Here is a 72,089-nt window from a genome sequence, read left to right as displayed (position 1 = left end):
GAGGTCTCTAGGTTCCTCAACTTCTTCCATTTATTCTGGATAAAATTACAAATAACATATGAGAAGAAAATTGTTGACAATTCTCCTGATAGGCTCTAAATGTTGAGATGTTTTTTGTTTACCACTTCAAAGATTAATGTGTGGGAGGATATTTTTCCTGACCAATGTTGGAATCTATGCTTTCAGAAGTTTGGTAGTAAATCATTTTGTATAAATGCAAATTTATTTTAAGTTGGTAAGGTTTACTTCCTTTGTTTTTTTTATAGCGTGTAATGACACAGAGGGGAGCTCCATAAGTACTTAGGTGACCGTGTTGCAATGTCTAGTATACAGTAATTCTGCTACCCCTATGACACCTTCCCAACCATGTTGCATTTTTAGAATGTAGGAATTTATTTGCTACTTATATTTAAAATGCCCAGACTGCAAATGCATGTTCTCAGAATTCTGTTAGTGATTCATGATTATTTAAATGATAATGTACATCAAACCATGTCAAAGTTAAATAATTACGGTTCAACAGTCAATCTGAACCTTAGAGATCTCACGAGTGCTCTGGAAACCACTTTGCAGAATGTATTACAGGGAAATTCTGTCCCATTCTGTTACATTGTTGGAACATCTAGTGGTGAATAAACTTATCATGAGCTCTCATTATTTCACCATGGTAGCTTCATGAACCTAAATATCGGAAGATGCAAATAATTTGTCAAAATATTTTTGAATAAATGTTCTCAAAATTTGGAGTGTTAGCACTGTATGGTAAATATATGTTTGACATTGAGGTTGTTTAATCAGCATATTTACATCTGAATAAGAACATTGGGATCATACATCTACACTCCTTTTTTCCAGTATAATGCTCTATGGATAATGGGCTTTGATGTTATTGGATACAGGGTTCTCAGCTGGCAAATGTCAGACTGCTCCTGTAAAATAAATATTGTATCTTATAATAGACGTTTTATCATATAATAGACCAACAGAATAGCAAATTTTTTTCCAGCACCAGCAAGCAAGTCTATCTCCTAGTCTCACTTCAAATTTTCGTTTTTATGGTTCTCCCAGGACAAATTCATACAATTCTGTTTCAAGTCTAATACTGAGTGCATATTATTTTCTTTAGATATCATGCAGTAATACACTATGGGGCAAAGTGAACAACATGCTTTCTTTGAATGTTACTGGAAATCCTACCAAAACGTATGCCAACAAATGAACATCCTAAGAGATGTGAAACGTCATTATAATTTGGTATATTTGGGGGCCACCATTCAAAGGTAAGACAGTTCTAGTTCCATCACATTTTATTTTATACAACACATACAGAAAACATTTAGCATTCAACAGGAAACAAGAAATAAAGTATCTCTGTTTGTATATGGTTGTCCTGGAATAATTGTAAAACTGAGGAAATGTAATGACATGAAAGAGGTACATTTCCCATGCTGATGTGAAGAAGTAGAGAGGTAAATTGCTTCATTTTTTCATGTGTACGATTTTCAATTTTGGTGAGAAGTCTCGAGATAATTGTTGTGGAAATGTTTATTGGTCATGGAGGCTTGGGCGTCAGCAGATCATCTCAGAAAATTGAAGATCGGAATATTGGCATCTTCCTTCAAATGTTAGAACTATTGAGTCACCTTGATCCATTTCTTGAAAAACACATTACAAATTTCAAAGATGGACAAGAAGATGGAACAATTTTACAACAGCGTTATCTGTAAGTTGAGACTCAGAAATAAGTTATTCCTGGTGTTGGCCATTACGTCATGAGTGCCACTTTGCAAGCGAGTTAAAATTAAAAGTGTTATTCCATTATTGGTGATGCAAATCCTGATTCGAATTGTTTTGAAGAGACAACAATCATTATGTGTCATGTTTACTTCAGTAAGGAAACTGAAATTTAAGAAATAAATGAATGGTTATTGCATTTCATAGTTTCTTAATCACAGAACAGTGGTTGCTAGTCCACATTTAACTTGATCAATATGTCTCAAACACTCAAAAACCACCAGTGAATGCCATGGGCTCGATTATGTTATCCTAACTATTATTTGAAGAATGTATGATGAGCAACATACAGATTCCCATTCCAAGCTTTCTGGAATGTGTTTGAAACTTGTCCCACTGCATATTGTTAATGAAGTTACAAGATTATGGAATAGGTTCTCACTTGCCTGTGCTGAAGGTTTCTCGGTAGTAAAACTTAAACAGAATTTGTAGTTGACAAGATGGATGACAGCTCAATTTAAATGTATAAAAAAGTATGTAATGTAGATGAGAAGAAAATATGATCCTGTAATGTTTGAATACAGTATTCGTTGTGTATCTGTTCACTTAATCATATTAGTTGAACTCCTTCAGAATTTCCACCTCCATCTTTCATACAGTGATTCCTGTCATTACTGTAGCTCTAGTGTCATTCATAAGGTTTTAAACAAAATTCCAAAAATTAGAAGTAGATTTTCATTGATATCAATTACATTACTGTTCTTGGTATGTATGCTGTCATAAGCTGGACAGTTAGTCTTTTAAACAGATACTTGATTTTAAGAGCTCTTGATTTCCTTGTTTATGGTTACTTCTTTTAAAGAACTCAGAAAATATACATCTATACTCCACGTGCCATTGAATGATGTGTTCCTAAGACACTTCCATGTATTCCATATAAATTCACAAATGATACATTTTAGGACAACTGTTAATAATCATTCTTATGGGCTCTAATTTTAAGAAGTCTTAGACTAAACCACTTTCAAGAGAAGCTTGTAGGAAGAAAGAGTTTACAATCTGTTCAGTCTCGGAATGTATATTCTCAGAATTTTGTCTGTAAATATTTTTATTGAATTGATAATATACTTTCAGTTTGAAATGCATGTGCTCATAACGTTGAAAACTAATCCTGTGCAACAAATACTTACATGGCATTGAGACTATCTGATATTACTTGGTTACAGTTACTTCCATTGCTGATTCTGGCAAATATACTGAGTGAATCAGGAATAAAGGTACATGCTTTGAGGGGTGATAGTTTTAGTGATGCTGAATAAAAAGCTTATACCCTGCTACGAACGGTTTCCGAGATAAAACACGTTTAATATTCATTGTTATTAGTTATTTGTACTACAAATTTTGTCACTGTTTACAATGTACCACAGTAGTGTAGAGCAAGTTGAGACAAACAGTTTGATCTGGTACACTTGCTGTCTATCATCTCAAGAAACTGCCTCAAATTGGCCTACAAAAACTACATATTATGTAGCTCATGTGCATTGAATGAGATTTTCAACATTCTCACACTCTCTTCCCACAAACCATTAATTCTAAAGCAAAAAATGAATAGTACCTTCTTTGTAGAAAATTTAATGGATTTTATTTTGCACTGTGACAAAGGGTGCAGTTCTTGAATTAGTCAAGAAAAATGTACAAAAGTGATATTAAATGTATTCTGTCTTGGAAACGATTTGGAATAGGGCATATGTCCATATGAAGTTTTTTCTTCAGAATCAATAATACTATCACCCCTCAAAGCATGTATCTTTCCTCCGGACTCACCCTGTATATTTCCATTATACATGATATCTTAATGCTGTGTGGTAGAAAGTTCTTCTGATTCAATTCCAATATAGTATTTTTTTATTTTTTTAGCTGCAACTGCAAAACTTTAATATTGTGGCAACTCTTGATGGGACTGTGTATGAGCTCTAATTTGTCAGATGTTTTTATCTTTATAACTTTTAAGAACATGTTATAGGAGGAAGTATCAGTTTGTTTCAGCAGCATCATAAAATCTGTTCTAGGAGTTTTCACAGGACATAAGTTTCAGCAAATTGATAATAGTTTACATGTTGCCCATATTTATGTGTACATTGGTAATGATGTTTCTAAACATGAAGGATGAACATGCATAGTACAGCAAGCATGGGACAGTTTGTAGCAGAGGGTACTTCAGCTACCACTGTTACATCCTTTCATTCCTATTCCATTTGCAAATGATATGTGAGAAGAAACACTGTCAAAGAAACTTCTTATGCAACCTGACTTTTGCTTTATGTAAATTTCCTTCCTCAGAGGGTATGCTATAAGAATTAGGGCAGTTAGTCAAGCACGGTAAATTGATACTTGACTTTGAGTCCAAATGATCTCCCCATTCATGACTACTGCACTTAAAGAACACTGAAGAAATACATCTATACTCTACATACCTGCATAATTCTGCATGGTGGAGGGTACTTCTTATTCAATTCCCACTTCATATTTTTCTAGATGCATTCAAAAATGATACATATGAATAGATGTGCTGGCCATATTTCTTATAACATTCACATGTTAGATGGAATAAGGATTATAAACATTATAGATTAACATGAGTAAGATTAGAGAATAAAATGAGTACTCAGAAAATCACCCTACAGTGTGTGGTGGATTGCATCCTCCCATTCCTGCTGACATTGCAAAGAATGTCTGCGAAGAAATACTGTTGATAGAACTCCTTATCAGCTCTAATTTCTTATGGTAGTATTGTGGACTCATGTATTTTTGGATGTCATAATTTGACAAATTATACATGCAACATACTCTCTCATGCTTTGGACAGTTAACATGTATGGTAAATAGTTATTTGTCTTTAAGGCAATCTGATCTTTTTTGTGGTTACTTCTTTTATAGACTTTTGAAAATTTGTATCTATATGTCACATGCCAGCTTAATGCTGTGTACTGGATAGAACATCTTGTTCCAAAACAGTCTATATTTATTCAGTGAAAGGCAGCTGTTGACAGTCCTCCAAATGGTCTCTGATTTGTCTGATGCTACTGCCTGTATCCTATACAAAAATAATGTGTAGGTTTGAGTAATATACAGTCTGCAAAATCTTGGAATCAATGTTCTCAGAATCTAGTCAGTGATTCATGACCATTTATTTGACAATGGACCTGGAGGTCGTCACATCTATGTGCGTGATGTATAATAATCCTGATGAAGGTAAGAGATCTACATTGGTACACAGGAAACCACACTACCCTGTACTCAACACACCAACCACATGCTGTGCGATGGAGAGGGCTCTTGGTTCTTTAATCAGTTCTATTTATTCCAGATTGAACTACAAATAACAATGAGAAGATAATTCTGGAGCATTTTTTCTGATGGGTTCTAAGTGTTCAGGAATTCTTACGTTTACAACTCAAAAGAGCACTGTGATATTTTTCCTGACCAATGTTGGAGTGTATGGATTCACAATTTTGTCTGTAAATTATTTTCATTAAATTGAAAATATGCTTTAAAGCTGTCAGATTTATTTCAAATGTGGTTAATAATTCATGATTATTTAATTGATAATGGTCTTTGAGGCTGTCAAAGCTAGGTGCTTAATGATTAAGAATGTCAATTAACCTTATAAATCTACAAGAGTGCTCTGCTAACTAATTTACAGATTGTATTACAGGAATGATTTAGCTATTGTGAATATTTTATTGGAAGAACTACAGTATCTAAACATATGAGCACTGATTATTTTGTCATGGTAGCTTCATGGACCAAAATATTGGAGGATGCAATAATTCATCCAAATATTTTTGTAATATATATTCTAATTATCTGAACAGTTGGAACTGTATGGAAAATATATACTTCATTTTGAGACAGTTTTACCTGCTTCACTTCTGGTACAGAACATTGAAATCATACATCTACACTTCGCATGCAAGTAGAATGCTGCAGTGATTACAGACTTTGAGGTTTTGAGGTTATTACAGTTACTTGCTTCATAATTAGTAATGTTGATCAACATGAAAGAGCTACGTTGGTGCACTGCATGCCACCTTACTGTTTGTAGTGAGGGACTTCTGGTACCAATACCACTTCCACAAACCCCTGTTCCACTTGTGCATGGTGCATGGGAAAAACCAGTATTGGTTAAACTCCTCATCAGCTCTAGTTATTTAATCATGGTTATTTGGCGGACTCGCATGTTGCAGGGTGTAATAATTTGCAGAGCTATTCTTCAAATTTTAGCTCTCATAATCTGAACAGTTAGTCACATATGGTAAATCTACTGGTGCACATAGCGTAATGCCAAAAAGTTAACATCACATGATGTTCCAGTTCCGTGGAACTAGGGACATTGTAACTATGGCCCTACATGGAGAGAACAGCTATGGTATAGTTCTGACATTAACTATCAGAAATATGCAATGACATGAAGAATCATGAAATTTTTATACTTGGTGGTGGCGCGAACACTACTTCTGTCTGGCAGTAGAAAAGTCATGTGACGTCGGTGCCGGGTGCGAAGAGGTGGTGAGGGGACTGGAGTCATGGCTGTGTGTGACAGCTGGTTGATCTGGTTACAAGCCTCCATGAGCTTGACATGCATGGCGGAAATGTGTAATCAGAGGGCTTCATTGTTGTCCCAAAGCTCATCGTTGTGTGATTTAAGAGAGAGAACTTCTATGGCAGCTTCATCCAGCTTGCACAATAGAGTCGTGCTGTCGTATGAGAGGGAAGTAATATCAGAACTGGTGGTATGGTCTACCGAGCTAAAGATTATAAAAATGGTTCAAATATCTCTGAGCACTATGTGACTTAACATCTGAGGTCATCAGTCCCCTAGAACTTAGAACTACTTAAACCTGACTAACCTAAGGACATCACACATATCCGTGCCCAAGGCAGGATTCGAACCTGCAACCATAGCAATCGCACAGTTCCAGACTGAAGCGCCTAGAACTGCTTGGCCACACGGGCCGGCTAAAGATACCTCATTTTAGATTAGATGCAAGAACATGGGCTAAGAGAAACTCTACTTTGATCACTGGCTCATCTCCATCAGCGATAATGAATGTCCACTGTAAGTGAGTGTTAATTTTCTGCAGTTTAAGGTATAAATTAGTTATGCCGTAAAATTGGATCAAGGAATTATTGGTGTGGGAAAGGTTGATGCTCGAATTTGATACCAGTGGACAAAGTTATGACACTGACCTCAGCCCCTGTGTTGACTAGAAAGAAAAGGCAACACACTGCATTTTTCACGTACAAGCATCCTGGAGTGTGTGGTGAAGAAGTATTAAGGGACAGGCGTCTATGAGATGTAACCTGGCCCATAGCGCCTAAGTGGGCATGCGGATTTAGTTTGGGGACGTGCATGGGGATTGACATTTCTTAGCCGCATATCAAAAATGGGAATGGAAATAACAGCAAGCAAAACAGCATTAGCATCGTCCATCAAACTGCCTGATGCCTAAGCGGCAGTGGAGGGGGTCATATTTGTAGATTCCTCCAATGGCAGCGGCTCAATAGAGCTGGTAGGAGAGGAGTTACACCAGTGGCTGCCAGGTGGTGTTGTGTCCGTGAACATGCACGGAGTGAGTATAACACACTCTGTATTGAAAGATGGAAACTGCAACACAGGTGTGCCAACCCCTGAGTAGTGAGGGCCTCACAGGTGGGAGGGGGGATGGGATACACGGGTGGCAAGATGTTGTAAACCTAGTCTGCGATCTTCAGTTTTGCATCCAGTGGTCCACAATGTAGTATCCAGCTTATGATGTGTGTCAGTCATCATGTGGAAATGATGCCAGAGATCTGAAGGGGAACTGGAACCCAGTGACTCGTCGCTCATAATGAGGCAGACAGCTTCCTGTGTAGATCTGGATGGAAGCTCAATGATGGTGCATCAGGCAAGCAAATAATTGTCTGTAGTGCAAGGTGAAGATGCAATATTGCAGATCAAGTCCAGTTCATCATGGAGGTGATACAGTAAGAAATGGAATTTATAGGTGTTGACAATGACACCGTGTCGTTGCAGGATGTGGTCGACCAAGGAAAACAATGTACGTATGTAGTCCTTCTGAAGGGGCAGTAGTTTACGCCAACAGATGGTGAGTTCTTGCCGAAACAGTTTGTCAGAAACTGTTGCTCCCTGTCCATGGCTCTGCAGCGTAACTGGTTTTGTGAGCAGTGGAGGTGTACCAGTTCACGACACTGTCAGCAGCATGTGGCATGGTAGGTATTGCTGGCTTGATCATGGTCGAGAAATGTACAAGTCAGGTGTTCGGCAGAGTAATGCCAGCAGGCATAGAATGGACAGGCATGGAGGAGTCGACTGTAGTTGACCGAATGTCAGAAAACGAGAGTAGAGTTTCTAGGCCCTCATTTACAGGTACATTAAAATTGTTAAAATCACCTAACATTTGTGGTACACAAGCGGCAGGAATAATGTGTGCCATCTAAAACACTTGTAAAGTGGATGCTGGTAGTGTGGGTGGTCTAGGGGTTCTGATGCAAAATCTGGAGTTCCTTGATAAACATGAAACTTCTTGTCCTGAGCATACAGCTCAATTTGCACTTCCACTGACACAAGTGGAAAGTTCACACTGGCACTTGGGAAATTTGTAAACACAGTCACTGGTATATGAGCACATTGTGCCAGTGTGTTCAGAAACTGCATTGAACTATTGTGAACACATGGCGAATAATTGGGAGATGATGCTGCAGCATTTTCTGGAAAACCTAATTGGCTTGTGTGTGGTGCAGCAGACGGGAAATGATCCATTGTGCACTGAGCAACGTAAGGAGAATTTATTGTAGCACTTGAAAATAAATTCTGGGTCACCAGTATGGGTTTTGTGTTGTAGGATTGATGGATAAAACTATTTCATATGTCCGAAGCACACATATATAGATATACACATCTTGTTGATTCTCTGTTCACATGTGTTTACTTTTTCACTGAGGAAGACAGACTGCCCACAAAGACCTTGAGAAACAAATATGATATACATGACTTGGTCAACAGTCACCACACAACTATTGGCAGACCTTGATCCAGTTCTACCAAAACGCCATTACCTAGTTATCTGTCAGTTGAGGCTCAGTATCAATTTACTTCTAGTGTGTCCCGTTATGTCAGGAGTGCCATCTTGGAAGAGAGAGAAAATGAGAAGTTTATTCTGTGATTACTGATGCAGCTATTGAATCAAATCATGTTGAAGAGACAACAATCATCCTGTGCGATGTTTCCTTTGGTGAGGAAATTGATGTATATGAATGAAGGAATGGCCTTAGCATTTCATAAATTGTTATCAGAGAATAGTTCATATTCCACATGCCATTTGATCAATACAATTCAAACACTCAATAACAATCAGTAAATGCCATGGGCAAGATTATGATAACCTAACTAATATGTGAAGCATGGATGATGGGCAAAAGGCAGTTTAGCTTTCGTACATTTCTGGAAAGTGTTTGGAAAGGCGACACACTGCAGACTGCCAATGAAGGTTTGAGCATACCGAATAGGTAATGACATATCTGAGTGTGTTAAAGATTTCTTAAATAATACAACTTAAACAAATTTGTTTTTGGCTTGATGGATGACAGGTTGTTCCAGAGGTAGAAAAATGTAGGTTAATGCAGATGAGTAGATAAAATTATCCTGTAAATGTTGACTACAGAGTTTACTGTGTACTTCTTCTCCCACTCATGTCAGTTACACCCGTTCAGACTTTCCACCTACATCTTTGTGTACAGTTATTCCTAACATGACTGCAGCTCTAGCGTCATTCATAAGGTCTTAGACAAAGCTCCAGATATCAGAAGTAGTTTTTCATTGTTGTTAACTACATTGATTTGTAAATCATATATTTCAGGTAGTTACGTGATGTGATCATGAGATAGCTTTGTGACATTCCTTTTTAAAAATTGCAATTATTGATGAGGCTTATATACCTAATATGCTGGTTCTTAAATATTGAGCGTGTGAAGAAACATACCTCACTCATCAAAGTGAGATACATTTTTGAATTCAGTATGCATTAAATACAGATCGTTAAAGAACCGTGCTCTCATAAATAAAAGTTATTAACTGGAGATCACTGTAATGAGCTTTGATGTTATTATATACACTTGCTTCAAGTTTAACAATGTTGATGAACAGTTAAGACTTACTTGGGTGTTCCAAACACCACCTTAGAGTGTGTACTAGGAGGAATGAAGGGTACTTTTGGTACAAATATTGAATCCTCCCATCCATGTTACATTGTGGATAGAGCTTGAAGAGGACCACTAATGACTGATCCCCTTATAATGTCTTATTTCTCTCTTATAGTAATTTTATGAGTATATTTATTGGATGATGTAATAATATGCCAAGTTACTTTAGGAAGATATGCTGTCCTAATATAGACAGTGGATTTGAGACCACTGGATTTCCTTATTTGTCAGTCACTGCTGTTGAAAACAATTTAATGTACACCTATTCTCCACAAGCCACATTCATACTGTATGATGCAGAGTATTTCTGGTTATACAATTATTTCCTTTTATTCCAGATCCAAACATAAGTGGTGTTTAGGAAGTCAGTAGTAAGTAATATTAATTAAAACTTGTTACTTGTCAAATGTTCTAGCATTATCACTTTGAGGAGCACTGTATGATGAAGTAAGAAACTACTAGAACTATATCTGAATATGTGTTCCCAGAATATCATTAGTAAATCATGTCATTTAATTCATAATGGGATTTGAGTTTGTAAAATCTACTTGCTTCCTGTTTAATTATGTTTATGAACATTAAAATATTAAAATGGTGATTCAGTTAAACTAATTATACCTATGAGTTTTTCATTATGGTAATTTCATTGACTCATAAATCCTTGGACATAGTAGTATCCCCTCCTGTTCTCAGAGTATGTACTGTCATAGCCTGGAAGATAGTCATATATGATTATGAGATACTTGACTCTGATACTTTATTACCCCTCTGTGTATGGTTGTTTCTGTGAAGCAAAAGTTGAAAGATGTCTATACTCCACATGCAACGTTAATGGTGTGTGGTGGAGAGTATTTCTTATTCCACAACCACTTCCTTTCTTTCTACAACAAATCATGAATGAAAGATGGTCAGACTATTGCTGGCAATCCTCATTATGACCTCTAATTTGTTACATATTCCTGTCATTACTTTTACTCCATGCTGTGTTGCAAGAAGAGAGAGATGTTGTGATGTATCTCATGATTTATGCTCACAATTTTGACAGTAAATCATGATCAGTAAGCTGATAATGGAGTTTGAAGCTGTCTCAAGTACTATCTATGTGATTGTTAAGTTTGATGATTATTTAAGAGATGCAAGAGTACAGAGAAAAACACCTTACATTGAATTGTCAAGTGTATATATCATCTGATCCCATCCCTGTTACAGCTGTGATTGCTTGGTTTATTTGAGGGAGGGAACCAAACAGCACAATCATGCAGCAGCAACTGATGTGTGGCAAGAACCACTGTGAATTAAACAGTGTACACCCTCTGGTTTTTCCATCATGGTACGGGGACCTACATATTGCAGTATATAAGTACTTTTCCAACAATTCATGGAATGTATACTCTCAGAAGCTGGCAGTTATCTTGTAAATAGTTGCTGATTTAAGAGAATATCATCTACTTTGTTATGATTACATCTTTTAAAAAAAGATATAAAATATACATCTCTACTCCACATGCCAGTTGAATACTGTGTTCCTGAAACAATTCCATTTATTCCATATATATTCATAAATAATACATTTGAGGACAACTGTCCATGATACTCGTTATTAGGTCTAATTATTATGAAGATTTTGTCTGTACCACTCTAAGAGCACTTTGTAGGAAGAAGGAAGAATCAGCCTGTCCTATCTCAAAATGGATATTAGATGTTTTTGTCTTTTTCACCTTTAAGATCAAGCTGTAGGAAGAAGTACCTGTTTGTCTGAGCAGTGTTACAAAATATGTTCTAGGAATTTTCATGGGAAGTAAGTTTCAGTAAATTGATAAGTATTTACATAGTTACCATATTTACTTGTTCAATGGTAATAATGTTTCTAAGCATGAGAGATGAACATGACTAGTGAGGCAAATATGTGACAGTATGTAGTTTAGGGTACTCCAGCTACCATTATTATATCCTCCAATTTCAAATTACATTTGAAAATGGTATATGTGAAGAAACACTGTCAACAAAACTCCTTATGCAACCTGATTTTTTAATTATGTCAATTTTGAGGACCATTGCATTGGATGAAGTAGTAGTTTGTCCATACTTCCTTCGAAGGTGTGCTCTATTAATCAGAGCAGTTAGTCATGTACAGTAAATTGATACTGGACTTAGAATCCATCTGATTTCTCCTTTTATGATTCCTTAAGTTAAAGAACACTAAAAATAAACATCTATACTCAGTATGACTGCATAATTGTGTGTGGTGTAGAGTCCTTCCGATTCACACCACATTTCATACTTTCTAGATGCAGTCAAAAATAGTGCATATAATGATATATGTTGATGATTCTTCTGATGAAATGTACTTGTTAGGTGGAATAGGTATTATAAATATTAAAGATTAACATGAGTAACATTAAACAGTAACATGAGTACTCAGCAAATCACCCTACAGTGTGTCGTGGATTGCACTTTAGTATACATTAATTTCCTCCCATTCCTGCTCACACTCAAAGAATATCTGTGAAGAAACTCTGTTGACAAAACTCCTTATGACCTCTCAATTTTCCTTTATGGGATTATTGTGGACTCATGTTTTGTTGTATGTCATAATTTGAGAAGTTATACTTGAAACATACTCTCTCATGTTTTTGACAGTTGGTCACATATGATAAAAAATTATTTGTCTTTGAGGTTATTTGATCTTGTTTGTGGTTACCTCTATTAAAGACAGTTAGAAAAATATGTCTATACATCACACACCAGCTCAATGCTGTGTACTGAATAGAACTTCTGTATCCAAAACAAGCTAAATTTATTCAGTGAAAGGCAGTTGTTGACTATCCTCCATATGGTCTCTAATTTGTCTAATGTTATTGCCTGTATCCTCTAAAAGGGTACTTTGTAGGTGAAAGTAATGTATTGCCTGCAAAATCTTAGAATGTATGCTCTCACAATACAGTCAGTGATTCATGTTCACCTATTTGATAATGGACTGCAAGGTTCTCACATGCCTGATTTTTAATAATTTTGATGAACATAAGAGAGATTTATTTCCTATGTGGTTAACAATTCATGATTATTTAATTGATAATGGACTTTGAGGCTTTCCAAGCTATGTACTTAATGATAAATAATGTCAATTAACCTTAGAGATTCACAAGAGTGCTCTGCAAACCTATTTGCAGAATATATTACCCAGAAAGTGATGCAATTGTGAATGATTTCTTGGAAGAACTACCATTGAATAAACACCTCATGAGCTCTGAATTTTTCATCATGGTAGCTTCATGGAGCTACATACTGGAGGATGCAATAATTTACCCACATATTTTTGGAATGTATACTCTCATAATCTGGGCAGTTTGTACTGTAAATAAAATATATGCTTGGCTTTGAGGGATGGAAGCAAACAGCAATATCATGCAGCTGCAACAGATGTGTGGGAAGAACCACTGCACTAAACTGTGTATGCATCCTAATTTTTCCATCAGGATATGGGGACCAACATATTGCAGGATACATGTACTTGTCGAAATATTCTTGGAATGTATGCTCTCATAAGCTGGCCAGTTAGTCTTGTATGCAGGTACTTGATTTAAATAGTTTGAGATCTGCTTGTTTATGATTTCCTTGCATTTGATTATTTACATTAAAGAACACTTGAAGTATAATTTCCACTACACATGATAGCTTAATGCTAATGGTAGGGAGTGCTTCTGATTCAATTCCAATTTAGTTTTGTTTGAAATATATCAGCAAATCTTAAATACTGTGACAACTCGCAATGGGTCTACGTATGTGTCCTGATTTGTCAGACATTTTAAGAACAAGCTGTTGGAGGAAGTACCAGTTAGCCTGAGCAGTGTTATAAAACATATTCTAGGAATTTTGACAGGAAATAAATTTCAGTAAATTAATAATGGTTTTTAATGTTGTCTGATTTGCTTGTTCAATAGCAGTAATATTTCTAAACATGGACAATAAACACAAGTAATGAAGCTACCATGTGACAGGGTGTGGTAGGGGGTACTTCAGTTATCACTATCAAATCTTTCGATTCCAATTGCATTTTCACTTGCTGAATTCCTGGTTCTGAAATGAATTTCATTTATTCAATTAACAGCAACTGTTGACAATCCCCCATATGGCCTCTGATTTGTAAAATGTTATTGCCTGTATCATCTCGAAGAATAATGTCTAGGTGGACATAATATTTAGCCAGCAAAATATTGGAATATATGATCTCAGAAATTTGTCATTGATTCATGTCTATGTATTTGATAGTGGACACTGAGGATGCTCTTGTTAATTTTGCATCCTCTGGTGGTGTGTCTGTATGATGCCACAAAATTGAGAACATTAAGAGATAGAGAGCGTGCTCATCTCAGTGCCACATTGCTAGAAAGTTCAAAAGGGCTCTCTATCATGTAGGTCAAAGGGGTATGCCGGGTGTGGTTGGTGTAGATGCTGTTGATGCTGCAGTTTTCAGTGTGACATACGAGTGGCATTTCTGAATACTGTAAATCATGCACTTTTTTCTAGTATGGGAACACAGGTACACTGGTGAAAAGCTGCTAATGTGGTGCAAAACAGACCAAGGTGCCATCAGGATGTCAAATGAATAATCCTGAAATGAGCAAGAATATATGAATAACTACTGTTTGCTTTTACTTAATTTTTGAACAATCTTGTACCCTCTATGTTAATGACATTTAATTATGTTATGTTAGTCAGGAGTTAAATAAGAAATCTGAACCAGAAATGTTAAAATTTTATTGAAATTGTGTGAAAATGTTTAAGTTTTTTTGAAATTTCTGATTTTCAGGCTTCTTAACTGACTCATCAGAATCAGTAATTTAAAGAATACTAAACGTTTAAGTAAACACAATCTTCCCTGTTGTCTCCTTCAGTGTGTGCAGGTACTGACTGCCTTATCCTGGCAGATGTGTATATAAAGCGAAGATGGCATCTATCACATCCTGATAGTAAGAAGGAATCAGAAGGAAATCAACTTTGGCTCACAGTTTTTGAAACCTTAAAATTTATTGACACAGTTGATAGAAACACAGTGTGTGTGCACCTGCTGTCAGTGATTTGCAGCCACTCAGGTATTTGGTGTAATGAATGGAACTTATTACACTGTCACAAATTATTAATATCATTATCAGTAATGCCTTAGGAACAGGGAACTTTTAACATATTTTAACTTATAGATACATTAACATATTAAAATTTATTGACACAGTTGATAGAAACACAGTGTGTGTGCACCTGCTGTCAGTGATTTGCAGCCACTCAGGTATTTGGTGTAATGAATGGAACTTATTACACTGTCACAAATAATTAATATCATTATCAGTAATGCCTTAGGAACAGGGAACTTTTAACATATTTTAACTTATAGATACATTAACATATTAATAATACTTAAGTTGATATAGGCAGTTATGGACTAAGTTTTGGCTATGCAATTTGAATTCTTGAGTTAAAATGCGTGATCATGTCATTTGTAAGGCCTACCAATCTGCTAGATATGAAGTGATTCTTGTGCGTGTATAACAGAGTATCAGTAACAAACTTTTTTCGATTCAAAATGTGACTCGTTCCTATTTATGATGAGAGAAAGCATTAGAATTCCATTTAGCGTAGTTCACATTATAATGTTGTTTGATATTTAATGTGTTACAAGGACAGTCACTGGAAGAAGAGTGAGTAAAATGTGAGAGTGTCACGTTGTGTGGTTGGTGTTCACCTGAAATCAGAAAGTGGTCATGTGATGCCACTCTCTCACTACCTTTGAGCCGTAGCGTTGCATTCATCACATTTCCTGGGCTCTGTATTATAACTTGCATGTTGCTGTGGTATGCCAGTTGAAGGCAGCATCGAATTTGTTACATTTAATTATCAGTTAATGACCCCTCAGCAGTAAAACTGCTTAGTAGATTCTAAGATAAATGAAAGTGATGCACAGAACTTTATGTGAACGTTGTGGTCATGTAGTCAGAAAGGTGCATTTATTGAGTTCAGGGGAGTAAATTCGTATGTTGGCACATTGTAATACTTTTTTCATCTTAACATTTGTTGTAACGCCTTCTGGCAATTTATTACTCATTTAAAATAAGTACATTCTGCAATATTCGAAGTTATCTACATGTTTCATATCAAATATACAAAATACAGTATACAGTAACTGCCCTCTTATTACTAAGAGATGTAACCCAAGAACCAAACGCATCCCACGGCCTGCTTTAGGTGCAGCCGACCGTGACAACAAGCAACTGCGCCTAAACTCACAGACGCATGGAAGGGGAACACCCCCATTTCAGCACGAGCCTACGTTATGCGGATCGACTTCTCCCACAGCTGTAAGGTACGCTGCTTCACAAAGACTTTTCGTTCCTGATCGCTCTACAGGATGGATGTTCTTGGTCGACACCGGCTCAGATGTCAGCACTCTGCCTGTAAATTACTTCCCTTCAGACAAACGCACTGAAGAGACCACTTTGAAAGCAGTCAACGACTCAGTCATCCACACATATGGACAGAAAACACTGCCAGTGGACATTGGGCTACCAGAAGAATGCAACTGGACCTTCGTTATGGCCGATATCGACCAACCTATACTAGGTGCTGATTTCCTTGCAAATCATGCATTGTCCATGGATTTACACAAGTCACAACTCGTCCATTCTGTCAGTGGATTTGTTATTCCAGGAATACAAGGACGTCCGACTTCTCATGCGTGCCAAGGGGTAGATAACCTCAGTGCACCCACCTGGGAGGACACCGTAGCAATGAAGGAAGCTGACCGGCACATGGCTCAAATGACATCAAAACAGTTAACGACACAACAACAGGCTCCTGCTGTTTCAACCACAAAGGCGACACCCAAACCACAACAGGGAACAAGAAAGAGCAGGGCGAAGCATGAGATGGTGCACCACATCCGTACGACTCCGGGCCCACCAGTCTCCACACGTGTTCACAGGCTTGAACCTGATCGCTTGCGGGAAACCAAGGCCATTTTCAACGAGATGCTACAGGAAGGAACTATACAGCCATCCAACAGTCTGTGGTCCTCTCCTCTGCATCTCGCCCGTAAAAAGAATGGGTCATGGCGCCCGTGCGGTGATTATCGAGCTCTGAACGCCCGAACTGTTCCAGACAGATACCCTGTGCCACATATACAGGATTTCACCCATTCACTGGCCGGGGCATCCATATTCAGTGTTTTGGATTGCCGTAAGGATTATAATCAGATCCCAATGGCAGAGTAGGACATACCAAAGACTGCAGTGAAAACCCCATTTGGGCTGTTTGAATTTTTGGTGATGCCATTTGGGCTGAAAAATGCGGCCCAGACATGGAAACGGTTCCTAGACAGCGCACTAAGAGGACTACCATATTGTTTCGCCTATTTAGACGATATTCTGGTGTTTTCGGAGAATGTTTCTGACCATCAGAAACACGTAAGCGAGGTGCAAAGCAGGCTTAGTGCTCATGGAATTACACTTAACGAGGACAAGTGCGTGTTTGGGGAACCCGTTGTAACCTTCCTGGGTTATAAAGTGTCAGCTCAGGGCATTTTCCCACTGCCAGAGAAGCTGGAGTTGTTGCGTACCCTACCACGGCCTCAAACCTACCACGATCTCCGACGGTTCCTAGGGATGATAAATTTCTATCGTCGCCACCTCCCCGGAACAGCAGCAATCCAGATGCCACTGAACAATGCCTTGGCCGGACACAACAAAATTGGCAGCGCCCACTCCCATGGACACCCTAGATGGACACGGCTTTCAAGGCACTGCAAAACAGCCTTCACAACGCAGTGGGGCTTGCACACCCTGCACCAGGAGCTCAGCTAGCCATAGTAGCGGACGCAAGCCAAGTCGCAATCGGGGCAGCACTGCACCAGAGAGTGAAGGGTCGTTGGCAGCCACTAAGTTTCTTCTCACAAAAACTACAGATGAGTCAAACTCGTTGGAGTGCATATGACAGGGAACTCCTCGCAATGTATGAAAGCGTCAGGCACTTCCGCCCCTTAGTTGAGGGCAGGCAATTCACCATATAACCCGACCACAAACCGCTCGTGGCAGCTTTCTACAAAGTCAGCGATTCATGTTCCCCCCGCCAGGCCCGCCATACAGAGTTTATATGCCAGTTTTCGACAGATGTGCGTCACATCCATGGTGCCGAAAACATTGTGGCAGACTATTTCTCACATATTAATGGGATAAGTCCAATGTTAGATTATTCCGAATTGGCAAGGGCTCAGGCTTCAGATGCGCAGCTGCAATCCTTGTTGGTGGACCTGTCCACTGGTCTACGTTTACAACTTGTGGACATCCCCTGCAGCCCATGTAAGGTATTGTGCGACACCTCCACGGTTATACCACGCCCATACATCACCCCCCAGTCCCGACGAAAGGTATTCGACAGCATTCACAACCTGGCACACCCGGGAACCAATGCCTCAGTGAAATTAGTGACGGACCGTTTTGTGTGGCCTTCAATCAAGCAAGATACACGGGAGTGGGCCCGCAGCTGCTATCAGTGTCCAAAAACAAAGGAAGTAGGTTACAGTATGCTTGTTCGCCCACTGCTTGAATACTGCTCAGCAGTGTGGGATCCGTACCAGGTAGGGTTGATAGAAGATATAGAGGAGATCCAACGGAGAGCAGCGCGCTTCGTTACAGGATCATTTAGTAATCACGAAAGCGTTACGGAGATGATAGATAAACTCCAGTGGAAGACTCTGCAGGAGAGACGCTCAGTAGCTCGGTACGGGCTTTTGTCATAGTTTTGAGAACATACCTTCACCGAAGAGTCAAGCAGTATATTGCTCCCTCGTACGTATCGCGAAGAGACCATGAGGATAAAATCAGAGAGATTAGAGTCCACACAGAGGCATACTGAAAATCCTTCTTTCCACGAACAATACGAGAATGGAATAGAAGGGAGAACCGATAGAGGTACTCAAGGTACCCTCCGCCACACACCGTCAGGTGGCTTGCGGAGTATGGATGTAGATGTAGATGTAGAACGTAGCAAAGTGGGACGCCATGTTCACGCTCCAGTAGGACAATTCCCAAACCCAACGGCACGTTTTGGGCATGTACACATTGACTTGGTTGGACCCCTCCCCCCTTCAGAGGGTTACAGGTACTTGTTTACGGCAGTGGATCGTTGCATGCGGTGGGCAGAGGCTACACCAATCAAGGACATTTCTGCAGAGACTACTGCATGCGCATTCTTGGAAACTTGGATGGCTCATTTTGGGTGCCCATTTTTCGTTACCACCGAACACGGACGCCAGTTCGAGTCAACACTGTTCCAACAAATGTTAAAACTCTGTGGCTTCCAACAAAACCGTACTACTAGCTACCACCCGGCCAGCAACGGTTTGGTGGAAAGGTGGCACCGGACCTTAAAGGCTGCCCTGATGTGCCACGAGGACTCATGGACTCAAGCGTTGCCATTGGTTTTGTTGGGGTTACGGACCGCATTAAAAACAGACATCAATTGTTCCTTGGCACAGTTGGTATACGGAGAACCACTCCGAGTTACAGCAGAATTCCTTGCACCAGTTCCTCTCCCAGATGACACACAACTACCCCACCTCTTGCAACAAATGAGGAACCAGGCAGAGACACTACGTGCAGCCCCGATGTCTCAGCACGGCACGCATCCAGTGTTCATACACAAGTCCCTCGATACTTGTTCCCACATCATCTCCGCACAGACCTGGTACACCATTCATTACAGCCACCGTACACTGGACCATACCAAGTGGTAGGACGGGGCACACACACAATGGATATCCTCCTCCAGGGAAAGTCGACCAAAGTTTCCATTGAGCGAGTAAAACCCGCTTGGACAATGACAGCACCGACGACAGTCTCACAGACGACTTCAGACACAACTTGCAACAAACCCACACCTTCCGCAGAACCAGACAGCTGTGTCCCACATGAGCCCCACACCAGGGGACCTAATGCAGCAACAGAATCAGCAAGCAGCACCCACACCCGCACAATCTGCACTCGGGCAGGCCAAGAGGTGAAGTTTAAGTACCCCACCATACCAGGTGCTCCGCACTTCAGGGGGGGGGGGGCTTCGTGGGAGTGACAAGTTGATAGTCGACAAGACACTGAGAGATTCTCTTTACGAGCGGGGTTCTTTGGAGGACACGACGAGTGTTCGTTTTCCCGCGTTAACGTATGTATCAAGTGTTCGTTTTCCCGCGTTAATGTATGTATCAAGTGTGTTTGTGCAGTACAATAAAGGTGGTCGTTCACAGTATAAATTCCACACAAGTGTTTTCCTTTATGTAGTGAAATTACCCCTACAACCTCATTAGCTCCTTACACATATCTTTTGCCTAGGAATGACTTCATCCTGTGTACAGAATTTATGAAGGGAGGTGTTGGAACACTGAAGTGTTTCTACATCTACACAGTATGTTATAAAGAGATAATCTGGTTCTTCACACTGTCATGTAGAAAAAAAATTTATGAAACTTTTCTTTGATGAGCATTAGCCTTTGCACACAGGAGAATATTTGAGAAGAAAATTCAGGTTCACTGTTTAGATCATGAGACAACTTACTCTGAACAAGTTTGGCTGGTATAGTTATTTAGTCAAGTCACAGAAACTAGCACTTTTGCTGTGTTAAATACAACTGTGTATGTGGGATAAGCACAGCAAATAAACACTGCTTTTGTTTGATCCACTATTAATGGACATTCTCCATTGAAAAATATCATTATTGATTAAAAAGCCTTCGCAATATCTTCTTGTTATCATTATCCACTACTGTGGAACATTGAATATGCACCAACATCTAAGACAAATTAAGATATAACACACAATTTTATAGCAATAACTCTTGGATGAGTTGTATTAAAGGCTTGTTAACTGACAATACCCATAGCGTTACAGTGTGATAGTTAAACATAATACCCCAGTGGAAGTATTTTACATGTTCAGGTTTTACATTCTTTCATTAAGTGTGTATTAATTGTGGCTTTGCACATGGGAGAAATCTCAGATTGTCTGCTGAACACAACAATGGTTTTTGATAGAGTAATGAGTATTTTGTGAACAAAATAAATAGATGCTGAAAAATAAAATTTATATTTCTGGAAAGGACTAAGAATAGGAATATTTAGTGGGCTGTAACATGCCGCTCATCACAAAGACTGTAACACCTTCAACCATCTATCAAAATACACACAGTTCTTATTGTTTTTCATCTGTTTACTTTCTTTAAGGAGACAAGAAGAGAAAGCCACCAGCACAGAAAGAGAGCTCTGCCTTCCCATATTCAATTTTGGCTACCATCAGCAGAGTGCAGCATGAAATAGTTCCTGCTCTTGCTCCTAAGTACACTGCAGGACCACCAGAACATAGTCAGGTATCCTCTGAAAGTGCTGAACTGGAGAGTAACTGTGAACACATCATAACAAAACCTGAACAAATACAAAACACAAATTAAAACTCTTCAGCAGTCTAAGTGACGACTTAAGAAGAACGTTACTTCTTTGAGTGCTCTCACTAAGGTACTGAAAGACAAGCATCTTGTGGATGAAAGTTCACAATATATACCAGAAGGCACGCCTGGAATGCAGAGAGACCTGCTGCAGCGTAAACTGAGAAAGCTAGTGCACAGGCGGTACCTAGGACACACAGCCCAGGACTGCACACCTTTGCTTTGACGCTGCATTTTTATTCCCACAGGGACTATAATTATGTTAGGCACTGTTTTAATACATGTTTGCCACACCCCAGAATGTTATCGAAGTGGTATCAGTGTATAGGTGGAGCGCCTGGATTCACATCTGAGGCGTTTAAGGTAATTGAGGCGGAAGCTTGGCACACCAAAACAAAGTTTCCGACTCTATGTAGCTTGGTAGTTTATGTAATTGCCATCAGGCAACATGTAGAATTTGATGGTACATGCTATTGCGGTTATATTGACATGGGGTATCTGTAGACACAGATAATTTGACCATTTCCAAAGAAGCATTTGTACTCATGCTTGTGGCTATTAATGCTTCTTGGAAGCTCCCAGTTGGGTATTTCTTGACTGCTGGTATAACTGGTGAGCAAAAAGCCAAGATAGTTACACAGTGCATTCATCTTGCCAATTCAAGTGGTGTGAAAGTTGTTTCACTCACATGTGTTGGTTCAGTTAGCAGTTTGTCAATGGCTAGATATTTAGGCTGTGATCTCAATTGTGAAACTTTGAGAAGTTCTTTTTCCGTTGAAGGGAATGATCATGAGATGTCATTTTTCCTAGCCCCTCCACATATGTTCAAAAATGCCTTAGGAGATAAATTTTATTTGGATGAGCGAGGTTGTATCATTTCTTGGCACTTTTTGGAACTGTGACATAAACTGCAGATCAAGGAAGGGATCCATCTCAGAAACTAGATTACTGCCAGTCTCCCTAATTTTCATTTTTAAAATAAAATGAAGGTGCAACTGGCTACTCACCTGCTTAGCAATTCTGTGACAGATGCCATACAGTACTGTTGTGATATGAAACTCCCAGGATTTGAAGAGGCATCTGGAACGGTAAAATTTATACGTGCTTTCAGCTGTCTCTTTGATGTCTGCAATTACAGAATACTTTTACAAAGTGGTTTCAAGAAGGCATTAAATACAGCAAATTATTGTGCTGTAGAGGGATTTGTTTTAAAGGCACAGAGGTACATCAAGGAACTCACTGTCGGTGCAAATCCTCAAGCAATCAAAGTTGTTGACTCAGATAGAAAGACAGGATTTGTTGGATTTGTGATTTACATATGTATAGCATATTAGTGGGAGTACAAACTCATGCTCCTCAACTGAAGTTCCTACCTCTGTACAAATGCTACCAGGGCCAATTGGAAATGTTTTTTAGTGCCATCCAAAGTCGTGGTGGTTGGAATAACAACCCCACTGCTCGCCAGTTCGTTGCAGCATACAAGACGCCACTAATTCATAGTGAGATCCGTAGATCAGTAAAAGGGAATTGTACACCTTTGGAGGAAATTCCCATTCTTACTTCCAACAGTTCCACTGTTGAAGATCACATAAATCACACTTCAGAATGTTGGCAGTTACTAAGCATGGAAAGTAGAGTAGCGACACCTGACCATGATTACTTTGCTACTTGAACTTATCTCTCTGAAGAGGCCATCCAATTGTAGTGTATATAGCTGGGTTTGTGGTGTATTAAAAATGGCTCTAAGCACTATGGGACTTAACATCTGTGGTCATGAGTCCCCTAGAATTTATAACTACTTAAACCTAACTAACCTAAAGACATCACACACATCCATGCCCGAGGCAGGATTCGAACCTGCAACCACAGCGGACGCACAGCTCCAGACTGTAGCGCCTAGAACTGCACATCCACACCAGCCGGCTGTGGTGTATTACTTAAAAAAAAAAAAAAAAACCACCTTACTGTGTGAACCATGTTTATCCATGTTCATAGAGAGAGTAGGGGATGTTTGGATTTATCATAGAAAGATGTTATTGATATGTGTGTGTGCGTGCAGAAAAAGTGTTCAGGTGCTATACTACAGGTAACTCAAAAGTTCCATTGAAATATCTCTTTTCCAAATTTGTGTCTGTGGTGCTTAGTGAATTCATGTTCAAGCGAGTGTTCAAGGAGTTAGCAGACCACATGAAAAATAAGCATCCCTTGGAAAATCATATGATACTGCTGGTTAAAGCAATTTCCACAAGATACCACTCCTGACATGGCAAAAACATGCTGCCAAGAGAATAACTAATGCATTGCATGAAAAGGAAATCAGGACAACTTATACAAAACTGGTACTCTTTAAAGGTCAGTAACTGATATTTGTACACATAGGTCTAGTGTGTGAGGCGTCTAGTATCTAGCAGTCATTACATTAAGGCAAACCAAGAACGTGACCTTATTGTATTTAAGTAAGTTTACTGACTTGTGATAACTTTGTCAGTTCACAAACTTTGGAGAAGATTGATCAGTCTCGATGCATTCACAGTAGAGTCTTCATTTATGAGCGAATGTAGGCTGCAACCATGGAGATAAAAATAAGAGGAGTTGTCATTACGTCACAAACTTGAAGCTGACTCAACTGAAGATCCGCCATGTTAGCTACCCCAAAACATTCGCTTCTGGTAGTTTGAGTCCGTGTAGTCGTTAACTGTTTTATTTAAAAAAAAAAAAAAAAAAAAGCCGGCTTGCATCGCTTCCTGGTGTACTAATCGTTCTCATTGTAGTGTAATGTTTAAACAATTCACATTTCATTCGTAAGTGGACTTATTTAAGCACTATTTTCTTATGTATACTTGAAATTCTGATGCACTGTAAAATTTTACAATATTGTTTTATTTCTGTGATTTGACTTTAGATTTCGTATCAGCCCAACGTGAAGAGCTCTCTGGAGGTGAGCAACACACTTGGTTTTCATTGTTTGGTTATTCCCAAGTAACTGAAAAGTCTTGGCAAGAAATATCCTGGAAATGGGGACTAACGTTTTAAAATGCGATAATTTTATATAAAGGTCATGTAACTTCATGTAGTCAATTAAATCTTAAGTAAAATTTGTGGAAGACCTGTTATAGTGGTTAAATTATAAGTACTTAAAGGGTTACATATTTGTTAAAGCAAAGTACCCCATCTAGTCTAGGCTGTTTAGATCATTAGATTAATCACTGTGTTACCCTGTAAATTGCTTTTATTTGCCACACTGAATGTCACTTGGTAGGTTTAATTAAAAAACAAAGAAGATATGTAAACTACAATACTCCTAACAATCTTAAATTCCATACTTTTCCTTCGTAATTTAACGAATCTCTCACTTTGTTGACATGACAGCTGGCTTGTTTATATCATATCTCCATACATCTATGGGACACAAAAGGAAATAAGGTAAGTTTCTTGCAAACTTGAACATTTAAAATTAGCATTTGACTTGAAAATGCAACAAATACAACTCGGTGCTTCTAAACTATCAATCATTGCTTTTGGAGTTCTGGCTTTATGAATTATCGACACAAACACAATGAAAGTGAATGGAACTGGATTACAAAAGCACGCTTTTGATAGTACATATTTCTCTTCTCGGTTTATTTGAAGTGTATAAACAAAAAGTAATTACAGTACTGAGGCCAGAAGCGTCATATTTTCGTGTCGTATTACTGTATCGAATACGGATTTAAGACCAGAAAAACGTTTGAAGTTGCACTCCTTATGCTGTGTTGTTCACTAAAACAGTGCAACATTTACTACATAAAATAAATATCGCGTGCACACGACAGAAATAACGAACAAGAAGAAATTGTAAACCATCGTCTACTAATGTTTTGAGGGATCCAAGATGGCGGCAGGCCCCGCCCACTAGCTTCAAAAAGGCATACATCGTAAGTAAGTAGCGCCATCTACCCTTATTCTACCTCCATGGCTACCAGCGAGAATTTTTTCTGTGGTTCTGATATCGAAATCAAGTAGTGTTGTTTTGTAGAAGTGTTGGAACATGCCATGTTTTGTGTCTTTTTGTTAGTAGCCTAATTACCTTTCCACTATCTCTCTGAAGGTGGTTAGATTAACCTTGTTTTTGTGGCACAATATTGCTGAAAGAATCGAAGGTTTTTTATAGGAATATCAGGTAAGCACAGTGTAATTACCAGTATCTAAATTGGGTCTTGTGTAGCAGTGCTCATGCTTCTGGGTTTTTGATGCTTGGTCTCACTAATACTGTTTTCAGGTAGGATTGAAAAACTCCTAGGTTCAAGACAGGGTTGGTCACAAATGATTTTCTTGCAAAGTTACATCTGTAATGGTTTCAGTTCTATTGTTTGGTGAAATCTGATTCATAATGGACACATATTTTTCAGTACACTTAAGTCTTGATGTGTACTTTTATATAATGATATTTTCTTACATGAAACTGTGTTATTTTTAAATTCCACAATCTTGCAAAAAAGACACTTAACTGAAAACAATCACATTGTAATAATTTTTCTTTATACCAATAACTAACAATTGAACATAAAGTGGATAACAACAGATCAAGAAAAAATTTTATGCGTGAAAAAAATTTTGAATATAGTAATTAATGTTTATGCTTTATATCATTCCCAGTTACTATATTTCTTCTGAAATCGCCACGTTTTTACCCCTTTCCCAAGACGTGGCCCCACCTATTTCTTTAACACCTTTAGGAGCCGAAATTCTCTCGGGCTTTTGTATTTATGCCAGTTTCATGGACATTGAACACTCGCCCCTCTTTAAATTTATATTTATCAAAGACATGTTCTAAGTTTTTAAAATGTGCATTAACCTCTTCTTCATTAAATGCCTGTATTCTGTTAATGCTAGTTACTTCAGGCTTTCTCATGCTAATACTTGGGTTTCTTTTTAAAAACAGGGCTAGCCAATCCTTTACAGCTAACCTAGATGACTTATCAAAATTGTTTGCAATGTTGTTAGCGTCTGCACACTCAAATGCAATCTTTTGCAGCTGTATGCATGTAATGCCATTGTAATAACATGATCCCTAATCTCATTTTCCTGTTCCATCGAAAATGTTGGGTTTCTTCTAAGTTTTGGACCCTCGGTATTTTTAACGTTCATTGTCGTTCGCAGAGTAGCTTCATCAATCCCGAAAGCTCTCGATACTTCTCTTATTTTTCTTCAAGATTTGATGGCATCAAGAGTCTTACAAAGTTCCTCTTGCGTCCATTTTGCTTTCTGGGTTTTTCTTTTATAATATCTACCCATCTGAAATTAAAAAAATAACTTGTTAGTTTTGAAAATATAACCTGCAAGGGGGAATACCACACACTTCAACAGCTGTGTGGCATTACCCCACTGTAAGTTCGATGACTAACCTAAGCATAACTCGGCACCTAATTCAAATAGCAGGACAAATCTACAATTAAATTAAACGTTTCATCTAGGGTTAGTAGTTGATACGCAAGAATTACATTAAAGCAACTTATAGTAGCACTTACCCTGCAAAATACAGCTGACCAAAATTACATGAGACACGCCGAAAATCAAAAATACTTCACTACTCCAACAATGCCACTGGAAAATGGCTGACATAAGCCGCATAGTAGTTGTTACTCCTGCCGGCAGGGTCTAGCACCAACTGGGAACAGCTTGCGCCATTCAAACTGCGTATATCAGCCTGCGTGGGATTACCCATATGTGTGTAATTCCCCCACCTTCCCCTAAAATGACTCCCATAACAGATGGAAATTTGAACACTGTTATACAGCGTTGGCTAACAGACATGTCATGAAGCAAGTGCTGCTGCCGCAATTGATTTGTTAGTTACCATAAAAAGTGCACTAGCCTCATACTAGAGCTGCTGCATACCACTTAAGAGAAGAAACGTGGGCATTTGTTGATTAGAGTATGAACTATATCGCAAATAGTTTTGTTTTCTTCCTGAGGGTCAATGTTATCCTAACTTAATGTACCTTTTTTGTGGGTGACAAACTTCTAATTTATATTTATTGAGATTCTGCAGTTGTGTTCCGTTTGACAATAGAATGAAGTTGTGCACAATGTGACAAGTTGTTGGCTAAACATTAACTCACATTGAGTTATTTTATCAGATTTATTAATCTGCTTCTTCATTGCTTAAATAATTAACAACAAAGACAGATCATTTGGTTACCTCTTCAGATATGTGTGGTGTCAGAACTGCAATCAGTCTGTTACACATCAGTAAATAGCTGCTACAATACATCATTCTGAAGTCAAACAATTGAAAAGTATTGGTTTGTATGTCTGGAAAATCGGAAAAGACATTATCACTTCTCCTATATTTGCAACTGATTCGTCCAATCGTTGTTGTATCAGACGATCGTAAGAATAACTAAAGAAAGAACCCAAGTTTGTGATTCACGTTTATAACTAAATTAACAAGATTGTATCGTTTACATTGAAGACTGGCATATACTGGCTATTCACAGTATTGCACTAAACACTATTTTTAATTAGAAGAAAAATTAGATTTAACCTTTATGAGATTTTATTAAAAAAAAACTCAGAAACAACCAATTTGATGACGTTACATACTTACATGGTGAAATTAGCGACTGTAAATTCACACAGCGCTATAGCACACTGGCAATGTTTTGGTCAGTGTGTTATGGCGGCGAGCCTCGCCGCCATGGCTTCAATACGTAGTAGGGCTGGGATACGCAACGCCACCTCACTTTATTTTACCTCCATTGTGGCGACCTCATGATAATTGTTCATCACAGGGAGAGTAAGCTGGATATTCCACCAAGATTGAAAGAGAAACTTTAACGGCCCTTGAATGTGTGAGTGCGCAATGTCCATCCGCATGTTTAGCAAATAGTAATATATCTCTGAGAGTTAGATAACTCAGGGTACGAATAATTTCATATTGTATTTAAAAGTGAAAAATTATAATTCTTCCTAGACACAATGGGCTCTCTTTCATTATTATTGACCATTTAAAAGTCTATACTCGAAGGTGAGTTTATTTCGAAATTTACTCAGACACCATGGACAAGTTATGGGATTGGTATGTGAGACCTAGTTTATTGATATTGCAATCTTTGAGAAAAGTAGTGTCTTTGTAATGGTGGAAATGTTCTACGGTGACAGAAAGTAACACAGTGTTATACAGAGACCATCTGTGGTTCCCCAATTATTAGCAATTTTCGGATGTGTATACATCCAATTACGATTTACTGGAACGTAAAATATTTCATTAGTTCCACATTACTTTGGATCTTCGCGAAATGATTATAAGGAGCCCAATTACAGCTCAGCTGCAAGCAAGCTGCGCTAGGCCATGACTAAATATTAGCCCTACTCTCTCACCAGTTTGCGAGATAGCACATGACTTGAGATAATAGCCTAAAAGAAATGGGTTTTACTTCATACACAGGTTACTTGGACTGGTCTTTACTCTACAACATTTAAAAAACTGTAATTTTAGGTGCTCTAAAATTAAGCTACTGATCAAAAGTAATCTAAGAATCAAGTCTTAGGAAGCAATAGTTTTTGTTATGTATAACGTGCTTTAGTCATTCCGTCGAGCTGTATGTGTGAAGGGTGTTAATTGACAGTTTAAGTTTTCTATGGTACACTATCAGATTGGAATCTGAGTCCTGAAACTTTGGTGTAGTGGTTTAGGAGCATAGTAAGAAAGTCAGTCGACTACCTGACTTGAAGACAGGCAGTGCAAGATGACAAATTCGAGACTTAAGAAAGACACTGTAGGCCTATTTGAGTTATCCATTCTACTGTGAACTTCTGGAACTTGTGAGAGGTGGCACTATATGAGATGAGGTTCAGAGACATTAAAACTCCCAGTCAACTATCATAGGTGACTTTGACTAACCTTGGGGTAAAAGTTACACAGTGCCTCCCTTCATAATTTTTTGTACTTCGTGTCCAATATATGTAGCCTACGTTATCGCTCCAAAATAGTCGTTGGATACGTGTCTAGAATGTGTTCTAATTTACTTTATGGTTTTTGTTGATATAACGAATACTAGATTAAATATGGCATGGACATAGTCATCCTAATGCATTACGAATTTTTCTTTCAAAATTATGAATCACAGCAATCAGTTGCCCTTTCCTTCCTGTCTTTATTAAAGCAAAACTAGATTTCGGTTATTGCCTAGCCACTACCAGTACACAGTTTCAGAGTTTCGGAAGTCTTGGATCTTGAATAAAATATGACAGAAGCACGAACAACAGCGGGTGCACGTCGGCCTACTAGGACATGTATTTAAGCTCTGAAACAGTGTACTGATAGTGACTACGCACTAGGCGAAATCTAGCTTTGCTTCAATAGATCCTGAAAGGAAAGGACGATTGATTGCTGCACTCTATCATTTGGAAGTCTTATCACAGTTGTTGAGTGCTTTCCACATTCCTAATGAAAGGAAAAGTGACTATTTATTCTCTTACCACAACTTTTATTTAACATCACATTCGTTGGCTTCGTCATCTCACAACCAAATTATCATCCTCCAGCCCAACCTAGACCATGGGTGTTGGGCTAAGCTATAAATCAGGTACTGCAACTAAAATTTCACGGGATATGGCATTGTCACATTCCAACCATATTTAACGTTAACCTTGTATCTTTACAAACCTTAAACTGCTGTGCAAAAGCTCATACTCATTCTGTGATGGAATTCAGTGGTATTTTATACCTTTATTATTAAAAACTTCATTGTCGTTTTCTACATCACAGTGCATATTGGTAATACAGTAGCTATCGTTTCACCACCTCTATTTATTTTATCTTTCATCAGCCATGCAGCAACTTACTGGCCATTCTCCAGAACATGGGTAAAGCTAGTGGCACTGGTAGTAGATTTATTGGCCAATGTAATACTGCTTTAATGGTAGTGGTCACATTGTGGTGATGCAGTTTAAGAAGGAACACATAAAAATAATTCATGCTTAGTACATATAGTTCCTTAGGAAAGAGACAAGTAGTTGGTAATGATTTTGTAGCAGGAAACATCTATGAATCTGCTTGAAGGAATTTGGTGAACCAATGGAAACCCTGAATCAGGATGGTTGATTGAGCATTGGAGCCTCTGTCCTGAATCCAAGGCCAGTCCATGATAAACATTACAATGTCATTGGGATCGTCCTGTTTCTGATGTAAGAATCTAGCATTACACTGTCCTTCGTTTCTCTACATGTCACTCACTCGCTTTACACAGACATGCTATCAGGTGACATCAGAGTCTTGCCATGGTGATTCACTTACATTATTGTAATGCTAATTCTCATTTGGCTCCTGAAATAATGGGTTAGGATCCCTCATTAATGAATGGGATGTTGAGCTCGAAAAGAGAATGAGGCAGTACTGTTATTCTTATTGCAAAATTCTACCCTCTCATTCAAAGATAATATTACATATCGGATTTCTGTCTCTACAACAGTCATGCATACACTAGAGGACTACTTCAGACTTCTGTATTTCATTTTTTATTGATTGCACGTTTTGATGGGAAAGTTTTAAGTGCGTGAAATGTCCCGTGTTGCTTTTTGCAATGTTTTCTTCACAACATCTAGTAAGTGTGCCTTTCAGTGTGATGCAACTTGTGAGTATTTGCTCAAGTAGTTTAGTAATCGATGGATACAATTGGTAAGCTGGGGAACATGGTGTCTGGACTTGTGCTAAAAAAGAACTATTTCTCCTACATATGACAACAGGTATTTAAAACTTGCACCTCCCCCCCCCCCACATACTTGCATTAATTAATTTGTTATAGCAACCTCCCCTTCCAAGTCCTTTTTAGGTGTCTAGTCCCTAGTGAATCGCTATGAAACGATAGTCCCAACAAATACCTTTTCAAAACGTTTGAAATCGGCTGCTTCAAAGATCTATTCACGTATCAGGCCAGGTCACCATGCATGTCTTATGCTGTGTCACTGTCTCAACTGTCTACTACTCCATCCACTATATCTACAAAGTCATCTTCTGTAAAATCTTCCTCCAACGATTAAGTCAGGTGTCACTTGATTTGGTCTTGCAATTTGTTTGGCTACACAGACAGTCAGATACGCTGTCCTTTCCTACATGCCCCTCAGTTGCTCAGAAGCTCTTCTGTTTACTGTTTGGTATTCGTGCTTCATACGTTCTGAATAAAATAGCATGTGCATGCATGATCAGAAAATGCACAGACGATGCTGAAGAGAACTGAAACATTGTTTAACAATATTTACGGAACTTTTGCTAATTTTATATTGCTAGCAGATGAAAATAAAGAAGAGAATTAAATTAGTTAATTCATTCATAAATTGATCACATTAGAAAGAGTTTGTGGAGTTCCTTCATCTAAATTAGGCACATTGATCACAAAAACACTAAAGTTGCAGCAGTGAACTAAACTGACTTCTTAAGCAGCATACTCCCTCCAGACTTGACTGATAGTGATGTAGCGAGAACGTGTTGTATCTCCGCTTACAGTCGCTCATGTGCAGTGAACCGGCATTTATCGCCGCGCCCACGCACTATGCTCATGGGAGAGGCTTTGTGGCAATAAATGACTAAAGCGGTTTCTGGACAGGACACATTTATTTTTCCTGCCGTTACAATAAATGACAAATAATATACTTCGCTAATGTCCGTCTACATAGGCGCGTTGCACTGGCGACACGGCTCGGTCACCGATCCCGGAGGGTGTACACTCCAGTGACGAGCCGTGGCGCGACCGCGTGGACCGAGCGAGACAAAAGGCCGCGTCACAGAATGTTCTGCTCTTGGCGCGACCGGAGGCGCCGTAACGTCCGCGAAGAAGCGAAAGACAATTTAACGGCGACTGCGTTTACGACCGCGCGTACGCATTTACGGCGGAGTCACGTTGACTCGACGCACGTGGTCCACGGCGGAAGAACTGGGGAGACGTGTGTCGCGTCGCGTCGACTAGCTCGCACTGCTGGTAGCTTTGTTCCCGTGCGGTCCGGTGTGCGACGCACCGTTGCCGAAATTCCGCGTAACGGTACAGCTGCCCCTACTTGTGTCGGCAGTGCCGTAGTTGAGCCCTTCGTGCGTTGGACGGTGGTGCCGCCACACAGATCCCCCCTTGGAGAGCGGAGCTCCGTAGCTGCAAAAACGCGGCGATCGTTCGGTGGCGCGCGTGTGTTTAAAGTTCGCGCACTGCGTGATGGCAGTGCGGCAGCTTTGGCGGGGTTCGGTCGGCGTCGGAAGGGCGGCGGTCCGTGACGTCAGCGCGCCGGACCGGCGAGCGTGCTGTGGGCGTGTCCTCGCGCTGACGGCTAGTGACAGCGGCAGCAGGCACTGGCTGCGACTGTCCGTAGCGATGCGCGTGAAGGCGCGCGTTGCAGGTCATGGGTGGTGACGTCTCGAAGGCGCTTGCGCGAGTGCGGTACCGTCGGAACTCGAACGCGGGTCCGGGAGCTACTACGGACAAGCCGGGCGGTGTGGTGCGCGATGTCCGGAGCTCGACGGAGACGCGAATGAGGTAAGCTGGCGCGGGTGCCGATCCGGCCTCAACGCCCGACGCGGCGGAGGCAGAAGACGCGAACGCGGGTCCAGGAGCTGTGACGAACGCTCGACTGGAGTTACCGGCCGAAGGCACTTGCAGCTGCAGGTCGGGTCTCTACAGCGGACGGCGGCTCGTGGGCGCCGAATTCTGACGGCGTTCGGTGGCTCGGGCGCGTGATTGCCGGTTTGGGTGTCGTGGCGCGCTGGCGACGCAGCACGGCCGTTTGAATCGGACGCGGCGGCCGGCGCGCGTGACGTAGTCCGCTGGCGGCTGTGGTGGGGGCGACCGGTGCGCCTGTGGTGGGCGCGGTCCGGGCGGCCGTACCAGCTGCCTGGGCGTGGTGGAGGGAGGCTCACGTGGCGGCGCGATGACAGCAGGCTGCGGCTGTGCGTCACCGGCGGCTCCGGGTGCGGGTTCCGTCTGACCGCTGGCAGAGGGAGTGTCGTCCGTGATCAGATCTTCTGCCGGGTCGAAGAAATGCGTGGCTGATGGAGCGGGCAAGACGTAGGCTGGTTTCACGCGGTCGACTGACACTGTCGACGGCTTTCCGTTGCACTCGAGGACCAGCGTTTTGTCTCCTCGGGCAATCACGCGGTGCGGTCCACTGTAGGGCGGTCGGAGAGGTGGCCGTACTGCGTCGGTACGCAACATGACGTGCGTGCAGCGCTGCAGGTCGGCGTGGACGAATATCTTCCCGGTGCCGTGCCGCGTCGGTGCGTGCGCTCGGAGGCCGGCCATGTGACTGCGCAGACGTTCCGCCAGAGTGGGTGCCACGGCGTCGTGTGGGAGTCTTACATCTTCGACAAAATCGCCCGGGATTGTCAGGGATTGCCCGTAAACGAGGTCGGCAGGTGACGCGCCGATCTCCTCCTTCGGCGTGACTCGCAGGCCGAGCAGCACCAGTGGAAGCGCCTCTGGCCATGAGGTGTCGTGGCAGGTTAGAGCGGCTTTGAGAGTCCTGTGGAACCGTTCGACCATGCCATTCGACGCCGGATGGTAGCTGGTTGTCCTGTGTAACCGGGTGCCACACAGTCTGGCGACGTGCGTGAACAACGCGCAGTCAAACTGGCGGCCGCGATCAGTTGTCACGTGACTGGGACATCCGAAGCGTGCCACCCAGGTGTCGACGAATGCGGTGGCGACGGTCTCGGCTGTGACGTCCGCGACGGGCGTTGCTTCCGGCCAGCGAGTGAAGCGGTCCACCATAGTTAGGAGGTACCGCTTGCCTTGTGAGAGAGGAAGCGGGCCGACGAGGTCCACGTGAACGTGCGCAAATCGGCGTGTCGCGTCCGGGAAGGCGCCCACGGGTGCGTGAGTGTGCCTCCCGACTTTGGCGCGCTGACATGCGGTGCAAGTGCGCGCCCATTCGCGACAGTCCTTCCGAAGCCCGGGCCAGACGAAACGCGCAGCCACGAGCGTCGCAGTGGTGTTGATGCCGGGGTGTGACAGTCCGTGGACACGGTCGAAGGCACTGCGCCGGAATTTCCCCGGGAGGAACGGTCGGTGCGTGCCGGTTGAGGTGTCACACCAAATCTTCCGTGCGGAGCCGGGGACAGGCACCAGCTCCAGTTGCAGGCCGCTGGAAGTGTCGTGACGGAAGCGGTGCAGTTCTTTGTCACTCTCCTGTACTTGGGCCACGTCCTCAAAGTTCACAGGGGGTGAAATAACGGCACACGCTCGGGACAAACAATCGGCGACGATTTTGTCTATCACCGAAATGTGTCGAATGTCAGTCGTGAATTGTGACACGTACTCTAACTGCTGGAGTTGGCGCGGTGAACACTTGGTGTGGTTGTTCTCGAACGCGTGGGTGATGGGTTTGTGATCGGTGAAAATGATGAACTGTCGGGCTTCTATGGACGGTCGGAAGTATTTCACCGCCGCGTACACCGCAAGCAACTCTCGGTCATAAGCGCTCCAAGCACGTTGCGAATCGGAAAGCTTTTTAGAGAAAAAACCGAGAGGCTGCCAACTCCCGCCGACGCGCTGTTGTAACGCAGCGCCGATGGCGGCCTGGCTGGCGTCCACGACTACAGCTAAGTCCACGTCATGTACCGGGTGCGCGAGCAGCGTCGCTTCCACGAGATTCCTTTTTGAGTCCGTGAAGCTCTGCTCCATTGCGTCTGTCCAATTCACGACGGTCTTTCCTTTTGAGGTAGGACCTTGTAACGCCTTAGTCAGCGGCTCTTGCACTGCTGCGGCGTTGGGCAGGTGTCGACGATAAAAGTTCAACATGCCGAGGTAGCGTCGTAATTCTTTGTGCGTCTGCGGACGTGGCATGTTCTGTATTGCCTTAACTTTCTCCGGTAGCGGTGTCGATCCGGTGGGCGTAATTAAATGGCCGAGGAACTCAATTTCCGTCACGCCGAACTCGCATTCAGCGGGGTTAATGACGATGTCGGCCTCACTCAGGCGCTGAAAGACTGTCGTTAAGTGGCGGCGGTGGAGTTCGGGCGACTTGGAATACACGAAGATGTCGTCGAGGTAGGCGAAGCAAAATGGCAAGCCTCGCAAGACGCCGTCCAGGAACCGCTGCCAAGTCTGGGCAGCATTCCGAAGACCGAAAGTCATAAACAGGCTTTCGAAAAGCCCAAAGGGCGTTACGATGGCTGTTTTTTCGATGTCTTCGGGCGCCACTGGAATTTGGGTGTACGCCTTTGCGCAGTCAATCTTGGTGAACACCGCGCAGCCCGCCAAGGCATAGCTGAAGTCTTGAAGGTGTGGGACTGGGTATCGGTCCGGCACCGTTCGCGAATTAAGGGCGCGATAGTCCCCACACGGGCGCCACGAATTGTCTTTTTTGGGCACTAAATGCAACGCCGATGACCATGGGCTGCTCGATGGTCACACGATGCCTTGCCGCAGCATGGCCTCGAACTCTGCCTTTGCTGCTGCGAGTCTGTCCGGCGCGAGTCGACGTGGGCGACACGATGTGGGGGGTCCGGGTGTGGTTATTATGTGGTGCACCGTCTGGGCGGGTGAGGTCGGGGAATTGTTCCAGAATGTCAGCGTACGGTCGGGGGCACTTCACGGGTTTAACGCTGTAGTATGCAGCCTGCCGGCGCCGTCCCGCTATCTTTAAATTAGTTGTGGCGTCGATGAGCTGGTCGTTTGCGATGTCGGCTAGTAGCCCGTAGTGGCCGAGAAAGTCTGCGCCCAGGATCGGCTCATTGACGTCGGCCACGGTAAAAGTCCACGAGAACGTGCGCCGTAGGCCCAGATCTACATTGCGGCTGTGTGTGCCATAAGTTTTAATAGTGGAGTTGTTCGCCGCTGTAAGGCAGAGTGCCTCGGCCCGCCTGCGGTCTCGTAACATAGAACGGGGGAAGATCGAGAGGTCCGAACCCGTGTCGACGAGGTACCTCACGCCTGCCCCCCGTTCCGCAACAAACAGACGCCTCGATATCATATTGCAGCCGGGTGCGCCTAGGTCCGGTCGCAGCTGGCGTTTGGGTGCGAGCAAGGAGCGCGGCACCTGGTTGCTTCGTTGCCGAAGCGGGCGTGGTACCAGCAGTAGCCGCTTTGTGCATGGTGTGACGTCGGCGGGGTACCGTTGGAGCGGCTGTTGCTGCGTTGCCGGCTGCGCGAGGCACGCCGCCTGTCGCCCGGTCTGCTGCCGCTGCGGCGCGTGCTGCCCTCTTGCTGCGAGCGCGCCAACTGGTCGACTTGCGTCGAGAGAGCTGCCACCTGCGCGGTCAAGTTTTGCACTAGCTGGTGCAGGTCGGCATCCGATGCGGGTGCGGGAGGCGCTGGCCGCCACGGTGGTGGGGGGATGGAGTCGTAAGCTGCTGCAGCCGCGGTGCTAGGCGCCGTTGTCAGCGCATCGTGCACCCTGTCGGCCAAGTTAGCGACGGCGTCCGCGCGTGTAGTCCGTGCCTGTAGCTCACTCTCTAGCCTCGTGTTGCGTGCGAGCAGTTCCTCGACGGTCTTTTGCAACTCCTCTAGTGTCGCCATCTTAGTTCAGAGTCGAATCCTCGTACAAGAGGAAAGTACACAGTGAAAATAACACAAGGGAAACACACGAAAAGAAAAAAAAATAACACTAAGCAGTCCGCGATCAAAATATACACACACAAAATCAATACAAAAAAAGTTAGTTAAAAAAAAAATTTACTACGGAGCACTGTTCGGCGCGGGCGTATGCGCGCAAGCCTACTCGCGGTTCCACGTCTCTCGTACCGACAAACGTTTGTCACCACGTGTTTTTTTTTGCCTCAGATCACGTCGGGGTCATCAGTGTAGCGAGAACGTGTTGTATCTCCGCTTACAGTCGCTCATGTGCAGTGAACCGGCATTTATCGCCGCGCCCACGCACTATGCTCATGGGAGAGGCTTTGTGGCAATAAATGACTAAAGCGGTTTCTGGACAGGACACATTTATTTTTCCTGCCGTTACAATAAATGACAAATAATATACTTCGCTAATGTCCGTCTACATAGGCGCGTTGCACTGGCGACACGGCTCGGTCACCGATCCCGGAGGGTGTACACTCCAGTGACGAGCCGTGGCGCGACCGCGTGGACCGAGCGAGACAAAAGGCCGTGTCACAGAATGTTCTGCTCTTGGCGCGACCGGAGGCGCCGTAACGTCCGCGAAGAAGCGAAAGACAATTTAACGGCGACTGCGTTTACGACCGCGCGTACGCATTTACGGCGGAGTCACGTTGACTCGACGCACGTGGTCCGCGGCAGAAGAACTGGGGAGACGTGTGTCGCGTCGCGTCGACTAGCTCGCACTGCTGGTAGCTTTGTTCCCGTGCGGTCCGGTGTGCAACGCACCGTTGCCGAAATTCCGCATAACGGTACAGCTGCCCCTACTTGTGTCGGCAGTGCCGTAGTTGAGCCCTTCGTGCGTTGGACGGTGCTGCCGCCACAGTGACACTTGTGAGTGTAGTCTAGATCATCTGATATACTTTTCCTTGTACATATTTACTGTATACATCAACATGGACCAGAAATTTCCCTGTGTTACTTCCAGAATTTGACAGCAAAGAAAATTTATATAACAAATAAACTTTCAGATACACAATAAAACAGTTTCATAGTGAAAGAGAAATTTTTGTCTGCATGAATTTTCTGTAAATGTATGTTATTATTATCTGAAAGGAATTTATTGTGTAGTACCCTCAACCCTATGAGAATTGTGCACTGTTGTGTAACTATAAATCTTTCTCTGATTGTTCAGCAGTAGGTGGAAATGATTTTAACTGAATGATTCCATTCTGTTTGAACAGAAACCACGTACCAGGATTGTTTTCGAATACATACACTCTTCTGTATGCACAATGTTTCTTGAATGTGTACAAGTTACCTGTATATCATAATATTTATTTCATAAGAACCTTATTGTTACATGCATTTTTAGTTTTATATAAAGGAAACTGGATTATTTTCAAAAGTTACTAACCTGCAGGAGAAGTACGTTTCATGTAAAGTGTGCACATGTTAGTAGTCTTTACTCCTGCTAATCAGACCAGTTAGGAACACAGATACAAATATTGGCTGGAAAATCCTGGATATGTACTTTCTCCTTGCGACAAGTGAGTATTGTATTACTACAACTTTTGAATCTTTAAGAGCAGTGGAATCCTACATAATTTAAAGATGCTTTTAAAAAAAAGTATTGTAAGCTGTATGAACTTTTCTAAAAATAGGCAGTATTATAGCAATAATAGTGGTGGTAGTAGTATCACTTATAGTAGTAGTTATTTTTGTCTACAAGTTACTTTTATCAGGATATTGGCCATGTGGTAATGCAGTATAAGAAAATAAATATTCATTTATACAGGCGTTTACATACTTAACAGTTTAACAAGGGTGAAAGACATATTGGAGGGTCACATAAATTTTGAAACTACCCCGAAATTATTTACAAAAACTACCAAAAACCGAAATCAGGATGTAAAAAAGATATTGTCGTTCTTGCCTTCTTGAATGCAAGGTCAGTCTCCTTATAATAGCACAACCTCATACATTTTATCTCTGGTGTACAATACTCTTATATAAACACATTCTGAATAATGTAAAAAATGGGCATTTCATAACTAATTCATTTCTCAGTTCTGATTACTACACATTGGTCACAAACTACTCAGCCAGCTTAGATGGCCGAGCGGTTCTAGGCGCTACAGTCTGGAACCGCGTGACCGCTACGGTCGCAGGTTTCAATCCTGCCTCAGGCATGGATGTGTGTGATGTCCTTAGGTTAGTTAGTTTTAAGTAGTCCTAAGTTCTAGGGGACTGATGTCCTCAGAAGTTAAGTCCCATAGTGCTCAGAACCATTTGAAACATTTGAACAAACTACACACACATTACATAAAAATATAATACTACATACAATGTCAGCTGAGCCGGTCCCAAATTCAATGCATCAATTTTTTGTTGAACGGGGCCTTCATTCCTATAGTATTCCTGTTCTAGTAATAGTAGTAGTAGTAGTAGTAGTAGTAGTAGTAGTAGTAGTAGCTTTATTCATCCAAAGATCTCTTTTTACAACGATATAGTGCATGTTAAAGTATTTACAAGCTTAGACCAATTCAACATGAGCTAATTCATATACACATACAGTTTGATTTGATTTTATTTATTATTGGTCCTGTAGATCATACAATTTGTACAGCAAAGCACATCATGATATAGGACAAGCCAACTTGAAAAATTATGTAAAGATGTTAAATGACGAGAGATGACAGTAGCGGCACATAACTCACATAACAGAATACATATAGGATATATAGACAAAATATAAAAAAGGAGGTGTGTGAATGAGAGATGATGGTGGTGCATACTGCACATAGCAGAATACATATAAGAGATACAGACAGAATATGGGTCACAAACAATAATTAAATCGTCGTACTAAGTAGAAATATCTACAGGTGAATATACAGCTTATTACAAGCCATTAACATATTGTGGTAAATAGTTCACATAGCAGAATATATATATGAGATACAGACAGAATATAGATAAGATATAATAATTAAATTATCTTACTAAGTAGAAACATCTACAACTGAATAAACAGCTTATTGCAAGTAATTAAAATTTTGTTTCAAGAAATTCATGTACGGAATACAAATAGTGATTTAGTAGCAATTCCTTTAATTTAATGATCATAATTTTTGGGTTTTTGGTTGTTTTTATGTCTGTTGGGAAATGGTTGTATATTTTAATGCCCATACATTTAACCCCATTCGCATATAATTTTGTGTTGTGGGCTATAATTTGTAACTGTGTTTTGTTTCGGGTGCCATGTGTGTGGCCGTCTGCATTTCTATCGAGGGCGTCCAAGTGCTGTACTGTAAGACAAGCTAGTTCCAATATATAGAGGCATGGCAGTGGCAGGATTTTTAGCTGTTGAAATAGTGGTTTACAGTGTTCAGTTCTTTTTTTACATTTCATTTTTCTTACTACATGTGTTTGTAACTTCAAAACTGTGAGAGAATCAGAGCTCTTTCCCCATAAGATTAGGCCATAGCTCAAGACTGACACAAACAGGGCATGGAACACCAGCTTCAAGGTATCGACACTGGCTGTGTCTTTTAATGATCGTAATAGATAGCAGGTTTTCCTAAGCTTTTGTGACAATGCCTCAATATGTGGTTTCCAATTTAGTGTGTTACTGATCGTAAGTCCAAGAAATTTGGTCTCCTGCCTGTTCGTAATGTCATATTTGCCAATAACTATAAGTGATTTGAAGGGGTTTAGATTTTGTTTAGTATGGGAGTTCATACTTCCAGTTTTTTGCGTATTTCTGAGTAGTCTATTTGCTTCAAACCACGATTGTAAATGACAAGTAGTTTCTTTAATTGCATCTTGCAATTTGTCATCTCTATTGGTTCTCAGGATATTTGTGTCATCCGCATACAGAAAGGAGCTGGCATTTGGTATGTGTTCTGGGAGATCATTTATGAACAAAATGAAAAGAATAAGGCCAAGGACAGATCCCTGAGGGACGCCAGTTGTTGTATGTAGTATATCAGACCTGCAGTGCCTGAATGTCTCTGATTTCCTTATTTCTAAGTATTGCTTTCTTTGACTGAGGTAGCTATGGAACCAATTGTGGGCTACACCTCTAATCCCATACTTATGGAGTTTCATAAGCAGCAGCTTGTGGTCGACCTTGTTGAAGGCCTTGGACTGATCAAGAAATATACCGACAGCAGGTTGCTTATGGTCAATGAGACTTGAGCACTTTTCTAGAAATGCTTACAGAGCATGTGTGGTGGACCTATTTTTCTGAAATCCATATTGGGAAGATGTGATTATGTTGTTAGAATTTAAACATACTTCTAATCTAGTTAACATACAGTATTCAAATATTTTTGAGGAGACAGATAGTATAGCAACACACACATACACACACACACACACACACACACACACACACACACACACACACACACACACACACACAGGTGATCTGTGGGCCATTTTCTCTACCACAACTTCCCATTTGCTGTCCTCTAAAACTGAGTCAGCAACCCTCTATAATGAGTGAGGTGTTGAGCTCAGAGGGGGGAAGAGGTGTTAGTATTGTCAGATGAGCTTGGGGGTAAGTTTTTCTAGAAAAGGACAAAAGGAGGAAAAAGTATAGTGTGAAGGTGTTATGTAGAATGTAGCATCTTTTACAATGATTATTGTTATTTATTTGTAAAACATTTTTTTACCAAACTCCTACTCTGTTTTATCTAAGAAATCCTTCAATGTACAAACCGTATTGCAAAGCAGGTCCTTTTTAGCTGCCTTTTTAAATAAGTGTATATTTGCAATTCCTTTTTTTTTTGGTAATTTATTGTACAGTTTTATTCCTTGATAGAAAATGCTATTTTGAGTTTTATGTTTATTTTTTCTTCGCAGTTGTAAGTTGAGTCTAGCTCTTGTTCCTTGGTCATGGACACAACTGTTCATGCACTAATTACCAGTGTTGTTTTTGATGTGTACAACTGACTGGTAAATGTATTCCCACGGAGCAGTTAAAATTCCTAGTGGTTTGAACAGATCTTTACAATGAGCTCGACTAGTATTTTTGGTTGTTATTCTTATGGCTCTTCTCTGGAGTTTGAAACTTGTGTTCATATTTTGTGCATTTGTTCCCCAAAATAGAATGCCATATCTAAGAATTGAGTGTACATATGAATAGTATGTAACTGAAAGACACTGCATGTTACACACTGATGATGGGATTCTAAGGACATAATATGCTGATGTCATTCTGTTTACAAGTACCTTTGTTTGTTCACACCACTTCAACTGAGAATCAATATTCATTCCTAGAAATTTGTCCCGCTATTTGAATTAGGTGCCGAGTTATGCTTAGGTTAGTCATCGAACTTACAGTGGGGTAAAGCCACGCAGCTGTTGAAGTGTGTGGTATTCCCCCTTGCAGGTTATATTTTCAAAGCTAACAAGTTTTTTTTTAAATTTCAAATGGGTAGATATTATAAAAGAAAAACCCAGAAAGGAAAATGCACGCAAGAGGAACTTTCTAAGGCTCTTGATGCCATCAAATCTTGAAGAAATATAAGAAGTATCAAGAGCTTTCGGGATTGATGAAGCTACTCTGCGAGTGAGAATGAAAGTTAATAATACCGAGGGTCCAAAACTTGGACGAAACCCAACATTTTCGACAGAATAGGAAAATGAGATTAGTGATCATGTTATTACAATGGCATTACATGCATCCAGCTGCGAAAGATTGCATTTGAGTGTGCAGAGGCTAACAACACAGCAAACAATTTTGATAAGTCGTCTCGGTTAGCTGGAAAGGATTGGCTAGCTCTATTTTTAAAAAGAAACTGAAGTATTAGCATGAGAAAACCTGAAGTAACTAGGACTAACAGAATACAGGCATTTAATGAAGAAGAGTTTAATGCATATTTTAAAAACTTAGAACATGTCTTTGATAAATATAAATTTCACGAAGGGTGAGTGTTCAACGTCAGTGAAACGGGCATAAATACTGCACAAAAGCCCAAGAGAATTTTGGCTCCTAAAGGTGTTAAACAAATAGGTGGAGCCACGTCTTGAGAAAGGGATGAAAACGTGGCGATTTCAGAAGATGTCTGTTTAGTTTGTAGAGTGTTTGGGAGGGATGGAGAACTATGGTACCGATGTATTTCTTGTAGCAGATGGAGTCATGAAGAATGTAGTGACTGGAACCCTCCAAAAGGTTCCAAGTGCGATCTTTGCTGTACGGCATGAGAAAATGAACTCTTTTTCCCTTAAAAAAAAAAAAAAGAAAAGAAAAAGAAAAACGATAATTATAAGAGATGTTTGTAGAATTACATTATTTCGTTCTTAAACATAATGTTTACTATTTGTAGTAACTAATAAATAAAAATATCAAGTACATTTTTATGGTTTGTTGTTTTCACGTGTTATTACCCAGTACTTTTTCGTGTCATTACCCTCATGGGTGGGGAATACCACGTATTTGCACTTTTTTTTAATTTTAGTGTTCAAAATTAAGGTACTGTTTATAACTATTTACAGACGATATGTGGAGAAATGTTCATTGTATGGTATGTACTTATTTTCGTAGGTTTTAATGACGTAACGAATGGTTCACATCGATTTTTCGTTAGGTGCGTGTATTTCCCCCACTCTCCCCTACATCACTTGTGAATTCTACTATGGCGGACTCAATATTTCTGCCACTTCAGAAACCAAACTGTGATTCACTTAAAAGATTGTATTTATTCAGGTAATTCATTAATCTGTCTCTCATAATTGCTTCTGTTATTTTTGAGAATGGTGACAGCAGGGAAATGGGCTGGTAATTTTCTATGTCTTCAGCATGACCTCTCTTAAGCAAACTCTTGGCTGTTTTAACTGCCCTGGAAATGTCCCTGATGTTAAGGATTCATTTACTATATTTGTTAAGGGGCCTTGTATATCTCTATGCATTGTCTCAGTGCATACACTGGTACTTACTGTAAGCCGACTGACTTTTTATTTTTAGTTTCTGAACAGTTTTATTTGCTTCTTGTCTGTGGTTGGAAGTAACATCATTGCATTTAGTGCAACATTTTTTACGGGAATTATATTTGTTTTGGGGAATTTTTTCTGTGCCTTCTCTGCAATACTTCAAAAATACTCGTTTACATAGTTTGCTAAGTATTGTGGATCAGTTATTACCTTACCGCCCTCCCTTAGTAGTATGATGTTCTGCATTTCGTTCCATCTTCCTGTTAACTTTTTATAAAATCCCGGACTGCTTTGCTTTTTATCTCTGCAATATGTATTATTTTGTCATGAAATGTCTTTTCTGCAGCAATCAGCACCTTCCAATAGATGTCTTTGTATCTATGATAGAAATTTAAGAATTATGGATCATTGCAACTCTTTTGCATGGAACTGAGGTATTTAAGTGTTTGGGAGGACTTGTTAATACCTGCCATCATCCATCTGTCTTTGTGATATGTTGATACAGAGATGCATACTTTTGGAAATGCCTCTTCAAAGTTCAATTTAAATAATGTGGAGAATTTAGAGAATTTCGTATTCACATTGGTTTCCTTATTCACTGCATCCCAGCTTTGTTTTGCTAGTTCCCTTGAAAAATATTTTCTTTGATATCTGACAAATGTCATTTGTACGCTTGTAGTTTAGGGAATGATTCAATGCCTGATTTCACTGTTGTTATTTGACAGAGATGGTCTGATAGTCTGAGATCTTTTACAGATACATCACATTTCCCCTGTCCATATTTGTAGCCTCATGCAGTCATTGTAGTAACCCTTGTTGCACTATTGACCAATAGAGACATGCCAAAACTTTGAAGGATGTTTATGAGGATGCTGCTGGATTCATTTATGATATTAATGTTGATGTTAATCTCCCCACACAGAATTATGTTGACTTTTGTACTTGAGTCTTTATCTAGAACTTCTGTTAATTTATTGAAAAAAGTGTCCACACTACCAGTGGGAGACCTATGCACACATAAAATGATCGATTTCTTGGTGATGTCAAGGCCTGTTAATTCAATAGCTGATATTTCAAAGAGTCTGTCTTCACTTGCTGTATTGAGGTCATATCTTGATTTGAACTGTATTCGTTTACTGATATAAATGCATGATCCTCCACACCTTGAAGCAGTTCTGCAGTAAGACTTGTATTTTGTATTGTATTGCCTGCAGGTTTTGATGGAGGATTGTTAAGTCTGTGTAACACCCCATGTTACTCTTTCCAATGGTTTGTTCCTCCTTGTGACATCTGGCATGTTTGATGGTTAGAGTCTTAAAATCTGTCTTGTGAGTGATTGTTTCAGTATTATTTGAAGGACTGGATATATTCTTTTAGGCAGGGGAACCTGTAGTGTGGGATTTATCCTAAAAAAGACTTAATTTTCCTACCCATAACAACAGGTATTTGACCATGCATGGCCCAAGATCCACCCCCTATACTTTCTTGAATCACTGTACCAAACCTCCCTTCCCAGTCCTGTTTAGGTGCATGCCGTGCCTGCTGAAACTCAATCTGTTTATAGTCCTGACAGGCAGCAGAGAAACTGCCCTCAGATCCATCCCTACCCCACACTGATTCCACTCACAGCTCCATCAAGGTGTGGCCGATCATTACACCAGAACAGCTCAACAAAGTGTACCTTGGTGCCATGAGTCAGGGAAACTATCTTGCCCAGGTCACCACCTATGTCATATGCCCCATCATGTCCAAACTGTTTCCCAACACACCCACTATCACTACATGGTCCTCTTTGGTAAAGTCCTTCCATTAAAACCCTAAGTCCTGTATCACTTGACTTAGCCCTACATATGGCTTGAAGATACTGGTGGCCTGTTACGCTGCCCCTAAAATTCACTGTAATTGTGGGTCTGTGTCTTGCCAGTGGCTACTACCTAGCAGCATCACTTTCTTCTTCCTAACACTTTGTACACTCCTGGGCTTCTTGTCCTTGGTTGAAGTATGTTGCACATTTTCTGCTCCTCATTCTACCTGAGGCTTTTCTCCACTTAACTCTGGCAAGGGTAGATACCTGTTTTTGGTGTTGATGATAAAACTATCAAATCATGTTCTCTTTCTTCCTAGCTCCCTATCAGCTGCCAGTTCCAAACCACCTTCCTGCCCCCCTATCTTCCTTGATCCTTATCAGTTCCTTCGTTGCTTCCTCTAACTGTGCCTGAAGAGCACATATTTTCCTTTCCTGTTCCCAATCAAAACGTTCCTACAGCATACTCTGCAGTTCCAGGAAAGAGCCTCTTCTGTGTTCCCAACATTTTCCCCACAGCATCCACCCCCTCCCCCCCTCCCTCAGTGAAAATATATCCTACAAGATTGGCAACAAATCCCTCTACTCACTACCCTATAACAGCTCCCACATTTCTCACTCATGATCAGTTTTGAAAGAATAATAAAGTTTAAAGAATGTTTTAAATTTGTCAAGTACGTGAGATTGGCTGTATGTAAACAAGAAACAACACAAAGGTTTTTTGTTATAACAGAACTGTCCTACAAAATTTTGTTCACTGTCATAGAGATGTCCATGCAACAATTATCAGTTTTATTTTTGAAGTGCATAACTAATTAGTAAATTCTGTATTCATGAAAGAACACATGTTGCATATTTTCAAAGAATAATTTCCATTTTTTGTAAAAAAAAGTCAGCAAAATGTTATATTTTATAATTAAGTCTCGATTTTCGTCAGATAAATATATTTTCTGTGATAATTACAAGTTCAGAGATATTACCACTGGCCACGTCTTTGCATGGTTGCTTGAAAACTTTAACTTACATTTTCAGACATAGGCCTGTATCTCAATGTGGAGACCTAATTTCTTCACACAAAGTTCATCAGAAACTTGTAATGAGACCATCCTCTGTCGCATTGTGCAAATTAACAATGCACAATATTACAACTTTCTCATTGCAAGTTCACTACAGTTTAAGTAAGATCTCTTTTTACTCCTTAAGTTGAAATATGCAAAGCCATGTGGTGCAATATGTTATCTTTGGTACTCACCGCAGGATTAATATGTTGACAGGCTCAACAAAAAGCCTGTTACACGTTGAGTTTTCAGCCAAAGCCTTCTTCAGAAAAGAAAACACATACACATTCACATAAGCAGGCTCAACTCATGCACATATGACTGCTACCTCCATTAACTGTGGCCAGAGTTAGCAGTCATGTGCATGTGTGAGGTGTGCTTGCAGTCTTTTCATTACACCTGTCAGCAACTGAACATAGCTTCTTTATAGTGAGTATCAATTATTCCTTTTCCTTATACTGTTCATATTCCAACCTGGACTTTCCATTGTTTAATAGTTTGTCCTCATTAATTATAAATAAATGAACTACTTAAAGATGGATATTACCAACCAGTCGCTAAAACTTCCTGATAATTATATAGATTTTTGAAATAAAATGTCATCATTGTTGAGACATGGTAACTGTAAAAGATGCTGTGTTGTATACATATGTACTTATGTATGTAGCTAACATAAGAGATAACACATTAATAAATTATTGTGTGAGTGTGAATATATTAACTGGAGTGAAACGGGAAAAGCTTTGGCAGCATTCCTAGTGTGATAGTTGTGTGACCTAATACCTAAGCTGGGGTTCCACATCTCCAACAGTTCTAAGTAGAACAAGTGGAGAGAGGGTACATCATGAAATTAAACTATAAAATCAAACAGCTACATGAGTACAATAAAACAATGCAAATAACTGAGTAGAGTCTGATTGACAAGGACACATTTCACCTAGTAATTCAATTAACAGCCATGTCTAACATTTGTGCCCTTTGTTTAGTTGAGGAGATATTTTGTTTTGTACTCTCTTGGTGTTAAAATGAGATATTTCAACGTTCTCTAAGAGTTCTATAGTGAAGGGTATTGTACCTGGGGTGGAAGTATACCCAGGAACATATGATGTTTCCTGTTTGGTGTTTCAGTCCATAGATCCATTTTATAATCACATAAGGAGAGTGTAGTCAAAATAGCATATGTATTTTCTGGAATTTTCTACTATTTTGGTAGTTGTGGTACAAGAGGTAGTTTTGTGAAGCATTTATAAATATTATGACTCATTGGTATTCAATTGCTGTATAATTTGTTAAAGCTATTTTCAACTTATTGTTATTGTTCAGTTAAAGAGTTTTATGGCAAGTAAAATGCTGTATTTTTTAAACCTAGTTAAATGACATGTGAATGGTTAAACCACACTTAGTGTTGTGTACCAACTTGTCCCTTGAAACAAGGTCTCTTAAGCTTGGAACACATGATATTTGCCAATCAACTGACGTAAATTAATGTTAAGACAAATTTCAGCATTTCACAAAAGGACATTTGTGTTGATTTCCAATAGATTCTTTTTCAAAAGTTTTTAACTTGGAACTGGTTTTTGATAATGCTTCTCCTTAACTTGGTTTACTACCTGGGTATTGGCGTGTAGTAAAGTGATAACGCACCACGTTGATTATTACGTGCAGTGTTTATAATATTTTATCAATTTCTACACTTTGAAATCTGAACATCATATTTGCCCCTAGGTGCATCACCATATTGTATCTAGCAACAGTTTTTCACATTTGGAAAATCTTCCTTATCTGGAGTAACTTTTGTAAGTTCAGATAAAGGCTGCATCGCACAAAAAATGGAAGTTGTTATTTGAAAATGGAACCATAAAATAAAGTAAACTTCTCTTACAGGGCTGGTAAGAGGTGAAAATGTAAAAACTGTTCGAGGCAACAACACTCTTCCCTACAGATAAGTTAATCAAAACTCGTCTATTCAATTGAAAAAAAAATAATGCTTTTATTTGTTTGTATAGAAGGAGTGATGTTTCAGGTAACTGAGTAAGATGACTAAATAGGTACCTGGATAAATTTTCAAATGTTTCCATTGTGCAGCTGAAGATTGGGAGGTCATAGTAGTGTATCTTAATGAGTTGCACTCTTCTGTTGTTCTGTTGCCCAGTGGCACACCATCACATTTGAAGTGACTGCGGCTAAGCTAATGGATATGAAACAATTATTTGTGGGACTATTGTGGGTGGCATCATCTAAAGGGTCAATAATAAATCAGCTTGTGATATCTGAAGTGTTGTATATAATATACCTATCAAAGAAAATAACATCTGTGGCAGTGTTAAGTATCAGTGATGAGTCTGAGATCAGCACTTTCTAGTGTTACACATCTAAGGACAACATCTCACTAATTATAGTGTTTTAGTGATGAATATGTATAGTACTCTGCATACTCATGTTCTACGTTTAGTCAGGAATTGACCAAAAATAACCCGAATTACGAAACTGCTCCTGATATGAGCTGAGTAAGTTACCACTATGCTGACTTATTGCTACGTTAGTGTAACAAAAAAATTTATGTATGATATAACTTTATTCCTTTCATACCAGTACATAATGTTGTTTCTTCATACAGAAGCCATAGTTTGCCTAATATTCTACATATTACTTAAAAATCTGTCGAAACTGCTTCTTAGAGGAACTGTTTATGAACTGACAAAATCATGTGTGAGCAACACCAAATGTTTTATGTTGCCTGAAACAATGGTGGGTCATTTAAATAAAAAATTACTGATGTAAAACATGGATTGCCTCAATGTTCCTTCGTGGGATCTCCTATTGTCTTAATTTATGTAACTGTTACAAAGTACTGTTCGAGTAACTGTAAAAACAGGTGATAAGACCCATAGTACTAATCTCGTCAAAAAAATACAGCCCTACAATAAACAACGGTGTCAGTTTGCACCACACAGTCACCTTTGCAGAATGAAGTGGTAATGGTTGATGGGCATGCTGATTATCTGTTGCCCATAATGTGCAATTCCTCATATCAATATGTCCTAGGAGATGGGAATGGGCTTCATCTGTACACATCATTTCTAGGACCCCTCATTGTCCACTTCCATCTGAACAAAAATTATAAAGTGAATGTTTGTATTGCTGGCAAACCAACAGGATGCAACTCCTGAACAGGGGTGGTTTTCTGTGGATAGCACTGTGTGATGTTTCATAGAAATTTATGCAGCATGTTCTCAGGCATGTCCAATGCTTGAACAATTCTCTGAGCAGTGTATGTACGCATACCAGTACTCGACCCCTCCTGGCGTGCTGATATCTGCTGGCAGCATTTTGATTGCGTGCAAACATAAGGCTTTACAGTCAGGAGATTCTGTAAAACAAATGTGTAACACTCTTTGTGCTGTACCTGTCAGCAAGTCAGTATGTCAATTTTATGGTGAGTTGCAATTTTTCTCCTTTCATGGTATTATTGATAATCAAACCTGGATTTACAATTGTTTGATATGATGTGTATAGATGAAATAACGAAAGATAGAAAACACCCATTAGACAGGAAAAGCTCATCATAATTATATAGATTTATAAGATGAAATTTTATTACTGTTGATGCTCAATTATTCTAAAATATGCTGTGTTCCATCCATATCTCCATATGTAAGTAAATAGAATGACAATTCAAGCATTAATAGATCAGGGCATAGATGGGAATATAGTAATTGGAGTGAAATGGGAAAAGCTTTGGCAGGATTTCAAGTATGGGTGATGTGAGACTTAATACCTACCTCCAAACTGTTCTAAGAAAAACAAGTGTGAGATTGTATGTCATTAAATTAAAATAGAGAATCAAAGAGATATATGAGTCCAACAGAACAATGCAAATAGCTAAGTAGAAACTGTTTGACAAAGACACATTTTACGTAGCAATGCAGCTAACAGCTATGTTTAATGATTGTGCCTTTGTTTAGCTGAGGAAATTTTTTCTCATATACCCTCTTGATGCTGAAATAAGATGCAACAGGATTGCCTAATAGTTTTGTAGGGAAAAGTAATGAATTTGGTGGAAAGTATACCCAAGAACCAGTGATGTTGAGTGGCTGGTGTTTATCCTGGTGATCCATTTTATAATCACATGAAGGAGAGCACAATAGAGATGTCCATAAGCAGTTTCTGCTGTCTTCGTTGTTTTGAGACATGAGGTTGTTTTGTGAAACGTTTGTAAATGTTATGAGTTCTACACATTTACGTGATGTGTGATATATTAAAGATAATTTGGAGTTATTATTATTGTTCAGTTACTCAGTTTTATGATGAGTAAAGTTGTGTAATTTTTAAGCATAATTACATTATGTGTGGATGGCCAAACTACACCTTGTGTTGTGCACCAACTTGTCCCCTGAAACAGAAGGTCTGTTTAGCTTGGAACATATGATATTTACCAATGAACTGAGAATCTTAGCCAACAGCTTCAGGAGAAATTAGGTGCTGGGTACCAGGTCAGAAGCTTTTCGAAACCCAGTGGTCAGCTAAGACAGATCAGATAATTATAGCTGGGTGAGCAGGAAACAACTGGCTATGAATCCAAGATGTAGTGTTAGGTGTGAACCAGATAGAATAGGAACAGAAAATGGGCACACAAATGCGGGGTTTGTGGAGGTCCTTCAGTGTCATGATCGGTGCTGGGTAGACACTGCTGTAAGTCATGTTAATGCTGAACTGAACAGGATGCTGCAGACACTGGCAAAATCTCACATAATTTTTGTTGCAGTTGATGCTGTTTGTAGGTGGGGCTGTCCTACACGTCACATGCACCCAAATATGAAGGGGAAAGACAAGTTAGCTTCTCTATTAACAGATACTGTAATGGTGGCCACAGTTGCACAAGAGATGGTCCCTGTGGTTAATGTTACTAGGCATTCAGGTTTTTTTATATTAAAGCCAAAGTCCAGACTGACACCAATCAAGAAAAACAGAAAAAAGAAGCTTCATGTACTGTAAATAGGGATAAAGCTAAGGGTAGTATCAAACCAGGGGAATAAAAGAATGAAGTAGATGAGCCATTAGGGTATTTAGATAATCTCAAAAATAGGAATGAGATGGATATACTATTTCTGTCTGAACACCATGTCACTGTGGGGATGGAAAGTTTCAGTGTAATTTAGCATCTTACTTTTGGAGATCTAGCATGGATAAAGGAGTTGCCATTTTCACAAAACAAGGGTATAAATACAAAACTGTAGAAGTAAGCATATTTTGTGTCAACCAGAACTTATAAGTTTCGGTGTTTGAACTAAACCTACATAATGTAGTGTTGATATTAGTGACAGTGTACAGGTCTCCATTAGGAGATCAGGAGCTACTCATAAGAAAAGTTTGACTTCTATTATGATGTCTGTCAGACTAAAAGAAGAAGTTATTAATCTGTGGTGACTTCAATGTAAGCTTTCTAAGTAATTCTGATAAGTGAATTACAGGTGTTATTAATGACATATAACCTAGGATCAATAATCAGTTTCCCTACACCTATAGCTCAAGACAGTAACACTCTATTAGATAGTGTATTTTTACAGCTAGCTGATGCAAAACTAACACATGCTTTCCCTGTGATAAATGGGTTAACAGACAATGACGCACAATTTATTAACCTACAAAACCTAGCAGGGTGTACAGCTCAGAAACCATTAAGTATACACGTGGTTGATGAACTCAGTATCTATAGAGTACTTCAGAGAAAGTTTAAGAAATTGTAATTTAGTACATTTATACAATGAATCAAATGCCAATGATAAATGCAACATATTTCTTGATAAATTTATGTGGCTTTTTGAACTCTATTGCTCAAGAAAATTATTAAATGTAAAACCAAAATGTTTTCAAAGGATCCTTGTATTACTAAAGGTATTAAACTGTCTTGAGAAAGAAAAAGAAAACTACATGAGACACCAAAAATTAGTGAAGACACAGAAGTAATTTTACATTATAAAAATTATTGTAACATACTGAGTTTGTAGTCAGAAAATCAAGAAGTATGTATGTTAGACATGAAATTAACAACTTGGGCAACAAAATCAAATCAACTTTGTTAGAAGGGAGATCGGAAAGTAATCACTGGGACAAGTAGTACTAATATTAAAGGGGCTGAGGCCATCTTAACCAATAGTACACAAGTATCTAATGTATTTAACAACCATTTCTTAAATTTAGGTGAAAAAATTGGTGATAATAGTTCAAAAGAAAAAGCCAAGCAGTACATGGAAGAGTGAGTTTTGAGAGATCTGGGTCAGTTTAATTTTCATCTGTCATTCTCTTGAGAAATAAGGAAAATCATTGAAACTTTGAAAAGTAGATGTTGTATTGGAGTACATGACATCTCTAACAAGATATTAAAACAATGTGGAGCAGTTACAGCTGGTGTTCTTAGTCACATATGTAATGCATCACTAATTCAAGATAGTTTTCCAGTCAGGTTAAAATATGCCATTGTAAAGCTCTCTACAAGAAAAGGGACACCACAGATGTCAATAATTCTGACCAATTTCCTAGTTAACAGAATTTTCAAAAATCATTCGGAAAGCAATGTTCTCAAGAATGGTTAGTCATCTCAGCAAGAAGTTTGCCACTTCATCTAACTGTGGTGAAATCACATTAGGTGTTCCACAGGCTTCGATCATGAGTCCCCTTCTGTTCTTGATGTGTGAATGACATCCCTTCTTATCTGAAAGAAGAAGCTAAACTGACACTGTTTAATGATGGGACAAGCATCATTATTAATCTAGTAATAGAAACTCCAATAGAAAATGATAAAAATAATCTCTTTGGAAAAATTATTAATTGGTTTTCTGTGAATGGGCTTGCTCTAAACTTTCAAAAACACCAAACATTCAACTTTCTGCTGCAAGGAGTACAGTTCCCTGAATAAATATAACAAACCAATAGAAGTTAGTAGCCAGGGTATAACATTCTAAGTTTTTGGGTGTACATGTAGATGAGTATCTTAACTGCAAAATTCACATTTTCGATTTCCTTAATGACTAGTTCAGCAACTTTTGCTGTCAGAATAATTGCCAATTTTGAGGATATACAACTTAACATACTTTGCGTACTTTCACTCTCTCATGTCATATAGAATGATATTTTGGGGTAACTTAACACTTAGGCAGAAAGTACTCATTGCTCGAAGAAAGTGGTCAAAATAATGTGTGGGGCTCATAGTCACACATCTTGTAGGCATCTGTCTATGAAGTTAGAAATTCTTTCAACAGCCTCACAGTACAACTACTAAGTAACGAATTTTTTCCTCAACGCTATGGAACAGTTTAAAAACAACAGTGACATTCATGATTATATTACCAGACAAAAGAAAGACTTCAACTATACTGTACTTAACCTATCTCTGGCATAGTAAAGGGTAAAATATGCAGCTGCAAAACATTTTGATAAAATACCAGATAAAGTAAATTGTCTGACAGACAGCAATAACAGTTTCAAAAATAAATTGAAATCATATCTCCTTGACAATTAATGCTATACCATAGATGAATTTTTGAATAGTAATAAATAAATCTATAGGTATAATATATACATTTTGTGCCAATTACGAGAATGAAGTAGGTAATAAAAATATTAAGCCTAAAAAAAAACCATGATTCATGTGAGCATTTCTTGTGCACTTGACACATTCCACATCATAATGGTTACTGTGAGATTGATCAGTGGGACATGTAACTAACTAAATAACTGTCCTAACAAATTTCCCTGTTCAACAGTTGAAGTTTGTGTTGGTTCCCAATAGCTTCTTTTTCAATGTTTTGTTAATATCGGCAACTGGTGATTTATAATCTCTCTTCTTAATATGAATTACTTCCTGGTTATTCATATTCAGTAGAGTGATAATGTAGCAGATAGAGTATTAAATGCCGTTTTCATGATATAATGTAAATTTTAACACATTTATATCTGAATAAAATATCTGTTTCTAGGTACATGTCCATGATGTATCTTTGATTAGCTTTCCACAATGTGATAAATCTTACTTTTATGGAGTAACTTTTGTAATCTGAGAAAAAGACTGCATCATATGTAAAGGAAATGCTATTATTTCAAAACAGGATCAGGAAGTATATTAAACCTCTCTTACAGGACTGGCAAGAGATGAAAGTCTGAGAACTGTTCCTAGCTACAACACACTTCCCGACTGATAAATTAATCAAAAGTTGTCCACAATTTCGAAAAAAAGTAATGCTTTAATCAGTCTGCATTGACAGAGAGGTTTCAGGTAACTTGGTTAGATGACTGTCAAACATTGTCATTGTGAAACTGGAGATTAGGATGTTTTATCAGTGTATCTTAGTGAGTTTCAGGCATCTGTTGTCCTAGATTAGATTAGATTAGTTTTTCATTCCATAGATCCACACTGAGGAGATCCTCATGGATGTGGAACATGTCACTTTTGCTTTTAAGCTGAAATAACAATACTAATAGTAACAGCATATACTATACAAAATTTTTTAAGCTGAAATAACAATAGTAATAGTATGAGTATATACAATACATCATTTGTTTCTATTAAAAAATTCGTCAATGGAGTAGAGGGACTTGGCCACTAGTAAGTCTTTCAGGCTCCTATTAAACTGATCTTTATTTGTAACTAAATTTTTTATGTTTGCTGGCAAATTATTGAAGATGAGTGTCCCTGAGTAGTGGTCCCCTTTTTGAACTAAAATAAGTGCTTTTAAGTCCTTGTACAGATCATTTTTGTTCCTGGTATTGTATGTATGAACTGAGCAGTTTGTTGGAAAAAGTGATATATTATTTAGGACAAATTCCATTAAGTAGTAAATATACTAAGAGGCAGTAGTTAGTATACCCAGTTCTATGAAGAGGTTTCTACAGGACGTCAGTGAATATACTCCACAAATAATGTGTGTTACACACTTTTTGACATTGAAAACGTTTTTTTTGACTTGAAGAGTTACCCCAAAATATTATGCCATATGACATTATGGAATGAAAGTAGGCAAAGTATGCAAGCTTTTTCATTTTTTGTCTCCCATGTCTGCTAACACTGGAATTGCAAATGCAGATTAGTTAAGGCGTTTCTGCAGTTCTGTGGTATGCTCCTCCCAACTAAATTTATTATCAAGTTGTAATCCCAGGAATTTAAGACTGTCAACCCCTTCTATCTGCTCTTCTTCATACTTTATGCATATGCCTGGTGGAAACCTCTTACAGGTTCTGAAATGCATATAGTGAGTTTTTTTGGAGTTTAATGTCAGTGAGTTGGCTTTAAACCATTTATTAATATCCATGAAAATATCATTAGCAGATCTTGCCAGAACTACACTCGACATACTATTTATTGCAATACTTGTGTCATCTGCAAACAAAACGAACTCTGCTTCTGGCAGTGTAACTGATGAGAGATCATTAATGTACACAAGAAAAAGCAATGGCCTTAAAATGGATCCTTTTGGGACAGCACATGTAATTTCTTCCCATTCTGATGATGACTGATGACTTAATTCACTAGTCCCTTGCACTGACACCCTTTGTTTCCTGTTAGCGAGGTATGACCTTGAACCATTTTGCAGCGCTGCCCGGGACACCATACAATTATAATTTTTTAGTAGGATGGTATGGTTCACACAATCAAATGCCTTTGACAAATCACAGAAAATACCTGGTGCTTGTAATTTGTTATTTAATAAATTAAGTACACTTTCACTGTAGATGTAAATAGCCTTCTCGATATCAGAACCCTTCAGAAATCCAAATCTGTGGTCAGATGGTTGAGAAGCTGCCTGAACATTACTTTTTCTAAAACTTTTGAGAATGCTGGCAAAAGTGAAATTGTTCTGTAGTTTGATGGTATCTCTTAGTCCCCTTTCTTGAATGGAGGCTTAACATCTGCATATTTTAGCCAGTCAGGAAATGTCCCAGTTATAATTGATTGGTTACACAAATAACTTAGAATTGTACTAAACTCACAAGAACATACCTTAATTAAATTTGTTGATATTTCATCGTAACCATTAGAATGCTTTGTTTTTAAAGATTTTATTATGGAAGTTATTTCTTTTGGTGAAGTGAGTGACATATTCATGTACCTGAAGCTATCTGTAAAGGCTAGTTTCAGATAATCAAGGGCATTATTTACTGATCCTGACAATCCGATTCTAACAGTAATGGATATAAAGTACTTGTTAAATAGATTTGCCACACTATGCCCATCAGTTACTAATGTGTCATCTACCCTTAATGCTATTTGCTCCTGTTCCTTTCTGGTTCTACCAGTCTCCGCTTTCACTATATCCCATATTGTGCCTAGTGGCACATCATCACATCTGAAGTAACAACAACTACACTGGTAGACATGAAACTTTTGATTGTGGAACCAACTGAGGTTGGCATCATGTAGAAGATCAATAGTAAATCAGCTTTTGGCATTCGAAGTGTAATCTGTAGTACTCATCTAAAAAAAAGAACATCCATGGCAATGTAAAATAGCAATGAGTGACCTGTGCTCATTGCTTTATCGTGTTACACATCTAAACAATGTCTCAGTAATTCTGGTAATTTTGTGATGAAAATATAAAATACTTTTTATGCTCTTGTTCTAAATCTTTATTAGGGATAGAACAACACTATCATAAAATACCATACTGATTGCAGAACTATTCATTTAAGTTGTTGCTATTCTTTCGTTAGTGTCTGTATTGTTATGTCATTGCAAAACAGAAAAATTTCTGTATATCATAAAAATACTTTTTTTTTCATATCAGTTCCTAATGATATACCTTCATGTAAAATTCATAAACTGCCTACTATTCTCCAGATAAACTAATCGGTGTGTGTCAGACTCAAGTACATCAAGGGTGCAGTCATTGTAGGACAATATATACTGCATTATAGAGTTGTGTAGGATTATCAGTCTCATATTTACCTACGTTTATTCTGAGTTCATTTTTTGTGGCAATAGATAAAGATATGGAAGAAATATTACAGCATATATGAGTAAACCACTTACATGAACCTCCTTCTGCTTACTTTTGTGTCTTCACTGGAAGAAACTCTTCTTGAAAAAGTAATTCTTTTAGTAACAGAGGTTCATTTTTAGAGCAGTCATTTGCATTTCTTGAAGAAACAGGCCAGAAATGTTTCCTACCTTATATTTTCAATTCATTTCTTATCAGGCAGATTTTATTTTCATGCTAGTTCAGAATTCACAGACCCTAAAATTATAGTCTTCCTTCCAAAGGAGATTCAAAAAATTTCATGCTTTTCTCAATGTATGCTCGATACCTGTAAGTGGGAAGTTTGTCGCTTCATGCTTAACATGTGCATCCGAACAACGCCCTTTCTAACTGACTATTTAACAACACACATTGTTACCTTCCACTTGTTGCATATTCATCATGGTTAAGTGAATCAGCTGTGTTCTTTTACACATTACATTGAAATATGAAAACCAGTGTGATGTAATAATTTGTCTTGTCATTTGTGCACAGATGATATATTTAAACATATATAGCAGCCATCTATCAGAAAAACTCTGATTGTGGATATTGAGTTTTATGAGATGATATGTTATCAATATTGAGACAAACACTTTTTAAAATGTACTTTGTCATAAAGTAGCCTTTTCATGTAAGCAGGTAAGGTTATAGCTTATGAATTACTGGTAATACATCAATTTGTCAGTCTGAATGTATGAAGTGTTTTACATATGGTAACACTGTGTCACTTTTCACATCAGTGACTTCTGGTCCATAGTCTAGAAAAGTTCTACATGAGTCCACTTGAACAGTAACTTAAAAGTGACTGAGGACATATTGTTTCACGATTGCACATATCACCTGGTACCACAACTCCCATCTGTGTCTAATATTTTTTTCCTTTGTTGAGTTGAGACAACATTCTCTCCAGGCACTCACCCAGACAGATATCTAATACCAGATGTTAATGGGAGATATGACAAGACATTCTAATAGGTGAGCAGAGATAAGTTAATCAAATGATTTCTGTTGTCTCACATACCTGTTACACTTTTATGTGTGGGCATTGTTAATGATTCTTAAGATCACTGAACAACATGTTTCTCTTGTACTGGAATGCCACTGATTAGAACATACTCCTACAGCAACAAGGCACAGTTTTCGAACACTGTTTAATGCTCCAAAAGGATCCAATTCCAAAACCATTCACAGGCTCATTCTGGAAACATCCCCTAGGCTGTGGCTAAGCCATGTCTCCACAATATCCTTTCTTTCAGGAGTGCTAGTCCGGCTTGGTTCGCAGGAGAGCTTCTGTAAAGTTTGGAAGATACGAGACGAGGTACTGGCAGAAGTAAAGCTGTGAGGACAGGGCGTGAGTCATGCTTGGGTAGCATAGTTGGTAGAGCACTTGCCCGTGAAAGGCAAAGGCCCCGAGTTTAAGTTGCGGTCTGGCACACAATTTTAATGTGCCAGGAAGTTACATTCACATGCTTTTCACCAAATTCCAGCGGCCGGGCAGCATGGCTGATGATCTGGTGGGGGATGGTGGCCCCAGGCAAACTATAGTTACACCTGAAAATGTCACCATGGTGTCTGGAATTATTCAGCAAAAACCAAAGAAATCTGTGAGAACAAAAGCTCACCTAAAAGACTGAGTCAGACTCTACACAAGTTTCCAATCGAAGTTCAAAGTCACTAGGCCTTACCAGTACAAGCTGTGTAACAGGGGACTAATTTTGCAAACCAGTTTCTCACAATGACTGATAATGAAGAAATTCGTGTTTGTTGATAAAGATGATGCACATTGCAAATGAATGGAATCGTGAATAAAAAGACTGGCGATTTTATGCTTCCCAGAATCCCCATTTTTGTGAAAGGAAACTGTTCCAAAATTACTGTTGATATTTTTTCATGCGAGAGACGATCACTCGTGAACCCTATATGTTACAGATGTGGAACAATTTACCCCAATATTGCGGGACTGACAATGAACTGAGTGGTTCATGCAAAGTGAAACCACACTGCATTGCACCAGACATGTGTTTTGCTTTCTTGACAAATACTTCAGAAACAGAGCGACTGCATTTGATTGTTGAAAATTTACTGGAGCAGGGATAGATTGGCCTCCATATTCGCCAGATCTTACTCGTTGTGACTACCTTTCATAAGGCATAATGAAGGACACTGTATACCAGAACCATTCCATCACTTTGGGAGGACTTGAATCGGCAATCTGTATGCCATATGAGTTCATTTCCTTCGAGCTGCTACGGGATGCAATGCTGAATTTCATTGTTCGTTTGCACCAACTTTGTACTATTAGTACAGGACATTTCTAAGATACTGCGATGCAATTGCTAAGACTATTCGCAGAGAACGAGTTTAATTATGGTGCTGATACTGTATAAGCTGCACAGTGTAGGGCGCCATCTGTTACCGGTTTTTTGAACTATTTCAAAACATCTGTGTAATATCTCAATGCGACATGGCATGGACTCGACTAATATATGAAGTAGTACTGGAGGGAACACACCATGAATCCTGCAGGGCTGTCCATAAATCTGTAATCTACGAGAGTGTGAAGATCGCTTCTGAACAGTATGATGCAAGGCAACTCATTTATGCTCAACAATGTTCATGTCTGAAGATTTTGGTGGCGAGCGGAAGTGTAAGTGTTTACACTCAGAGGAGTGTTCCTGGAGCCACTCTTTAGCAATTTCTGGAATTGTGCAAGTTTGTTGGAATGCACAATGGACTTGAATGGATGCAGGTGATCAGACAGGATACTTACGTACATGACATCTGTCAGAGTTGTATCTACACTTCTCAGGGGTCCCATATCACGCAAACCCCACATGCTTCACACCATTACAGAGCCCCTACCAGCTTGAACAGACATGCTGACATACAGTATCCATTGATTCATGTCTTCACAACAGTACAAGTCCATCTGTTCAATACAATTTCAAATGAGACTTGTCTGAATAGGCATCATGTTTCCAGTCATCAACAGTCTAAGGTCGGTGTTGACAGGCGGAGGCGAGGTGCAAAGCTTTGTGTCACGCAGTCATCAATGGTACACGAGTGGGTCTTTGTCTCCAAAAGCCCATATCAATTATGTTCCATTGAATGGTCCGCTCGCTGACACTTTTAGATGGCCCAGCATTGAAATTGGCACCAATTTGCAGGAGGCATTTCCGTCATATTGAACAATTCTGTTCAGTCGTGGTTGGTCCTGTTCTTATAGGATCTTTTTCTGGCTGCAGCGATGTCAGAGATTTGATGTTTTACCAGATTCCTGATATTCACAGTACACTTGGGAAGTATTCATATGGGAAAATTCCCACTTCATTGCTACCTTGGAGACGCTGTTCGTGCACCAGGGCTATAACATCACATTCAAACTCACTTAAATCTTCATAACCTGTCATTGTAGCAACAGTAAGCAATCTAACAACTGTGCCAAACACTTGTTGTCTTATATACGTGTTGCCTACCACAGTGCCATATTCTGCCTGTTAGCATATCTCTGTATTTGAATATGCTTGCCTATACTAGTTTTTTTGGCGCTTCAGTGTATATTACCTCTCTGACGTGGTTCGCGGTTCATTCACATGTCTGTGAGTGTGTAAAAACATGCAGAGTTAAGCTCACGGTAATGGATAGGCAGCTTGACACTTCTATCAGGATCGATAGCCACAACGTCTTACTGCATTGCATACCATTATAGCCACAATTTAGCAACAGCTTCAAGAAAGGGTAGCTTCACTATCAGCAGGTGTGACTGTGGTGTTCCAAGGAGATGCGTCTCACCTGACTTCGAAGACATTGTGCAGTAAACAACAGTCTTCTTGAAAAATAGTTAAATTTCTTCGTTGTTTCTTTGGTTATTAATTAGTGGAATTATAGAACAAGTGATGTACTAGGTCGTGCCTAATAAAATACTTGTAAAAGTGGTCGAGTTACCAACAGGTTTTCAGAGAGTTGTAGCATGGAAATGGTACATTTCCGGACCTAGATTCAACTTAACAATTTTAGCTACTCAGTCCCTTTACAAGTCGCAAAGTTTGTGGTGGGAATTTGTGAGCACCCTGTATGAAATTCTTACAGCTTTCATGATAAACATACCTTTTGTTGCTCTTGGCTATCGATTTTAGTTTTCGAAAGTTTTCGTTATGAAATCAGGGATTCCGTTGCTGGACACATCACATATTTTGACACACAATTACTTCTCTTTTTAAGGCTAGTCCATGGAATAGCAGTGGGCATGCACACACCAGCATCCTTTGTTAATCAATTCACGGTTATCTAGGAGATAATTTCCCAACCACGCAGAAACCCATACCCGTCACCTGGTTCAGATTCATTGTTGACATCTTCATGATCTGGAATGAGAGTGAGAACACTATCCACATTCCTCCAGAACCTCAACACCTTCTACATTATGTGCCTTACCTGCTCCACATAAGACCATTAACCCACCTTTTTCAAAGTTGATCTCCATATCAGTGATGGCTACATCAGTGTCCTTCAAATCTACTAAACACCAACAACACCTCCACCTAAACTGCTGCCACCTAGACCACACCAAGAGGACACTTCCATAATGCCCAGTCATCTATGGTCATTGTATGCGTAGTGACAAGCATTCCCCCCTCAAAATATTCCAGAGTTCTCACGGAGGCCCTCATAGAACAAAATTATTCTCTAAACCTTGTCCTTGTCTCACTATTCATCTATTGCACTCCACATATCCACTGTCTGGGCACAAGTGGTATCCCTCTCATACCATCCAGGATGGGAGCAACTAAATAATAATCTCTGCCAGTGTTTCGGCTATCTCCCATCATGCCCAGAAATGAGACATATCCTCCCACTACCTTCCCTATCCCTCCCACATTGATATCCCACCACCCAAACCATCTGGGTAATATCCTTATGCAACCCTAATCAGCCTCTGCATCCAACTACTTGCCTCATGATTCACATCCCTGCAATAGACCTAGATGCAAGACCTGTCCAATACACCTTTCCATCACCACATACTCCATTCCTGCCACTGACATGCTTTACCCTATCAAAGTGATGGGCGCCTGTTAAAACAGCCATGTTATGTACCAACCTAGTTATAACCATTGTGCTGTACAAAGTCTCTGCATGACAGTGAAGAAGCCACATCTCAGCATGAGTGGCTGCTGTCTAAATGTAGCCAAGAGGCAGCTGGACCACCCAGTTACTTAATGTACCTGTCACCACAATATGTTTCAGTGTGATGATTGCTTGACGGGTGTTCCATCTGGATTCTTGCCGCTAACACCAACTTTTCTGAACAGCGCATGTGGGAACACTCCCCAAGCACGCCTTGGCCACTAACTTCACTAGTCTCTGTCCTCCACCTGCCTTTAAGCTTCCCTATTCTCCCCAGACTCAATTACGGTTTGCCACTGGATCATGTCACTGTTCTTAACTTTAAAAAATGACTTCCACAGTCTTTGAAAGAATGTTACAAGATTTTAATATCTGCTTATTACATAAACATGCTAATCAATATCCTACTACAGTCAGTTTCAAGGGGCATAGAAACTGAAGCAATTAAAGTATTTTTTCAGCAAAAGTGGGCAGTAAGAATGTAAACTGTACAACTAAAAGTTTTGCAGTACCTTCATCAAAGATCTTGGAACTACACTTTCTTCCCACCGCATTTGCTTACTAACAATTCCATTACTTATAACAAATAAGAGTTTCAGACAAACTGTGGTTTATGCACCAACAATACTTGATGCAAAAATGAGTCTGGCATACTATATAGTGTTTTGTGTGTGGTTGAGAGTAGGGTGCTGTATTGTGATGCAGAAGTTTTGAAAAACCAACCATCAGCCATGGAATCAGAAATTCATAACACCCTACAAGTTAAAAAAACTTAAAACACGTCATATTAGCCCACATGAACATTTGTCTTGGTTTGTTTATGATGTGTATATCTCATTTGCATGACCAAAAATAGTATAGTGCTGTGTTGTGATAATTTTTTGTGGTTAGACTGGAGCTACAGATATAGCTTCTGATACATGCTTTTCTTTCTTAATGCAAGTTTCTTGTGTTTTATATTAATGAAGATCCCACATCATGATTGGATCCTGAGAACATAGTGAATAAAGGATATCAGTTATCGTCCAGTTTAAAATTCCAAAAAAATTATGATAGTGTACACACATGGCTGTATACTATGTCAAAGTAAAATTTATTTACAAAATGTTCTCATAGATGCCTACAGGTGAGGTTGTGATGCTTGCCTGCTTTATTTCTTCATTGATACTCCTCAGTGTTGATGTACTGTGTAGTTATAGTGGCTGAAAAATATGATGTGGAAGTTCAACACTGACTACTGTAAACGATTTAGCCAACAGTTGCACAGAGGCTTTTCACAGTTCTTTGCTTCCACTGTTCACAACCACCACAGTACTACAGATATATGAGCAGTTCACTATTGGTTAATTTTTGATGAGCCTCATTAATAGTTTGCAGTCAAACATCAGCATACTGCTACAATAGTTTACCGTTGAACATCTATGAGCTGTAAAAACCTAACAACACACTTGTTACATTATAATACGGTGTGTGTGAGACTATTGAACAGTCATTATTTTAACACATGACCTGCTGGTGTTACACCAATTCCCCTATTCAGTTGATGCATTGTTGTTGATCTAACCAATACAGATTTCTTGTCTGAAAAGTGGGTGTGGACTGACTGTCTCGGGACCAAAAATTGGGCCTTCATATATCCTCAAAATAATAGGCACTGAAACTATACATTGATGTTTAATTAACAGAAATCACAATAAAAACATAACTCATTCAATTAATTGAATACATAGAAAATTACCTTCTTTTTAACAGTTTCTTCTACTACAGGTATTATGCCGAATTATTTGTTTAAATAATGAAATTAACAGATGTAGTTATCCAAACAATGCTTTTACTAACCTGGTAATTATTTTGGAATTAATCAAGGGTTGGCTTTGCTAACATTTTTTCAAGTAGAGCCAAATAATTACTTAAAGAATCCCAGTAGTTCTATTTACAAAAGTCTGTGCTTAGTACAGAATTTATATTTCTTTATTAGTCAACTACAGAATTTAAGTCATGAAACAATTACTAATTTCACTCTGTAACAATAGTATTAACTAGGAATGGTCAAAATGAATTAGGAAATTCATAACGGACACAAAACTAAGCACAAAATTAGATCTGGTGCTATATTCTTTAGGACTGAAGGCCAAACTTTCCCTTTTATGGAAATTCAGATTATACTCATGTATTTTAATGGAACTTAAAAAAAATGAAAATAAAATTTATTTGAGGAGGCAGATGGTAAAACAAGGGGGAAGTAAAAAGATCCCAGCTTGCTTCATCACAAGGTGGATAGTGGATGGGACGTGGGGTGGATGGAGGGGGGGGGGGGGAATAGGAACATTTTCCTTCTCCCCTCCCCCTTGGAAAACAGCCTTTCTATTACTACGAGTGACTTCTTCTCATTCTGCTAAACCACAAGCTCAGCCCAAGTCTGGCTCGACATGGCTAAATCTGAAAGGAAATACCCTTACTTAAGTAATCACTGCAAAACTTAAGTTTGTTTGGAAGTCACACTGTATGTGTAGAACTGTTCCATTTATTCAGTAAAGTGGTCATTTCTGCATGTCTGATTACCAAGGAACATGTGGACTGTGATTTACCCAGTGCATTACTTCACCTGTGGTGTCTCAAAATGTTCTGTCTTCAGTCACACTCCTAGCATTAATGGGCTTGTTTAACACTTGATACATAATATACACTACACTGCAGAGTATACTTATCATTTTCTTCATATTTATTGAAACTTAATTCTTTTTTTGTAACATTGGTATTTTATCACTCAAGAGCCTCAACATTTATACCAGATTAATAAGCTACTCTCAATAACAGATTCCTCACCCACACATATCAACTGACAGTTACATGATGTTAACATTATGTTTCATACTCACAGACCGTTATCATACTGATTCGCAAGGAAGTATACATTTCAGTGGACTGTCCGTCAGCTCACAGCAAATTTCAGCTCCAAATGATCCTTACCTTTTTAAATTACAATTATTTCGTCATGAAAATTATTTACAGGCATATTAAATGTGATATTATAGTTAGTAATTAAGAAAATAGATTAGGAATAATAAAACCTGAGCAAATAAGGCCTGAATAAGAAATTAACTGTCTCATGAATGTTGTCCACAAAACAGGACCAAGTAAAGAAAAAAATTATAGTGAAGTTGAGAGTGATAGTAGAACATGTAGGGTGAGTACACTTTCTTGTAATTCATGGCTGTCAATTAGCAGCTGTGAAGCATGTTTTAAGAATAGAAAGAATCAGTTATCAGCTGTACAAATTTTTATTAAATTTGACTAGATTCGTTAAATTAATTTGCCAGCTTCAGATCATACAATAAAGATTCCATCAGAAAGCAACTGTCAAGCAAATTCTAGATGGTAGTGCCCTTCATTAAAATTTTAACATAGTACTGTCAAGCAGTCACACCTTTACACCTTTCTCTGCCACAAGACACTTGCCAAACATTTATGAATTAGTCGTTGAACTATTTTGTTTCACTTCTTTCAACACTTAGGGATGTGTACCATACAGGAGTGTGGGTGCGGGTGGGCGGGGGGTCGGATTTCTGGCCAATTTCTAGAAGGTCAGTGCCATACTCCCACACAACTTAAACCCAACTGTAGCAAATTTTCCATCTGTGGAAACTAGCACTATGGGAGCTGCTAAGACAACTTTTTAACAGCAAAGTGATTGAAGCAGATCCTGATGTATATAGAGCTGTCACTTATGCTTGTTCCTGTATGCTTGATTTGGTGACCCTAATACACCATGCAGAAATGAAAGATGCCATTATCTGTGCTGGAAGCGAATAATGTTTTCCATGATCATCTGGGATACATTGTGCCTGGATATTTTACAAATTATGTTGAGAGACAATGTTTTGTACATTCTATTGGGTATATTGCAGTAGAACTCTGTTTCTGGGAACAGTTATTGGCCTTTATCAATGGAAACATTCATTAAATTTGTATGAAAGCAACTCAAGCCACCATAAAATATTTCATACCATTTGTTACACATATTGCTCTTCCATTTGCAAACAGTGCAAAGAAATGCATACTGCAGTGGGGTACTAAAACACCCAGTGTGAGGCAACAGTGCAAAGCTAAACACTTCCATTTACCCAAATTATTTATTTTTTTTTTTGATGGGTTGTATCTCAATCACACATGTTTCCATTGTGAGTGAGCTTCCAAACTATCTGTTTGGGGTAGTTTTAGAAAGGCATTTTAGCAATTTTTGCAGGACGCATTACTAAGCCCTACATGTTCAAAACTGTTACTATCACAATAGAATTATGGATGATTAGGGTTGCTTCCAATATGCTAAGGCAACACACATGGTAGTGAACTTAGGTTTTCTCTGATGTTTTTATCTATATGAAGGGTGAGCTGATGGTGGGTGGAAGGATTGAATTATAAGTTTATGTCTGCTTATGATACTGAGTCTTGGCAAAATGATCTGTCATGATTAACTTTGAACTTTCTCTCCTATTCAATTTTTCCCCACCTGATCAATGGGAGCTTTGGTGTTTTTGTGCAAAATCATTCAACAATTGTTGCAAGAAAATTATTTTCAGTTTCCCTGTTGATGCTGCTTTGATTGGCTTGAAGAAACTGCTTGTGTCATTTGCTGAATGGACTAATTTTGCCTTATAATTCAAATAAATGGTAGAGCCAGAAGAGCAATGGGATTTGAATCCCATGGAACAGCAATTTTGGTTTTCTCCTCATGCATATGATGTGTCATCTACTCTCATACTATTCAAAAATTCTACTGTAACTTGGAATTCTGATTATTAGATAGAAAATGTGGGGTATAAAAGTACACAAACAAGTTTCTGTTCAACATACAAAAGGAAATTAATAATGTACAATAAACAATGTCTATTTCCAACTGGTTTATCTGTTCAGTATATTCTTAAATTTTCCCCAAAAATTTCACTGATGCCATTTTCAAAGCTTAACTGACTTCCTGTACTTTGATTATACAATGTAAGCTTCCACAGCCGGTATTATCTTTACTTAAGACTTGCGGGCTGATAGGCCGTGGTCGAAGTATAAAACTCTCCCCTGATGTTTCATCTCTGACTGTGACGGACACCCGTGCAGGTACAGCAGCAAACAGTTTGCCGCTGTACCTCCAAGTATGTCTCCCACAGTTGGAGATGAAACATCAGGGGAGAGTCATATATTTCGACCATGGCCTATCAGCCCGGAAGTTTTAAGTGAAATTCCTGTACTTTATATTATGTGAGGTTAGCTGCTCTTTAGGAGCACTTGAAACTCTTGCATTTTCTTGTTAATGATTTGGCTGTAAACCGCCAGGATTTTAATATCCTCTCGTGTGGGAGAGGTAGGGGGGAAGGGTGGCTTTTCTTTGAATCTTACTCTGAGTGCTCTGGGTTTCCTATAGCTCTCATTATCTGGATTGAGTGGTGAGTTATGTAATCTAAAATAACTCCACACACAGCCAAGTACATGGGTCCGAGGTGTAGTACTCACCTGACCCATTTACGGGCAACCTATAGCTGTCAATCATATGTTGCAATTCTGAGAAATCAAAGCCTAGATTGTTACAGAACCTTCATACTCTGTGGCACAAGCCTTCCACTTGTCTCAGAACAAGCTGGCCATGATCTATTTTAAACAGACTATGATGCAGATTATGAACCTTGTTGAAATTCTGAGATAAGACTGGCATTCTTAACCTTCTTGCTAGTAGATGGAATGATTCAAGTATGATATTAGAGCTCAGATGATAGGCATTGTTTTTTCCACCTTGTACTTACAATCTGTTGTCAGTTGCACCTTTCTCCTTAAATGGCCACCGGTATAGTCTCTCCAAGATGCAGAGTGAGACCCTATACCCAGGCACCTGGTGTTCCTTTGCATCCCTTACTGCCATTTCCCTAAGGGACACCTTCATTCACCGTATGTTTGAACTGTTGAGGGTTACCACATCTCACGGGACACAGCATGTTTCCAAACAAGTGAAGTGAGTCTCACTGGCTTAGTTTTGGTGATAAGTGGATGGATGTAGCATCCTGAGTTTCCTCTTATGCCTGTTTCACCCATATAAGGTGCCTACACCTACCACTGCTACACTATTCACAGTCAAGTGGGTGAGTAATGATGGGTTTGAGATTTCCTGCAGGAGAGGATGTACTTGACATACCTTTGGTATCTCAGGTGCATGACCTTTGGTAGCCCTCCCAACATACCATTTCATAGCAGCTTCTATTCACTTGATCGCAGTCATAGTTGTTTCAAGTTGTTTATGAATAGCAGCTAACTCACCCTGTGCCTGAGAACAGAAAACACCATGGGGCTGCATTGTGCCTCGCACAATACTGTACAGAACAGCAAATAGATAGCTCATACCTGGTACAATATTGTACAGAATGGTAAACAACTAACTTCAGAGTAAGCTTGCAGTTGCTATTGTGTTAACAGAATGTGCAGAATCCAAGTCATGCCGTATAACTTATAAAATGTGACACATTGTCAAGACTTTCCAGCATTGTATCAAAGTAATTACTAAATACACAGTTTTCCAGATTTATCAAATAGATTTTACATTAACAGGTAAGGTATTATATATTTACGTATCTGTAATGGGCTTGCGTGTGTACCATGGAGAGGGTTTCTACTTCTTGATGTAAATGTAACTTATTTCATATCTCATGATCATGGTATGCAACGTTCAGTTTGTAAATGTCTCATTTTTCCAAAGGAAGCACATAATGGGAAGACTATAGTGTTGTATTATGATGAGTATTCTGAAGCCAGAATAGCTCCACATCAGACCATCTGGAAAAGGCTCTGTTCGTAATATGGATTACCTTCCATCGTATTAATAAAAGTATCTTTCATTGTGTTGGATAACCCCAGAATATCATTTAATATGTTATTACTGAGTCAAAATAATCAAGTTATATTGCTTTAGTTACCTCATTTTAGCAAATAAATACAATCATACAAACAGAAAGTCCTGGTCAGTGCAGTCTTTTGCATATTTCTAATATGTGTGTTGATCACTGGCACTTGCTGTGAATATTTAGGCCCAGGAATGATAAAAACTCTATTCTTGATATTCCTTAATCCATATATTACATAGCCACATTACTTTGCATTTTTCCTTTTGTGTAAAACCAGATGAACTGTATGACATAAATAATGATGATGTAAATAATAACAAGAGTAATCAATTTGCATGAAGCAGTAAACCAAAGCAGCAAGAGAGACAAAGAAGGAGTTGATAACTATCTGCATGAACTAGACAAAACCATGAGAAAATTTCCTAAAGGAAATGTTAAAATTTTATAAGGTGATTAAACTCACATTTAGGCTGAGAAGGGAAATGTAGAAGAATGATACAACAACACTCCAGACACAGAGTTACCAACAAGATGGCCAGAGACTCGTCAAGCTATGTTACCAAGAAAATGTGAGGATTATGTCAACTCGCTTCAAGAGGCCAAGAAAACCAAAATGTTGAGGTCACTGGCCAAATCATTTAGCGAATACTAAATCAGCAGTGTAACAACCACATGCTAGAACCACATTTAAAGCATGAATGTACCCATCAGAAAACTGGCAAACAGTGACTCCAATCGTTATCTCACCAGAATCAGAATATTCCTGAGACAAAATACAATTTTTTTATATCTATGTTCTAATTATTGTACTTAAACCTGCTACCTAGCAATTTTAAAGCAAGTAGTAAATATTACATAATGGAAGCAAAAGTTACAACATAGTTCATATTTTTCCTTTATAACTGTTGATTAATTCTATTGTCTTGGTCTACTTTGACTCAATAGCTACCCATGTGGTTGTTATTACCAGCCTATGTACCTGCAAAGGCGTGGACCCAAACCAGATAGTCGAGGTTCTTCAGTCTGAGTAAGTATCTATTCCAGTCTTTTATTAACCTATCTCCTCTTTCCTCCTCACCGTCCATTTTCTGACCCGTCTTCTCTATCCATCTCATCTTTGTCCTTCCTCCCTCTTCTGTCCATCTCCTATTTCACCTGATGTCCATCTCTTCCTGACGCTCTCTAGATCAATATCCTCCTCTACCCTCTCTCTCACTGTGTTTCCTCCTGCCCCCTCGCTCTGCCCATTTCCTCCTCCTCCTCCTCCTCCTCCTCCACCCTCTGCCAATCTTCTCTTTCTTTTCTCTGTCATTCTTCTTTCCTTCCTTTTCTCTTTCCATCTCTTCCTATTCCTTTCTCTGTCCACATCCTTCACTCCCCTCACTTTGTCCACCTCCTAGTCCTGCCTGTCAATCTCCTCCTCCTTCAATAAGCAGTTGGGGAAACTACTACTACATCCAACATATGGTTCAACAGTATGAATATGATAAGAACATTGATAAATGTTTTTCTATAAATCATTTGCATTTGGCTGAAGGAAGGGATAAAATGACAGTGACACCAAAACAACCATCCAGAACTCATTGTTAGATGGCTAACACCTTTAGATTTTCTATAATTCTTGACAGAAATAATCAAGAAGGAAAAATATCATTCAATCCTATGTCAAGTATCATTTATCTATATATGTTTTGAGATCTAGGGTCTGAAAGCATATGTTCTATAAGTAGCTGTCCAACAAAAACATATTTAGCTCACAGGATGGTTCGGCAGAGTCTTCTCTGAAGAGTTACAAAGGAGTTTTCATCCATGTAGGTACAAACAGTCTTAGAAACAACACTGTAGAGGGAAACTGTAATGATCTAGCAGTTTGTTATGTAAATCTGAATAAGTTCTTGAGTAGTAAATAATCTGTTTAGAATCCAGTTTTCTTAGTAAAATGCTTACTGATGCATGTGAAGTTCTAAATAGCAGGGAAAAGTTACAAAGAAGAATTGGGATAATAAACAGTGTTTAGCAACAAAAACAGTAAGACCAAAATGCTACCTAAGGAAGACTATGTTTAGAAACATAGACAAGAAAAAAATGTCTCCACACAAAGCATTGGAATATAAATGGTCTAAGTGCTGACTTTAGAAACAAAAGCCATGAAGTCGACAAATCAAAAATTATTCACTCTGAGGGTAAGAATAACAAACTTACTTGCCTGAACAAACATTGGCTTACAAATGTAACACTAGAATCCTCAATAAAATCACCTAATTCATTCCAATATGTA

Source organism: Schistocerca serialis, chromosome 3, assembly GCF_023864345.2.
Source record: "Schistocerca serialis cubense isolate TAMUIC-IGC-003099 chromosome 3, iqSchSeri2.2, whole genome shotgun sequence".
Lineage (NCBI taxonomy): Eukaryota > Metazoa > Arthropoda > Insecta > Orthoptera > Acrididae > Schistocerca > Schistocerca serialis.
This window is presented reverse-complemented; position numbering follows the sequence as displayed.